The 72,089-nt window shown below is 34.3% G+C and overlaps 4 protein-coding genes and 1 non-coding gene across 11 annotated transcripts; 3 read left to right on the plus strand and 2 right to left on the minus strand.

The window, feature by feature from the left end:
- The first annotated feature begins 4,194 nt into the window (after positions 1 to 4,194).
- On the plus strand, positions 4,195 to 4,266 carry TRNAD-GUC (transfer RNA aspartic acid (anticodon GUC)). The gene has a single exon. It is a non-coding gene; the product is annotated as a tRNA-Asp (tRNA).
- Positions 4,267 to 8,462: 4,196 nt separating this feature from the next.
- LOC107635855 (uncharacterized) lies at positions 8,463 to 10,742 on the plus strand. Its single transcript, XM_088501862.1, has 2 exons — positions 8,463 to 8,616; positions 9,481 to 10,742. Exon 2 carries the CDS (start codon positions 9,920 to 9,922, stop codon positions 10,580 to 10,582), a length of 663 nt encoding a protein of 220 aa, XP_088357988.1. The 5' UTR covers positions 8,463 to 8,616; positions 9,481 to 9,919; the 3' UTR covers positions 10,583 to 10,742.
- A 434-nt stretch (positions 10,743 to 11,176) lies between these two features.
- On the minus strand, positions 11,177 to 13,289 carry LOC107635861 (putative diphthine methyl ester synthase). 4 transcript variants are annotated; one of them, XM_016339436.3, is made up of 5 exons: positions 12,991 to 13,289; positions 12,141 to 12,741; positions 12,011 to 12,050; positions 11,844 to 11,935; positions 11,177 to 11,616 (listed from the first exon to the last, which is right to left on the minus strand). In XM_016339436.3, exons 2-5 carry the CDS (start codon positions 12,643 to 12,645, stop codon positions 11,429 to 11,431), a joined length of 825 nt encoding a protein of 274 aa, XP_016194922.1. In that variant the 5' UTR covers positions 12,646 to 12,741; positions 12,991 to 13,289; the 3' UTR covers positions 11,177 to 11,428. The 4 variants fall into 4 exon arrangements, with proteins under 4 accessions (XP_016194922.1, XP_020958871.1, XP_088357990.1 ...); XM_021103212.2 differs by having other exon boundaries at positions 12,141 to 12,772; XM_088501864.1 differs by having other exon boundaries at positions 12,011 to 12,772; positions 12,991 to 13,252.
- A 14,115-nt stretch (positions 13,290 to 27,404) lies between these two features.
- Positions 27,405 to 28,561, plus strand: LOC148578557 (uncharacterized). Its single transcript, XM_088499567.1, has one exon. The coding sequence runs from the start codon at positions 27,420 to 27,422 to the stop codon at positions 28,554 to 28,556; it is 1,137 nt and encodes a 378-aa protein (XP_088355693.1). The 5' UTR covers positions 27,405 to 27,419; the 3' UTR covers positions 28,557 to 28,561.
- A 1,652-nt stretch (positions 28,562 to 30,213) lies between these two features.
- CAND1 (cullin-associated and neddylation dissociated) lies at positions 30,214 to 41,351 on the minus strand. 4 transcript variants are annotated; one of them, XM_088501844.1, is made up of 29 exons: positions 41,112 to 41,351; positions 40,817 to 40,905; positions 40,535 to 40,704; positions 39,886 to 40,096; positions 39,077 to 39,239; positions 38,334 to 38,463; positions 38,137 to 38,251; positions 37,863 to 38,020; positions 37,635 to 37,758; positions 37,314 to 37,364; positions 37,153 to 37,235; positions 36,559 to 36,643; positions 36,383 to 36,484; positions 36,101 to 36,199; positions 35,334 to 35,444; positions 35,175 to 35,258; positions 34,948 to 35,088; positions 34,256 to 34,348; positions 33,965 to 34,086; positions 33,702 to 33,864; positions 33,364 to 33,603; positions 32,737 to 32,985; positions 32,469 to 32,645; positions 32,231 to 32,377; positions 31,971 to 32,087; positions 31,590 to 31,758; positions 31,107 to 31,184; positions 30,890 to 31,028; positions 30,214 to 30,600 (listed from the first exon to the last, which is right to left on the minus strand). In XM_088501844.1, exons 2-29 carry the CDS (start codon positions 40,850 to 40,852, stop codon positions 30,504 to 30,506), a joined length of 3,654 nt encoding a protein of 1,217 aa, XP_088357970.1. In that variant the 5' UTR covers positions 40,853 to 40,905; positions 41,112 to 41,351; the 3' UTR covers positions 30,214 to 30,503. The 4 variants fall into 4 exon arrangements, with proteins under 4 accessions (XP_088357970.1, XP_088357972.1, XP_088357971.1 ...); XM_088501846.1 differs by having other exon boundaries at positions 39,886 to 40,104; positions 41,112 to 41,329; XM_088501845.1 differs by having other exon boundaries at positions 40,817 to 40,922; positions 41,112 to 41,329.
- Between the last annotated feature and the right edge of the window lie 30,738 nt (positions 41,352 to 72,089).

Consider the following 72,089-nt stretch of genomic DNA (forward strand, 5'->3'; position numbering starts at 1 on the left):
GGAATGTTTCTGACATGGTGGGCATGTCTTTACAAATTTTGTAGCTTCTTTCTGTAGAGTTGGCCAATAAAATCCCGCCCGGAGTACTTTTTTGGCGAGAGCTCGTGCTCCGAGATGATTGCCGCAAATGCCGCCGTGTACTTCTTCTAGCACTTCCTTTGTGTTGTTGGTCGGCACACATTTTAGTAATGGTATTGAGATCCCTCTTTTGTTCAGGATGTTGTTTATGATAGTGTAGTACTGTGCCTCCCTTTTTAACCTCTTTGCCTCCTTTTCTTCTGCGGGGAGTGTTTCTGTTTTGAGGTAGTTAATTATGGGGTCATCCATCCTTGGTCCTGACTTGTTACGGCTAGAACTTTTTCCTCTTCCGAGATTGACGGGTTCTGTAGCATTTCCTGGATGAGGCTTCTATTGTTGCCTCCTGGTTTGGTGCTGGCTAGTTTCGAGAGTGCGTCAGCTCAGGTATTTTGTTCGCGGGGTATGTGGCAGATCTTATATTCCCCGAGTTGTCTGAGCTGTTCTTTGGTTTTATCCAAATACTTTTTCATGGTGGGATCTTTGGCTTGGTAGCTCCCTGTTATCTGTGAGGTGACTACTTGTGAATCACTGTAAATGTTGAGTTTTTGAGCTCCAACCTCTTTAGCCAGCTTCAAACCAGCTAATAATGCTTTATATTCCGCCTGATTGTTTGAGGCCGGGAACCCGAATTTAAGGGAGAGCTCAACTTGAGTTCCTTGGTTGCTTTCTATTATCATACCTGCACCGCTTCCAATCTTATTTGAAGAACCGTCCACATAGAGATTCCATTCTGTGGGAATTTCTGGGGCATCTGTGAATTCTGCGATGAAGTCGGCCAGATACTGTGATTTGATGGCCGTCCGAGCTTCATATTGGAGGTCGAACTCGGATAACTCGACTGCCCATTGTAAAATTCTGCCTGCTAAATCTGTTTTCTGTAATATTCCTTTTATGGGCTGGTTAGTTCGAAACTTAATTGTGTGAGCCTGGAAGTACGGACGAAGTCGTCGAGATGTTAGAACGAGAGTATAGGCAAACTTTTCTAATTTCTGGTAGTTCAACTCGGATCCCTGTAGCGCTTTACTAATGAAGTAGACGGGTTGTTGCCCACTTTCGTCTTCTCTGACTAGTGCTGAGGCTATTGCCCGGCTTTCTACTGCGAGATATAATATGAGCGGTTCTCCTTTTCGTGGCCGAGATAGGATAGGTGGCCGTCCTAAGAAATCCTTGAAGTCTTGGAAGGCTTGTTCACATTCTGTTGTCCATTCGAACTGCTTTCCCTTTCTTAAAGTAGCATAGAAGGGGAGAGATCTTATCGCTGATCCTGCTAAGAACCTGGTTAGGGCGGCCAATCTCCCGTTGAGTTGCTGTACTTCTTTGACACAGGTTGGGCTTTTCATGTTGAGTATGGCTTGACATTTATCCGGATTTGCTTCAATTCCTCTTTGTGTGAGCATGAAACCTAAAAATTTGCCCGCTTCTACTGCAAAGGTGCATTTTGCGGGATTGAGTCGCATGTCATGCTTCCTTATAGTGTCAAACACTTGAGCCAGGTCGGATAACAATGTCTCTTCACTTTGTGTCTTTATCAACATGTCGTCCACATAGACTTCCATGATTTTCCCGATGTGATCTGAGAAGACTTTATTCATTAGCCTTTGATAAGTAGCTCCCGCATTCTTGAGACCGAAAGGCATCACAATGTAGCAGTAGTTTGCTTTCGGCGTTAAAAATGAGGTCTTTTCTTGATCTAGTGGATACATAGGGATTTGGTTGTATCCCGAATATGCGTCCATAAACGAGAGGTATCTATATCCGGAGGAAGCATCGACCAGAGCGTCGATACTTGGGAGTGGGTAAGGATCTTTTGGGCAGGCTTTATTGAGATCGGTGTAATCGGTGCAAATTCGCCACTTCCCATTTGATTTTCTCACCAAGACGACGTTGGCTAGCCATAGTGGGTACTTGACCTCTCTTATGAATCCTGCCTCTAGTAATGCTTGTACCTGTTCTTCCACAGCTTGGGATCGCTCTGGCCCAAGTTTTCTTCGTCTTTGCTGTACCGGCCGAGATCCTGGATAGACCGCCAACTTGTGGCACATTAGCTTGGGGTCTATGCCTGGCATGTCTGCGGCTTTTCATGCGAAGAGATCGACATTATCTCATAAAAATTGTACCAGTAATTCTTTTGAGTCTCCTCTCAGGATCGTGCCGATATTAGTCGTTTTGTCCGAGGTGTCTCCGATCTGAACCTTCTCTATCTCACCTTCTGGTTGCGGACGGAGCTCTTCTCGTCTCTGAACTCCGCCAAACTCAATTGTGTGGAATTCTTCTCCTCTGCCTCTGAGGTTTAGACTTTCGTTATAACAGCAGCCTGCCATCTTTTGATCTGCTTTTATTTTGGCTATCCCCTCTGTAGTTGGGAATTTCATGCATAGATGTGGAGTCGAGACTATTGCCCCGAGTTGATTTAGTGTGGTCCGACCTATTAGAGCATTGTATGCTGAACTCACGTCGACCACAATGTAGTCTATTTTGAGTGTTCTGGATTGGTTCCCTTTTTCCGAAGGTTGTATGTAGTGATACGTATCCTAATGGTTGTACCGGGGTTCTCCCAGTCCGAACAGACTGTTCGGGTATCCCCTAAGCTCTTTGTCTTCTAGGCCGAGCTTGTCGAAGGCAGTTTTGAATAAGATGTCGGCGGAGCTCCCTTGGTCTATTAATGTGCGGTGCAGATTGGCGTTTGCCAGTATGATGGTGATGACCATGGGGTCGTCGTGTCCCGAGATGATACCGGATGTGTCCTCTTTAGTGAATGTGATTGCAGGGATGTCGGGTGTTTCTTCCTTTCCCTCGACATGATATACTTCTTTGAGATATCTTTTACGGGATGACTTGGAGATTCCTCCCCCTGCGAATCCGCCGTGTATCATGTGGACGTGTCTTTCCGGTGTACGAGGTGATCGCGCCGTTCGTCCAATATCTTCGTCCCTTCATCTCTTTCTTTGGTCGTCATCTCGGGTGGCTAGAAACCGATCTAGTTTCCCTTCCCTCACCAATTTTTCTATGATGTTTTTTAGATCGAAGCACTCGTTGGTGGAGTGCCCTCGCACTCGATGATATTCGCAATATTCATTCCGGTTTCCTCCTCCTCTTTTGCCTTTGAGTGGTCGAGCTGGGGGTATTTTCTCCGTATGTCAGACTTCTTTATATACGTCGACTAAGGATGCCCTGAGAGGGGTGTAATTGTGGTATTTTTTTATTTTCTCTCCTTGTCGATCTTATTTCCTTTTAGATTCCTTGTCTTTATCTCGGTAGGGGACCCCGGATTTTGAGGTTTCTCCTAACCGAGCATTTTCTTCCATGTTGATGTATTTTTCTGCTCGCTCCTGCACTTCGTCTAAGGAGGTAGGATACTTCTTTGATATGGATTGGCTAAAAGGTTCTTCTCGTAGGCCATTGATGAGTCCCATGATGGCGGCTTCTGTTGGCAAGCTTTGTATGTCCAATCATGTTTTGTTGAATCTTTCCATGTAGTTGCGGAGGCTCTCCCGATCTCCTTGCTTGATCCCTAGTAAACTGGGGGCGTGTTTGGTCTTATCTTTTTGGATGGAGAATCTGGCTAGGAATTTTTTGGCCAGGTCGTCAAAGTTTGAGATGGACTTTGGAGGTAGGTTGTCGAACCATCTGATTGCTGTCTTCGTGAGAGTTGTTGGAAAAGCTTTGCAACGAACGGCGTCTGAGGCGTCGCTGAGGTACATTCTACTTCTGAAATTGCTGAGATGATGGTTGGGATCTGTGGTACCATCATACAAAATCATATCCGGGAGTTTGAAGTCTTTGGGAATTTTTGGTTTTCATGATTTCCCTAGTGAATGGATCTTGCTCTTTGTGTGAACTTTCCTCGGGAGTGGTCCGAGGGGTTTTTGATTTGAGATCGGCTTCTAATTGTAGGAGTATATCTTCCAATTCTCGTCGCCGCCGTACCTCTCTTTGTAGATCCTTTCCGACCTCTCGTTGTTGTTGGGTTTCTTTTTCAAGTTGCTTTAAGCGGTCTTGAAGTGCTTCTATTACCCCTGGATTTGATGAGTTTTTGTCCCCGTTGGATTCCAGAGCATCCTTTAGCGTAGTGTCCGCATTCTTGTGCGGTGTTCTGTTTTCCAGATCTGAATCGTGGTCGTTGTAGTATAGTGGTGAGTATTCCCGCCTGTCACGCGGGTGACCCGGGTTCGATCCCCGGCAACGGCGCCAATATTCCGGGGGTTACCTGAAACTGGAGGTCGATCTCGGATGAGATCTTCTGTACTGGTTGGAGATGGCGTGTCCGGCTGGCTGGTGGCGGCCGGAGCTGTTGTGTCCGACTTGTTGGACTTGCTGCACTGCTGATCCTTGGCCACCGGAGGGTGGGGGGTACCTGCAAGAGACTCCGATGCTTAAGTTAGCACGGGTATTAAGCAGGCTTTTAGTAGAATCAGAGTATGAGTTATACCTGGGTGCTCCAGTGTGTTTATAGTGGTTGTAGAGTGACCTTTCTAGATAAGATAAGTTAGTTATCTTATCTTATCTTTATCTTTGAGGTCAGCTTATCTTTAAGGGAACCGCCCTTATCTCTATAGGCTTGGACGGCCTTTGGATTTGGGTCGTGTTCCTCTATTTGGGCCCTTTATTGGGCTTTCCTGTCGATTTGGCCGACCTCTTTGAGAAGATGTCGGATAGCCTGACCTGAAGAGGTCGGTCGCTTTGTCGCCGATCATCCCGGATCGGATAGCTCGACCCAAGGTATGAACAGTAATGTTGTTATTTTGATAAAATTAAAGGGTAGGATAGTAATAATAGAAAAAAGAAGCTTGGGACATTACATTAAATGTCCGGATTAATATTCAATGTCAACTACCTTGATCATGCAAAGATTAATTTATGGCAATCCCTAAGTGCTTGAATTCTTATTCTTAGGCAATTCAATATACTCTAATCCAACCAACCGTCAATTCCTTGATCAATCAATTGTACTAGAGGGTTAAGTGCAATTTCTGATTTATAAGTCACACAAACCCTAAGAACAGTTATATGTAACGTACCGCATTAAGTCCAGATAATTAAAAAGTTGTGAGAAAGTGGTTTCAAGCTGTAATTCTAATGATATATCTTTTCCAAGATTCAAGAGAGTTCAAGTCAGATTAGAATTATTTTCCAATACTCACTAATCCATAGGATGAAGAACGAAACCAATTCTTAAACATGAATCAATGTATTAATCAAAAGTAGAAGAACAAATAATTATTAATCTATCAAAGTAAACAGAGCTCCTAACTTTAACAATGGAGGTTTAGTGGCTCATTGTACAGAGAAAACCCTAGGAGAGAAAGACTGCAAATTGCGGAATGAAAAATTAGGAGAAGAGAGCCCCCGCGAGGGCGAATCTCTATCCTTTTTATAGTCCTCAATGAAATTGATTTGAAACTTAAATCAAAGCCTAACAAATCTTTTCAAATTAGTTATTTGATTTGAAACCAAAATCTAAATCCTTCCGTTGATTCTTGTTGCACACGTGGTCCCCATTCTGATTCACGCTATCAGTGCTAAGCGCCAGGTACTGGGCGTTTAATGCCACCCATACAGTGAGCTTTGCATGCGAACCAAAGGCCCTGGCGCTAAACGCCGGTGTTTGGACGTTTAGCGCCACTAGTCCAAAAACTTTTGCACATTTTACGAAGCTGTCGATGCTAAATATCGAGTCGTGGCGTTTAACTGCCACCTGTCCAGAGAGAAATTGGTCTTGTTAAGCTCTTGCAGTTGTGCGTACGCATGACTTCCTTCGTTGCTCCAGTGATGCGTATGCTTGCAATTGCATGATGCGTACATATGAGCTTCTTTTGCTTCTTCATGCAATTTTCACCAATTCTTTATCCAATTGCTACCTGTAATCAACAAATAATCACAGAAATTCAAAGTAGCATCTAATGGAGTATAATCCACTAAAATACTCTAACAAATTAACAGAATGCTATATAATTCATACAGAAAAGATACTAATGATGCTCACGCATCACACACATGCTGATTGTATTGATGTTTTAATCAAATCACACACTTAGCATCTTGTTTAATTTGTTCAAATGTTGCGAGATTGAAAATGGTTGGAAATAAGTTGGGATTTTCTCAACAAGAAGCCTTTATCACAGAATTTAAGTTTGTTGTGTTGCTTAAAACAGAAAAGAAGCTGAGATTTTGCTTTATCATGTTGTGGCTAACTGCTTATTACTACTTTTGTTTTCACTTGTAATTTGAAGTCACGGTTGTTTCGTCTCTGTTTTAAGTCCTCAATCTGTATTGGATCGAGTGATTAGGAAATTTGTTAATTGTTATAATTAGGAGTAACAACATTTTTTAATTAATTTGCTTTCTAATAAATTCCAGGTTCATTTATGAATTATTGACACTTTTTTCTATATATATGATTGCTGCCTAATTTCTATATATTTATTTAGCTTAAGACCAGCAAAGTATATCCCTGTTTGTGAGTTGTGACAAGCAGTTAAGACTTTGTATGCAATGCAATTGTTATTAAATAACCTTAAGACTTAAAAGCTTATCCTTTGTATTGGTGCCTTAAATTGATGCCTTAATTTTGAGATGCTTCTGTTTTGTATTTTCTTATGATCTTAATTTACTCTATGCCTTGACTATATGTTTGTTCTGCATTTAATTACTATTTCTATTTACTGTTTGAATCTTTGTTATTTTGCATAATTTGGTTTTAAAAAAATCTAGTTTTTTAAAAAGAAAAACCAATTTTTAGGCTAAAATATTCCATTTGAAAAACAAACGATTTCTATAGAAAATTAATTTTTTTTGTTTAAAAACCAGATTTTTTTTGTGCAATTTTTTTTTTTTTTGTGAAAAACCAATTTTTCTTTGCAAAAACCGATTGTTTTTTTAGAATTGATTTTTATTTTTATAATCGATTAAAAAATAATATTTTAATTTTATAATCGATTAATAACTAATTTTATCAAGTAAAACTAATTTAGTTAATATACCTAAACTAAATTGTTGGTTAACCAAAAACAGATGTGGTGTTTTGGTTAACTTAACCATGTACAACTTTAGAGGAGGGGGTCGTGTCAATTTTCAATTCCACATTATAAAACAGTGTTGTTGAGTTGTTTTCTACTGTATTCATCATCAATCCTTTTCCTTTTGAAGAAAGTAAAGCATCACATAAGTCAGATCTCTAGCATGAAAAAGGTTTACATCAATCCTTGTCCTTCGCTGTTCAAGAAACCAAAAAGAATTAAAAAAAAAAATGATATAAATGGAGTTAATACTCAAAATGATCCCTAAAATTTTATCATTGATTTAATTTGATCCTTTAATTTTAATTGATCTAATTTATATCCTAAAATTTTAAAGTGTGGCTCAGATTGATCCTTTCGTCTAACTCCGTCATTGGAGTGATGATGTGACACCCAAACCTCACCACATGCCTCTCTTTCTTCCTCTTATTATCGCCATCATTACCTCCCTTCTACTAACACTTTCTCTCCTCCAACAAACAACAACATTCACAACCCACCAACACTCACATATTTCCACCGCCATAGCTTTGAAGAGCATAACACCTATACTCATCATTCCTTCATGACTGCAAGCAGACAGCAAACCAATGAATGTGACATCGTTAGAGGCAACACCATGAACTACCGTTTGTGAAAAGAGTTGCAATGCTTGCTTACCATAACCATTCATCGCCATGCCGCAAATAACGGCACCCCAAGAAATAACATGCTTATGCACAATTATGTTAAAAATCTTGAATCCGTTTTCATATAACCACACTTAGTATACATGTTGAACAATGCATTCCCAATACTACCATCACCCATTGCCCTAAATTCGAAGCATCCTCACCTATTGCACCCATCTTTGTGTTCCTATTAAGAGGGATCTAAAGTGTGGTATTGTGTTTCTTTTTCTTTCTCTATTTCTCTTTAATTTAATTTGTTAATATTAGTAATTGTTAATGTTGTTTGTTGGGGAGGAAAGACGTTAGTAGAGGAAAGATGGTGATAGTAATGGTGAGAAAGAGAAGGTTCAAATAATAGAAAGACCCTTCATAAATAGCGGTGGAAATGTATGGATGTTGGTGGGTTGTGAATGTTGTTATTTGTTGGGGGAGGGAGGGTGTTGGTAGAGGGGAAGTGGTGATGGCGATGGTAAGAGGAAGAAGAAGAGGCATGTGGTGAGATTTGGGTGTCATGTCATCATTCCGACGACGGAGTTAGACGGAAGGGCTAATCTGAACCACGTCTTAAATTTTTAGAGTATAAATTGGATCAATTAAAAATTAGAAGATCAAATTGAGTCGGTGTCAAATTTCAGGACTCATTTCGAGTAATAGTTTAATACAATATGAGATAACTGATAAAATTTTCGGTACGTGTGTGTGCGAGTGTGAGTAGAAATGGAAGTCAAAACCCTTGAGCGCGTGATTTTGCGAGTTTGCGCTTCCCAATACTTTCTCAATTAATACATGGTCGCTTACTGCAATTCCGCAATTCCATTCCTTATGCAACCCTCTCACTCCCACACCGCCAGGTAAACCCAATCTCACTTTGCTGCCCTTCCTCTTCGATTATTCTGATTTTGAATTTGAATCGGTAGCCCCTACAGGTTTCACTTTCGTTCATCGTTCATTAATTTCTCAAACCTCCAACTATATTTGATATTCCTGCCTTGCAAATTGCAATACTTCCTACTTTCACGCGTGAATTGATTGATGATTGAGATCCTAACTACAAACATTACTTGATAATTTAGGATTATTCGGCTCGCCTTCCATTATTTTTGAACAATTTAGTTGGTTATAGGCTTGCATTTGTCACGTACTCACGTTAACATGAATACATGAATATGTTTTTGCACTGTTTCTGTTCTAATAGGCAAGATTAGCAATTTTAGGTTAAAAGGTTTCCTTATTCACCGGTTCATCTATCGTAATTTGATTTCCTTTTGCTGTATATAAGCTTCCCTTGTTTTCTAAGTTTGATTTTCCAAAAGTTGTACAGCACGTTGTTCCCTTCTAATACCAATATTTAGCCAATTATTACTATTTTCTATAAATCAAAGTATACAGGGCATTCGTTTAAAACATGTAAAATTTCAAACCGCAAAGTCCATTTTTTGAGGTTCTGTTGCACCTGGTATCTGCTGTTCTACTTCTTAATTCAATTTTTTGCTTGTATTTGTTGGAGTAAATAAAATGATCATAGATTCATAGTAACATTTAGTGCCAACTCCATTTTTATTGAACTTCTGTTACATTTCTCATTAAAATGCTCTTCCAAGATGATTATGCCTAACAATAAAATTGTTCATTGCAACTTGGGCAAGCTTTCAAGAAAGCGTGTTTTCCATAAGAATTTTATTAAACTAAGTGTTGATTTATGAACATTTCAATAGGTGTAGATGGGCGTCGAAGTTGGTAATCAACCCAAGCAAGAGCGTTCAAGGACAAGATGGACTGCATCCCTTGACAAGATATTTGTAGATTTGGTTGTCAAGCAGATTCAACTAGGGAACAGACCAAACAACGTTTTTGACAAGAAAACATGGAATCACATTCGTGATGAATTTAATAAGCAAACAGATATCAACTTCAACAATAATCAGTTGAGGAAGCATCTAGATGTTCTTTGAACACGCTTCTATCATTTGAAATCTGCATATGATCAAAATAATGACTATGTGATAGATGATTCCTGTTGCATAGGCCTTGAACTGGGGGATGACACGGGGTTAAAATAGTCTATTAAAAATAGCATTCGTGTTAGTTGTCTCTATTTTCATTATGAAATTTTGATAAGTTTTGTCTATAGGTACAACCTAGTCCTGTCATGGTATGGGGATTCGACTATATTTTTATGTTGGTTGTCGAAGACCTAACACAACCCTCCTCCTTTATCCGGGTTTGGGACCGACTATGTACCGCAAGTGTAACATAGGCGGAGTTAAAGTGAAAGATTATCTAATATACGAGAAACTCTGCACAATATTCACAGATTCAGCTGTAGATGGGAAATATGCCCAATCTAGTCACTACGAAGAGTTCAACAAGTATGTTGGGATTGATGCTGCTGGCTCAATTTCATGTTCGGAAGTTAGGGTTTCACGTTATCGGAACCCATTGTCAATGAAGTCATTACAAGGTAACACCTCAACTGTAGAGAAAATAACTAAGAATTCGTTAGATAGGAAGAAGAAACGTCCATCTGAGACGCTAATTCCTAGTCTGGATCAAGACGGCTGCGATGCTATGGCGGAAGCCTTGCTAGAGATGGTTGCTGCTTCAAGGTTAAGGACAATTGTTCCAACTGAAAATGATGATAAATTCTCCATAACTAACTGTATTAGGGCTTTGGATGAGATACAAGGCATTGATCAACTTCTCTACTTTTCTGCATTGGACCTTTTTGAAGACCCTAATTTAAAGGAGACCTTCATTTCTTTGAAATGCGATAAGATACGTCTGACATGGTTACAACTTACAAGGGAAGTGTGGTAAGAGTGCCTTCCTTTAGATTTAGGCCAGCTTTATTTGTATTTAAGCATAGTAACATTGTCCATATTTTGTGGATATGATTCCATTATTATTATTCTTACCAATGTAGTGTTACATACTTACATTTGCTTATAAATTAATGCTAGAGGCGTTGAGCTTTGAAGTGTGATCAGTACTCAGTTAATTTTAGCTTGAATTTATATGGGTTTAAACATTTCAATAAACAAACGAGATTTGCAATCATTTTTGTTTCAAATGAATTTCAATTCTAATGCGTTCTAAAGATAGAAAAATTGAAATAACTATTTGAACTTTTCTTCAACAGGAAATTAATCAGTGACAAAGTTTCAATCTCTCTATTGATATGAGATCTATGCTATATAAAAAGATGAATTCTAATATGAATATGTGGCCATGACTATAATGGCTATGCAAATGCTATTGAAATTGAAGTCAATCTTTTTTTTTACATTTTGATAGCACTTTTTTAAGCAACATTTTTTAAAAGCGCTTAATAAAAAGATGTCACTTCAACTTTAACAATACTTTTTTAAAAATTATAGCTATCGTAGCCATTGACCCACCGTAGTATAGTCATATCGAATGATCCATATAAAAATGTATTAAAACCTTTAGTCAATTTAGCTTTTAAACCCTGGACCAACCATCTCCGATTGTATCCATGAGTTCATTTAGAAGCCTAAACTGAAAAAAACAAAAATCCAAGTGTCTAATTCTTTAGACTCTAATGAATTCAAATTCCACATAAACTTCGACTGTAGAAACTCTACACTAACAAAAATTCAAATTTGCAAAATTCAAATGTTCCTGCAACCTTGTAAGTTGTAACTAGGTCCTACATCTGTAAAACTCGAGCATTTCTTCCTCTAATGGATGGGTATTGCCTGTTATGACAAGGCAGTGTAAAGGTGCTCCAAAATCAACCATCTGCAGCTGCCTCATTGTTCCAGCTACAATCGTCTGATTGTCACTTCCTAGCCGAGCAAACCCAACACACTGGGTATCTTCAGTGTAGGCTGCATGCCAAAGGGAGGGAAAAGTTGTATTTAGCTTGTTAATAATATTTCTTATGACGATATCAAAGGGAATTCTACAACTCTGATAGTAAAGAAGATCGGTTCTTAACCATCAGCACGTAACAACATATCAAAAATCAATAAAAACATTTTACCATGCCAAAGAATTAATTATAGTCCAATGAAGAAACATAGCATTTATGATTGAGGGAGAATATTGAACTGACCAGGTTGTTGGTGCTCTTGCACAACCTCCAAGAGCTGCTCAATAGCTGTGTTTATGGTCATATATCTGGGGGGTTCATAGGTTTTTCTTCCTCTGAAAAAAAATGCATCAACAATGAATAAAACCAAGAGGAAGAAGTTGAGCAAACCAAACCAAACCAAACCAAACCTTGCCAGAGATTCGAGGGTGGGCTCCTTCACACGAATATCTGCAGTGAACCCATCAAATTTGAAAATCGAAGTAGAATTTGTCAACACAAAGAAATAGCAGAGAAAGTAAGAGAGTAGGTGAGTGAGACCTAACAAGCAAAGTGTGTGGAGTCCCATGGTTCGATTACTGTGAATCTTTTCGTAGAAGCTATCGGGCCTCCAAGAGTCGGTGAAGAATGGAATGGAAACAGTTTGGCCATAGCGATAGAGTTGGAGACCGCAGATGCCAATAGCATTCAAGACGGAGGCATTGTGCACAATCTGGACATGAATCCCCATCTTCTTAGCTCTAACAACAAGGTCAGTGTGGGTCGTAGCCCCAAAAGGGTCCCCAACAACAAGGAAGGCGACATGGGAGTGGCGAGCTTCTTCAAGAATGTGATGGGCTTTCTCTTCCACCATCTCTCTGTCTGCTAGAGTTATCGATTTCCCATACAGCTTTTCCAGGTTGGAGAGGCCATGAGAGTCGAGCCCAAATGAGAGGAGGGAAGTGTAGGCTTCCATGTAAACCTTTTCGCAGCTCTTCACTGCTTCCAACCCCCTCATCGTTATGTCTCTCTCATCTCCCAATCCTAATCCGATTATATACAGCATTTCTCTCTTCTTCTCCTCCTCTGTCTCAGTTTTTTTCCCAACTGTCAACCCTCACTTCCTAGTTTAGTCTCAACTTGTCTTTAAGCCATAAAACCCCTAAACGCCATTATCCAAACGTACATTAAAACTGAACAAATCAAGTATATAAAATTACTCAAGAACAAATGCCACCACGCCTAAGTAAGTGATATTCTTGAATCAAGTAAGATAAAAATTCAGGTCCTAAAGGAGGATTCAATATGATATTAAAAATTTATATCCTTAAAAAAACATGATTTAAAACATTTCTTAAACTATCAGAGAACTGAAAATGATTTCGTTTAGTGAAAAGAATTGAAAGCTCACCTACACTCACTGCAGAAGCATACGCAAAGTCAGGGACGGGCTGGGGACTTAGGGTTACAGCACCGTTGCAGAGGCAGGCCACCGGCGAGGAGAGTTGGCCGTAGAGCACGCAGAGCTTCGGATGACACAGACAGACGCAGGGGATCCACGACGGACGACAGAGACACAGTCGAAGTACACGACACGGCGGAGTGAGGTAGAGAGGTGAGACTTGAGAGTGAGTGTAGCTGTACTCAGTTGGGACTTGGGAGGGAGTGACATCAGGTTCGGGATGGGGTGCCGTTAGGAAATTAGGGTTTTTTTTTTTTGGATAGTACACCTCATATAAACCAAAAACAACCCAATATTACTTGCTCGCCCAAAACAAAAACCCTTATTTAAATGTGTTCAGGTATATTTCTATGTAAATCTAAATTCGATTTACACATTTTAGTAATAAGTCAAATTAATGGCTCATTAATTTAAATATGGAGAATATTTTGGTGAATTAGGAGAAAATGGAGGAACTGGGTGTATTACACAGGGATGGACGTGTCAGATGAAATGCACAACACGCAGGGGGCGTGGTGCATACAACACGTGGTAGGCGTGGAAGCTAGGTGGCATGCTGTGGTTGGGCCACCTAGGCAGCACGCGGGGGGCATGCTTAGTCAGCACGCAGGGGCGTGCTGACTTGGCCGAGCTTGGTTGGACAGCAGCTGAACCACGTGGGGGGCGTGCTGCGTCAGCACGCTGGGGGCGTGCTGACGTGGCGAGAGGTGATTGGGCCAAGTGTACACCACGTGGGGGGCGTGCTGCATCAGCACGCTGGGGGCGTGCTGACGTGGCGAAAGGTGATTGGTCCAAGTGTGCACCACGTGGGGGGCGTGTTAAGTGCACAGCTCTATATAAGGTAGAGCTCGAGAGTGTTTTCCATACCGAGTGAGTGAGATTTGAGTGTGTTGTGAGGATTCTTTGATGCTGTTGTTGGTGTAATGGAGGACACCGCAAATTTGGTGGTGTATCGTAATGGAGAGATAATTCGTAATACTCATGAGGGAGTGAGGTTTGTGTCACAAAATCCGTTTTCGTTTGTGGTTCCATGCATGATGACGTTAATGGAGCTGCAGAACGGCCTATGTCAAAGCATGGAGAATGGTACGTTAATGAGAGTGAGCAGAATTCTGTACCGGAATCCGGTTGTTGTTTTTGGTGGTCTAATACAGTTTGATACCATTCCGATCACGGATGAAGCGAGTATGCAGAATATGTTTCAAATTCACCGGCAGACTTATACGAGACACCCGCAGATTGAGTTGTACGTTGAGTTTGAAGCTGTAGAGGCAGCAGCGGTCCAAAATGATATAGATGTAAATGATGATATAGCTGCGGTGTTCGAAGGAATGAATAGTGACAGCGAAGAGGACTTCGAAGCCACTTATGAAGCCGGCGATGAAGATGAGGATGGTGATGTGGGAGCTGAGGCAGCAGTGGAGAATGTAGTGGTTCATCCCTCGAGCAGTCAACCGATGGGCGTTCCACCTTTTATGTGTGAGTTGGATCTCGACGCAGTCATCTCCTTATGGACTCCTCAGTGTCCAACGGCTCTGCGTCTCTAATACGTCGAACCCAACCCAACTTTATATAGGACTTCGCATTATGACTGACTGATGGCTCACGACCGAATATCGCTATGCCCTGACTCTGAATGAACTCGCTACTACTATCTGTCCATCCACTTACAGGCTCTCCATCAATCGGTAGGCCGAATATATGAGCGACATCCTCTAATGTCACTGTAACCTCACCGATCGGCAATACAAAGCTGTGGGTTTCAGGCCTCCACCTTTCAACCAGAGCAGCTAACATGGGGTGAAATCCTCTTATGACTCCAATTCTGGAGACGTGGTAGAATCCCGTGGCGCGTAAGTAGTTCTCCACCATCGGATTCCACGTCTGTGGTGGATCCAATTTACGCACCAACAAATTTCTGTTAGGCTGCATCAACAAAGATATATGTTACATTAATTAAAGAATAATCCTTACAAATAGTATAATAAACATTCACATATTTATAAGATAACAATATTTAATAATATTAAGCTATAACGTATTATTTACTAAATTTATCAATTTATTTATTTTTTTTAATTTTTTAATAACGATATAGTATAACATATTATAATAATAATATACTATTATATATTTTTTAAACGGTTTACATATTTAGTTTATTATAATAATCCTCACTATGCAACGTATATTACTATTACAACATCAGAATATGTTTTTTATTCTTCAACATACTCTTAATAACAAAATTTATAACAAAATAATTATTATTATCATTATTATTATTATTATTATTATTATTATTATTATTATTATTATTATTATTATTATAACCCTATTATTATTATTATTATTATTATTATTAATTTTAATTTTATAAAAATTATTCTTATAATCTTAAAATATTTATAAACTACATAAAATAATATTCTCAATACAAATAATATACATGCATAAAAAAAATACATAAAAAATAAAATAATTTAAATACGTCAAACAAAAAAAATTTGCTTACTTACATAAATAGGATGGTCCAAGTAGTTGATAATATGTTCTTCAGGCAACACATAATCACGCACCATTTTTTTTCAATCCTATAAACTAATACTACTCACTCACAGCTTCTTCCTTCTCTCGCACTCTCCTTCTGTTTTGTGCTTCAGCATAACTCAAAACCATCAATGGGAGGTGAAGAAGAACCAAGGCATGCATATATATACATGGAGCAGCACTGGCGCTGGTTCCCGGGGTGGGGGGGCTGTCTCCTGCATGCAGGCAGGACTGCAACACGCCCCCCGCGTGGTGTAGCAGGTGCCTTGGGACTCCGCGCACCATCACGGACTTCGACGTACCACGCCCCCTGCGTGGTGACTCACCACGCCCCCGGCGTTCTGCCACATCAGCCACCACGCCCTACGCGTGCTGCCACCTGCCTCTCTCGTTCACCCACCACGCCCCCGGCGTGCTGCCAACTGGCTCTCCTGCTCAGCCACCACGCCCCCGGCGTGCTGCCAAATGGCTCTTCCGCTCAGCCACCACGCCCCCGGCGTGTTGTTGGTGAGCTCCACCCTCCGGTAATTCCCCTCCTTGGCCAATATCCGGCCAATTCACCAACCCTGCATCCATACAGAAAATAATTTCCGCAAATTAATTTGTATCGAATTATATAGAGCACTATATTTAAATATAAATTGAATTTATATAATTTAAATTAGGTATTATAACACCATTGATTCAATTTATTACTATACAATACATATATAATAAATCGAATCAGCTTGATTCGATTTACTATTTGTACAGATTATTGACACTACTTTTAAGTTAATTATTAACTTTAAAATATAAATGTTAATAAGAAAATATCTTCCATTTGAATCCAAATAAAATATAAAAAAAATCAAAACGAATAAGAATAGAAATTCAATTTTTGTATTTTAGTTCAAATTCCAAGAAATTTACATTTTTATAAACTTATAAATTTAAAATGGACCAATAAATAATTTTTAAAAATTTGTTAAAAATCATCATTTAACTCATTAGCATCTAAAGAATCATTATCGTGATTTTTGACGTTGAAAAAGTTAATACAAAGTATAGTCTTCTAAGATGACATAAGAATTAAAACTTGAATTTTGTCATAATTAGAAGTAACAAATGGTTATATATTATAAAATGACCAACTATATTTAAACAATATGTAAACTAAGAAATAATTAAAATGACCAACTATATATATTTACATATTGATAAATCAATATTATATCAATATGTAAATTGATATAATATTTTAATTATAATTTAATTGATATACTATTTTAAAATAACTAACTACATTATAATAATTAAAATATTATATTAATTAAATTATAATTAAAATATTATATCAATTTACATATTGATATAATATGAATTTATCAATATGTAAATATATATGTAGTTGGTCATTTTATCTTGCTGAGACTTTAATATAAACACAAGAATTAGCGAAAACGGACAAAGGTTTGTATTTATATGGCTTGAGTCCTTAAAAAATACTTGAAGAACAATGTAAGAACAGTGAGAAAGAGGGCTGAAAATGCAGGTAATGGGTGCAGAAGTTTCTCTTTTTCTCCTCTTTTCACTCATGATTTTTATCTCTCTCTTTTGTGGTAAAATATTGTTAATTTTTTTGCTTGATAATTATCTTAAATAAAATGCTAAAGTCTAACCTAATTAATATGGTAAAAGAGTGTTGAAGAAATTAGAGAAGAATAGGCTGAGAATAAGAGAGACAGGGCATGATTTGGAGACAATACAGTCAAATTTATAATGACGTGTGAAGGAATCAGAGACTAGTGAGTGAGAGCAGAGAAGATGAGTGAGAGAAGAGAGAGTTCAGAGAAGAGTGATTTGAACAGTGGAGGATTTCATTGCATTAATTGAGACTTACAGCTGTACAAGGCTTATATAACATACACTAGAAGCTTCTGAAGAGTTAGGCCACTTGTGCCAACTCAGCAGACTTAACTAACCTCCTAACAAACTTAATAGCTAGATAAACATGATTAACTAACTGGCCCTCTTTGTTCATTTTCAATATCTTCTTTCACTCTATCATGCCCCCTCAAACTCAAGGGAGCTGAATCTTCAGAGAATTCTGCACCTTGAGTTTGCCTCTGAGATCAAGAAACGCTGCTGATGGAAGAGCTTTGGAGAGAGTGTCAGCAATCTGAGCTGAGCCTGGTATATGACTTACCTGAACCTCATTCTTTGTCACATAATCCCTTACGAAATGCAAGTCAATCTCAAAGTGTTTTGTTTTTGAGTGGAGAATGGAATTTGCTGCCAGTAAGACTGCACTCTTATTGTCGCAATAAGCCATGGGGGCTTCGGGAACATTCCACTTTAGCTCACTTAACAAGCCTTTTATCCAGATCAGTTCAGCAACTAAATCTGCTAATGCCCTGTAATCAGCCTCTATGCTGGATCTAGCTACTACCCCTTGTTTCTTAGACTGCCACGATATTAAATTCCTGCCCAAATAGACACAGAACCCTCCAACTGATTTGCGATCATTGAGATCCCCTGCCCAGTCAAAATCACAATAGGCTTTTAGTGTCAGCAAGGAAGTGGGTGAAGCTTTGTCAAGCTTCAAGCCATAGGTTGCAGTGCCACCAACATATCTCAGGATTCGTTTGACCAGCTTCCAGTGTGTCTCTAGTGGATGCTACATAAACTGTGCTACTTTGTTCACACTGTATGCTAGTTCAGGACTGGTGATGGTAAGGTATTGCAGACTCCTCACCACTGAGCGATACATATGAGGGTTTGCAAACTCAGCTCCCCCTGTGGCCTGAATCTTCAAGGTGGAGGGCAAGGGTGTATGGCACAGTTTGCACCCTGACATCCCTGCTTTGAGCAGCAGGTCTTGGATATATTTACTCTGTGTCATGAGCAATCTTCCATCACTGGTTTTAGTGACCTGAATGCCTAGGAAATAATGTAAAGGACCCATGTCCTTTGGAGCAAAGGCAGAGTTCAGTCGTTGAATAACATCAGATATTTTGCTTTCTGAGCTACCAGTGATGAGTATATCATCAACATAAATGAGAACATAAGCAAGAGAGGATGAAGTGTGTCGAACAAAGACCAAAACATCAGACTTGGTGGCGGTGAACCCCGGACCTTGAAGAGCAGTGGAGATCTTGAAATACCAGGCTCTTGGGGCTTGCTTCAACCCATAGAGAGCCTTGGTAAGCTTGCACACCAATGAACCATCACCAACAGTGAATCCCTGTGGCTGTCTCATATAAACATCTTCATGCAATTCCCTATGGATGAAGGCATTATTCACGTCTAATTGACGTATAGGCCACGAATTTGCCAGTGCAATGGTCAGTATAACTCGGATGGATGTTGGCTTGATAACAGGGCTATATGTCTCTGTAAAATCAAACCCAGGTCTTTGGGAGAAACCCTGAGCAACAAGTCTGGCCTTGTGCTTTTGTAAATTACCATCAGCATTGTACTTGAGGCGAAACACCCACTTGCTCCCAATAGCTTCCCTGCCAGTTGGGAGAGAAACCAGGGACCAGGTATTATTCCTTAGGAGAGCTACAAATTCAGACTCCATGGCACTCTTCCACTTTGGTTCATCTAATGCTTGCTTGACAGACCTTGACTCCATACTTGCAACAAAAACACGAGGCTTAACAATACCTGCCTTGCTTCTAATCACCATTGGATGAGTGTTAACAACAAGAACAGAAGGTAGAACTATTTCCAAATTAGCGATTGGAATTGGAATCGGGACATCTGATGGGGCCCTATGGAAAGGTAGAGGAGAAGAAGGTACAGTAGAATTTGGAGGAATTTGTGTTGGGGCTGAAGAGGGGATGGTAGGTGAGGCTGTTGTTATGGGTAAGGTTGAAGCTGAGTTTGGTTGTGAGGAGAGTTGCTTGGCCTGGTGAGGGATAATGGGAATACATGGTAGTGGCTGTGGAATAGCAGGTGAAGATTCGAGACTGGGCGGAGAATAGAAACCAAAGGAAGGATCTTTGAAAGGGAATGTGGCTTCATCAAACACAACATGCCTTGTAATGACTACTTTTTCATAATTTGTGAGACATTTGTAGCCCTTGTGAGAGGTTCCATAACCAAAAAATACACTTGGTGAGGATCTAAAGTCAAGCTTATTTCGGTTGTAAGGCCTCAGGTAAGGGAAACACAAGCAACCAAAGACCTTGAGATTTTCATAGGATGGCTTCTTGTTGAACAAATTTTCAGGCCTGGAACTATGTGCTTGCGGAGTAGTCTGGGACCAGAGCAAGAGAAGCATGTGCGGAGGGAGGAATCGGAGGGAGCGAAGATAGTGGATGGACCGGTCCAAGCGGTGGAAGCAGTGGTGGCAGTGTCGGAGAGCGACGGCGCCGCCGTTGCTAGCATCGTCGTGTGAGAGAAGAACGAGTGTTCTTGGATTCGAAGAGATTAGGAGGAAGGGGATGGAGAGAGAACTCAGAAATTGAGATTGGGGATGAAGGTGGGGTACTGGGGTGTGGGATGTGTGGGTTGGGCCGTTGGGGGTGAGGTGTTTTTGTTTTTATTTTTTTAATATTATTTTTATTATTTTTATTAATTGTTAAGGGTAATTTGGTCAAAACAATAAAATTAAAATAGAAAAGAACGATTTTATAACGTTTTGTAATGTTGTGGATGATTTTAATAACACAAAAAGGTTGGGGACGAATTTGATTTTTACTCCAAATCTTAGGGACAAAAAAAATACTTAACCCTAAGTATTTTGTTAATTTTACTCTATCATAAATATTTTATTTTGTTTTTATATTAAAATAATAATTATTTTCAATTTTTAATAATTTATTAATTAATTTATATCTATTATACTATAATATACTACAAGTATTTATTAAAAAATAATATTAATAGATATTATATAATTATGAAAAGAAAAAATAAGTAAATTTATAATTATTGTTAAATAAAAATATAATTAATTTAAAAATAAGTGAGTTTATAACTAAAATTAAAATAAATTAAATAGAAATAAATTATTTGATTTTATAAATACATTAATTAGAAGTGTGATAGCTTGGTGGTTGTGACTGACACCTTTTTCATTAAGGACATGGGTTTGAAACCCACCCCACCCATTTTAAAAATTTTTAACTTCCAGCGGTTCGATCGGACTGGTCTTATCGAGTTTGACCGATTTTTACCAGTTTATTTTTGGATTTGACCGGTTCACACTAATTCTCTATCTTTTTTAGTTCAATTAGCGGACCGAATTGGTTTAAGGTCTGATTTACCAGTTTTTCAATCGAATCGGTCGGTCCGATCCGATTTTAATAACACTGGCTCCAAAACTAAATCCAACAAGAAATTCTAGTCAAGTGAATATTGAAAATGAAGATGTAACAAATGAAGGAGAAATAGAAACTATAAAAGCAAAATATGATAATAAATAAGAGACAATATAAGAGATTAATTATCGGATCAAATGAATTAGTATAAGTAATTATTTTTAGGTATAAACACAGCTACTTCAACTCAAGAATAGACAAAATATGTTGATAAGTTTTAACATAATACAATATTTGATCATATTACTTTGATTCAAAGAATGAATATGAATATATGATACTAAAATATAAATTAGTTCTAAATAAATTTTAATAAAAATATCTCCGTAATAGTTTTATTCTTTTTCCTATGATAATAAATAAAGTTTATCTCATGTTCAACTGTACTTACTCGTATCGATTTTAACATAAAAATAAGAGAGTTTAAAAGTTTTACACTTTTACTCGTGAATTATGAAAAATGTACAAATTTAACTGTTAATATTATTTAAAAAATTTTAAAAATATAATTTTAATATAAATATTTTAATTTAATCATAAATTATATAATATTATTAATAAATATTTTTTTTTTACTAAAGATAGGGAAACTCGAATCTGCAACCTCTTAGATAAGTATAGGGGATTATGTCATTTGAACTATAACTCATTAGCTAATAAATAATTGTTATACTTTGAAAACAAGTAAAAATTATTATTTCAGTAAAGCAACTCCACATAATTGCGCTAATTTGATTAATGTTATTCAACAGTATGGCTCCCTAAGCGGTCAGATTATCAATTTCAGTAAATCTGCAATATTTTTCAGTAAGAATACACCTCATGCTATTAAGGAAGAAATTGCTACTTTTCTTAGAGTCCCTAATATTAGTGCACAAGACAAATATTTGGGTCTCCCATCTATTGTTAACAGATCTAAAAGTTAGACATTTGCTTATGTAAAGGATAAGGTGTCGAAGAAGCTACAAGGTTGGAAGCGTCAACTATTGTCAGCAAGTGGAAGAGAAATCTTAATCAAAGTTGTGGGGTGTGCTATACCTATCTATACTCTAAGTTGTTTCAAACTGCCCGAATCACTATTAGATGATATTCACAAAATGATGATGCAATTCTGGTGGGTCAAAAACAGAATGAAAAAAACTCCAATGGATCAACTGGGATACAATGAGCAGAATTAAAGAGGAAGACGGTATGGGGTTTAAAGATCTCAAAGCGTTTAATCTGGCGATGCTGGCAAAATAGGGATGGAGACTAATGACTAAACCAAATTCTCTGTTTTATAAAGTCTTCAAAAGCAAATATTTTAGACTTACCTCTTTTTTAGGAGCGAAACCAGGCCTGAGACCATCTTGGATTTGGCAGAGCTTATTGGAAGACAGAAAAGTACTGGAACAGGGTACCAAATGGAAAGTCACGACACAGTGTATAGTAAAATTCAAAGAAGATCCATGATTTAGTAACTTACCTCCATTTCGAGTACAGGAAGAAGACTGCATTAATGGAAATCTGATCTGGCTAAGACAACTATTCAATGAGATAGGGGTTGGAATACACAGCTCATTTATAGTAAGTTCAGTCCCAACATAGCACAACAAATCTGCCAAATGGATATTGAAGAAGGTGAAGATTCAGTCAGGTGGATAAAGCATGATTCAGGTCAGTACAATGTTAGAACGGGATATGAAGTAACTTACAAGTTTTTTCATAAGCCTATGAAAGATCTTCATGTCAGATTTTAAAGTAGACAACTATGGAGGAGCATCTGGGAGGTTCGATGCCAACCAAAAATTAAGGCATTTCTATGGAATTTGCTCACGAAGGGCTAGCAGTGAAGACAAATCTTCATAAGAGGATACCTCAGATCCCCAATTTATGCCCGCGATGTTCTTCACTGCCAGAAACGCACCTCCATGCTCTGGTTTTCTGTCCGGGAGTTGTGCAAGTCTAGAATCAATCACCAGTAACAAGTGTGATTCCCAGAGATCCGACTATGAAACCATGGGAGTGGTGGTGTCAGTTGATGGAAGTGGTGAAAAGAAGAATAGACTCAAAAGAAAAAATCAGTCAAGTAAGTTACCTTCTATGGCAAATCTGGTTGTCCAGGAACACTCTCATTTTTGAAAATTATAGAGTTGAGATTGGAAAAATTCTGTCCCAAGCTCTGACATTTGCAGAAGAATTTGGGCGACTTGGGAGGCATAGCAACTGAAACTAAAGAGGAGAGAATAGCTTATCTTTTTTTTTTTAATCTCTACTGCTTTAGCTTGGTATTATTGTTTTTAGGAGTTCCCCAAATTTCTATTATTGTATATGCTTATCCCTGTTTGTGTGGGTATTGTAATTGAATCATTTAATTACAATAAAGATATTATCTTTGGAAAAAAAAAGAGTAAAAATTATTATTTATTATTTTATTATTTTTAGTATTAAAAATAGTTAAACTTTAAATTTAATTAATTTTATAAAACTTTTTATAACAAAACACTAGATATACTAGTTCCATCAAATAAAATACTAATTTGCGAAACTTTTTAAAAATGAGAGTAAAGTATCGTTTTTGTCCCCAACGTTTGGGGTAAGTCCTAAAGTTGTCTCTAATGTTTCAATCGTCCTATTTAAGTTCCTAACGTTTCAAAACTGACTCAATGTTGTCCTGCCGTTAGGAATCCGTTAACAGAATTGACGGCGGGACAAAATTGAGACGATTTTGAAACGTTAGGAACTTAAATAGGACGAAAATGTTAGGGAAAAAATGATACATGGAAATGAATTTAAATTTTATCCTTCAATAATATCATTTTTTACTATACATAGTATTTAATTATTTTTTAATCACATCTAAGTAAATTATATTTAATCATATTACTTTTATTTTAAATAAATTAATTTTTTTTATAATTTTACTCTTAAAGATTTTTAGTTATCATGAAATGTTTGTAGAATGACTAGTATATATAAACTTGCAGGAAAGAAAAAAATAATATATATATACAATAAAATATAAATTATACCTTTTGTCTTTAATGTATCAAAATTCTTTAAAATTATAAAAAAATAAATTTATTTAAAATGAAAGTAATGTGATTAAGTGTAATTTATTTAGATATAATTAAAAATAATTGAATACTATGTATAGTAAAAAACTAATATTATTGAAAGATAAAATTAAATTAAAATTTATTTTTATGTATTGTTTTTGTCCCTAACGTTTTCGTCCTATTTAAGTCCCTAACGTTTCAAAATCGTCTCAATTTTGTCCCGCTATCAATTCTATTAACGGATCTCTAAACAGGACAATATTGAGTCAATTTTGAAACGTTAGGGACTTAAATAGGACGATTGAAACGTTAGGGACAATTTTAGAACTTACCCCAAACATTTGGACAAAAATATACTTTACTCTAAAAATTATTACTATATCATCACCATTTTTAACCGTAGTTATCCAAATTCTACTTTGCTGCTGCACCACTGCACACTGGTGTTCTATTAGAAAAGGTAATGGCGAAATTGGACGTGGTTGAGTGGAAAAAAAAAAAATGGAGCAGGTTGAATTGTCGGGGGAAGCATGCCTTTGCCTTATGACGGATGTAGAGTTGTGCATCTTGTCTTTGTTCCTTTTAGAAACTCTCAAAGTTGTTGGGAAAACAGAGACTGTTTGTGCACCCACTGCGTTTCAATTTTTACCCAAAAACATAATATTTATCTCATTATTATAACATATATTCTTAATACAAATTTAATTTATTACGTTAAACTAGGATATATAACCCCAAATTTAATTTTGATGTAATCACAATCTAAAATATTTTTGTTGTGTCAAAAATTTAACACAAATAATTGATATAAAAAAATTTAATAATTAAAGTGAAGATTATATATGTATGAAACACACTATAATTAAAGAAAATAAGAATGAGTTAGATTTGATGGTTAAGTTATTTTATATTTAGTATCCAAATTTGTTTGAAGTCCAAAACTACTTGAGGTTCAAAATTATTTGAAGTCTAAGTTTGTTTGAGGTCCAAGAAATCCAAAATTATATCCATTAGTTTAGAATTTTTTCTCTATAATTAGAATTAATTTCAATCAGTTAGGAGAGTTTCTATTCATTTACACACTTACTCACTCTAAAAATTTGTAGTCACACACAAAAACAAGAGTCACAAATCTATTTAAGTATTACAAGATTCCATTTTTCTTTCAGTTATTTTAATGTTTTTTTTATTATTTAAATTTTGCCATCTTTATTCAAACACTTGTCAATTTTTATATATTTTAATACAAATTTTATAATTTTTAATTCATTATTTTTTACACTTGTTATTTCTTACTTCTTGTTTTTTATAATTTTTTTTATATTTTTATTGGACACAGTTTCTAAATTCTAAGAACAATCTAAAAAAAGAGTTGTATCTATTCATCGAATTGAGATCTTAATACAAGTTTCATCAACACTTCTTGTCAAGATAAAAAAAGCAAAATTCAAACAAAATAATTTTATACAGTCGTACAATTACATCCATTATTTTAGATAACTATTCACGTAGTTAATAAAAATAATTATTATTTTTAACGATATAATATTACGTAATTAAATATAGGGAAATTTACTTAAATAAATAAAATGAGAGAATCCTTTACTTGATTGCAACATTTGGAAATTTCTTACGAATGTCTTGTTTTGTTTATTATGAAAACCGTGGGAGCTAACCATGGTTTCAATATGTTTATAAACCATGGGAGCCTTGGACGGATTTCAGTTGAAAAACTTTGAACATAAACTGTGGCTGCTCACCACGGATTATAAAGAAAAAAGCTCTAAACATAAACCCCTGCCTACCACGGTTTATGCATAGAGAAGTATAAATACATAATCCATAGATAGTTATCACGGATAGCATTTGTGCCAAACCAAAATTGTTGCATCTTGGTGGTTGAGAGAGTTTGAGGGAGAGGTTTGAAGGTTTGAAGGTTTTGGTGACATTTGAGTGGTGGAGTCATGGAAGACAAAGCTCGCATGTACCGGTTATATTAAATTATTAATTTTAGTTACACTTAAAAATGAATAATACTTTAAAAATAACTAAAAAAAATCAAAAAATCTTATGTGAATCAACATGTACATAAAATATTATGTAAAAATAAGTATAAATATCAGGATACTCAATAAATAATTACCAAAGAATAAAAAGAGCAAAAAATAATTTTAAATTCTAAGAGTTGAAATAGTAAAAAGAATGAAAAAAAAAGTTAGATATATATCAATTAAATAATATTATAAATAAAAAATTTAATTTATTATTTTATAATATCATTTTAAAAAAAATGCATGCATATAATGAATTTATTATAAATAGAGAATTTATTATTTTTAAAAAAATTCATATATGCATAAAATGCATGTATGCATAAATAGAGAATTCATTATATGCATACATGCATTTTTTAAAAAATGATATTATAAAATAATAAATTAAATTTTTTATTTATAATATTATTTAATTGATATATATTTAACTTTTTTTTTTCATTCTTTTTACTATTTCAACTCTTAGAATTTAAAATTATTTTTTACTCTTTTTATTCTTCAGTAATTATTTATTGACTATCCTGATGTTTATACTTATTTTCACATAATATTTTATGTACATGTTGATTCACATAAGATTTTTGAATTTTTTTAGTTATTTTTAAAGTATTATTCATTTTTAAGTGTAACTAAAATTAATAATTTAATATAACCGGTACATGGGAGCTTCGTCCTCCATGACTCCACCATTCAAATGTCACCAAAACCTTCAAACTTCTCCCTCAAACTCTCTCAATCACCAAGGTGCAACAATTTTGATTTGGCACAAATGCTATCCGTAATAACTATTTATGAATTATGTATTTATACTTTTCTATGCATAAATCGTGGTAGGCAGGGAGTTTATGTTTAGAACTTTTTTTTTTTTTTTTTCATAAACCGTGGTGACCAAATACGGTTTATGACTACCTATTTTATGAAACATATTGAAACTGTGGTTAGCTCCCACGGTTTACATAGTAAATAAAACAAGACATTTACGTAAGAAGTTTTCAAATGTTGCCAATCAGGTAAAGAATTCTCTCATTTTATTTATTTAAGTAAATTACCCTTAAATATATATATATATACACTGATAATGTATTAAAATTAAATTCATATAACCTTGCATTTATACCGAATATATTAATATTTTAACAATATATCAAAAATGTTAACAAAAAGAGTCATGACCCAATAAAGATCCAAATGAACAAAAGGAATTTTCTCGGCATGCAATTATATTTTAAGTCATTTTAGTATGATTAAATTATGGTAATATAATTACTATAATATTTAAAAAAATATTATTAAAATTAAAGTAATATTTCTTATGATTAATAAATATTGTTTAAAAAAATACTACTAAAATACAAAAAAATATATAAATTCTAATTTTAAAACACTTACACAGTGGTGATCTCGTTGTTCGATCAGAGAGTATAATGGCGGAATTGGATGCTGCTGAGCCAAAAAAAAAACAAAAAACGGAGCAGGGTGAAATGGCAGAGGAAGCGTGCCTTTGCCTTGTTACTGATAAAGAGTTGTTCGTGATCAAACTAAGCAATTTAAAGAAACAAGAAGATGATATCAAAGATTGGACTTGTTTGCCTCCACCAATGTTCGAGTTCTCTTTGCCACTTCCAAAGCGTGATTTGTGTCCTTTCGAGTTCAACTCCAAGATCTATATGGCGGTGTCCAGGTCAAAAGAGCGCAGTATTCTGCCTCCGGAATCACTGGATGGTGTACCCGCCCCTCTTTACAAGTCATTCATCGCAAACACGCCAGGCTCGGGCGATGTTTACGTCTATAAAAATTCTGGATTTTACGTTCTTTGTTCTGATTGTAGAGTTTGGAAAGAGTTAAACCCTCCTCCGAACTACAGCCAGCTAGGTGAAGACTTTGTCATGTTCGTCCTCCACAACACCCTCTTTGTTTCATCGTTCACCGACTCCTGTTTGGCCCACTTCGACCCCATAAGAGAGTCTTGGACGGTTGAGCCCGAAGCTGATAACAATCTTTTGAACTTCATAGATGGTAGGTTCAGTCCTGAAATTGACCCCTATCGTACTACTTTTCCCCCACAAATTTCTGTGCCCCTTCTGGGTCTCGGCAGCAGCAACAACTACACCAACTACACGGTTTGCCTTACGCATGAGTGTGAGGTACCTCCTCTCAAGACACCTTTGGAGAGGGTGTTTGCCATTGTCGCATTATATCAATACCTTGATGTGTGTTTAGAGGGTATTCAACCCAAGATTAATTATTGGGCCAGATTCAATCTTGTTGACCTTGGCAACGGGAAGCTGTGTGCAATACTCTATTATGGGGAATCGGATTCCGAACCCGAATCAGGGGCGCTCTGCTTCTCAGTTTTCACGCTGTCCGTGTCGAAGGACTTTACTGCATTGCAACTTGACAGTGGTGCTCCTCCCATGGAGCGAGATTTCTTAGAAGTGACTGTCCATCGGAAGTGTGCCCATACCATGAAGAACTGGAAAGCATCTTATTATATCCACGCCTTTGTTTGGCCACCTACTAAGGGTGGAAGGTTTAATCATAGAACAAATACATATTATTAACATTTCTTGTTATTTTCTATGGCTTTTTATTGTCCTTTGTCGTTTTTAATAGGATCATGAATGAACAATAAATTAAATATTATTGTGTTTTGAGGATTACGATCTTGCTTAAATTGTGTCTATATTCTCTTTAGCTTAAAATTCCTTTGCTTTTTGAGATATTTGCACTATTGCTGCCAGCATTCACTCATCTTAGTGAATTTGAATAAGTGATGACATCTTGCTTATGCTTTTTGAGATATCATGGGTTTCATTTTATGTTGTTAATATAAATAAGTGATTATCCTACTTGAATTAATAAGTCATTGTTTCTTTTTCATTTTCAGTTAACATTTATGTATTTGGATATGTGAAACCTTTTAGATTTCAATTTAGTACTTGGGAAATAAATTTACTTTGCAAAATTTATTAGCATGGTTGCGTACACTGGTTTATTGAGTTAATTTCGTCAATTAAATGTTACTAGTTGTGAAGTGCCCGCCCACTTGATTGAGTGGCAAACATATTGTGCTACCTATGTAGTTCAGAATTTACTTACTAAAAAATTTCAGTTGATTCACCTTGTTTGGGTATACTATACCCACTAGTTTAGGCAAGTAGATTCTTGTCTACAAATATTTTATATAACACTTTTAGGATCCACATAGTATATCAAATTTCTAAATTGCTTTTAGATTTTTGACGGCATAAATAAAAATTTCTAACATCCTCTCCATGGTCGCCTCTGGCATCGCTGCCAAGGTTGGTGCCACTCGCAGTTTTAAAATTGTCGGAAGCAGTTTTGTTGGAGGGATTTGCATTTCGATCTAGAGTATCTTGCTGCTCTACCACCACCATTTCTTCCTCAGTCCTCTGCTATGATGTCTGTATGCTATTCTCATTTTTTTTAGTAAAATCATGTTTTTTTTTCTTTTTTTTTTTTAACTTAAAATTAATTGAATAAGAAAAAAAGTTTACATTTTGATATTTTTATTCATATTAATTTATGAATGATCAACTTCCAGTGCTTTCTATTCAGAATATATAATGAATTTTAAATAATAAATTGAATTTATAGTCTGCACATCTTATTTCTAAGTCATTTCCAACAACATATGAATAAAAAAAAATAGTCTAAAATTTCACAAGTTAAAAGAGTTAATACTCAATTTGGCTCCAAACTTGCACACAGATCTCAATTTAATCCTAAAATTTCAATTGTCTTTTTTTAGTTCCTAAACTTTGTAAAAATGACTCATATGGTAAAAGTGATTCACACTAGTCTCTAAAACGATTTTTGACACAAACATTACTTCGTGATGCCATAAACAACCAAATACCATGCTGAAACTTATAATACGTCATTTTGGTTTTGATGCTCAAGTGCCCAAAAACGATGTGGGATCACTTACTTTAGAAAGTAAAGTTTCAATAAATATCACTTACGATGTTTTTTTGAGCTATGAGTTATTTTTTTTGAGCTATGAGTTATTTTAGTGCTAAAATAAAAATGCCATTTTACAGAATCCAATATGACATCCGACAGAATCCAATATGACATCCGACTGTCCATGTTAGCGTTAACATTTGTGCGTCAAAAAGTATCCTAATGACTAACATGAATCACATCGCAAAGTTTAAGGAATAAATAGAGGCAATTGAAATTTTAGGAACTAACTCCGTGCAAGTTGAGGGACCAAATTGAGTATTATCTCAAAAATACCAAAGGCAAGAAACCTTTTTGTCTATACAAGAAATCAGCACTATAGCGTGAATATCATTCTCTCGTATGGTACAATAATTTAGTTCACTCTCCACACCCGTTGCATTAATCCGTGTCAAAACGACCTATCACTTTTCCCCCCTCAAGGTAAATAAGTTGTGGACCAGCCGAAAACCCATGGCATATAATAGTTCACCACTTCTTATCTCTTATGATAAAGGGCAACAGAAAAGGGTGCAAGCCAATCATTCATTGCGGATCGAATAGTACTTCTCCCAGAGAGTTTGTGATTTCGATATTTCATTCATAAGGTTCTTGAACTTGACACTGCAGTCTCCCCCACTGTAAAAACAAAGAAAAGATATTAACTCTCACAGACAGGAAAGGAGGAAGAAAACCTTGGAAATAAACAGACTCAACAAAATATAATAATTAAAAAAAAAAAAAAAAGTGCAGCTATGAAAAGAGACTAAATTTGCATCGTTCTGCAAACTAATCATGGGAGAGCACCTAACGCAACCAAGGCAGAATATTATGTTGCATCCATTTATTAATCTTAGGGTTGCATCACTAACAGAATCGAACCATATCTGAAAGCAGCATCATATGGAAAGACAGATCAAATACAAACCTAATGCGATTCAACGAAGCAATGGCTCGAAGCGCGCTTCGAATCATGTCTTCATTACGATCAACTTCTTGCTTGACAGCATCTTGTTTAGGCTTAAAATTAATGGTCTTCTGAAGAGGATCCACCAATGAATCTAACACTGAAAGGTGACATCAAAATTAGAAAACGAACTTCAATACGGAAAATTCTTAATACCTAAACAGAGACTGTTAAGAACCTGCCAAGACTGCAGAAGGACACTTATCAGCTAGCTTCGAGAGTATGAGATGGCAAGGCATTTTAACATCATAATGATCTGAAAAATACAAGATTGTTATCCTTCAAATTACAGATATATTAATACGTATTGAAAAAGAATAAAGGGAGGCAGGATCCTCAACCCCTTAAGTATTACATAGTTCATCAGATTTAATAATAGCTATGAAATAAATTTACCATGGTTAACATTGCCTAAGCTTTAGTAAGAAACACACAAATCTAGTCCTCTGGTACATCAGTGAAAATCATGCTCTAGTACATTGGCATCTAAATTTGTGCAAACATGCTAGGAAAAATGGATAAAGGGGATAGTTAAATATCTTAAAGCTAATACAAAGGAAAGTGTCAACATGAATAAAAATGTAGAGAATCTAAATATTAGATCGTTGTATCAGAATCATCTAACTCGCATGCATGACGAAAGGTTATAACAAAATCTCACCATCCAACCCAGATTTCAGATAAGGAACAATGAATGATGAGGGGTTCACTTGATCAAGACAACTATCCAATAATGTGTCCACGCATTCGAACGCTGCCTTCCTCAATTCAAGTCCATCATCCACAATATGCTTGAAAGGGCCAAGATCAACTGTCCGTATCAGCTCTTGCTGTGAAACATACATTATAAAAATAAGACCAACTTCACTAATATGAGATTCTACGTTGTTAAAAGTAGGCTATGAAATTCAAATGTCATTACAAATTATATGAAAATTACTGTAAATAACCCATCACAGTAAAGTGAATGCAGGTGCATATCGTAATGTCATGCTGAATTCTAAAAACTCTCATGTGGCAAAAAAAAAACAAATCAGGTTACCTTAACAATTGTCTGATCATAGAGAAGAGGCAACAGATCAGGAAGAAGACCTTTGATGAGGTTCGGCTTATTGTGTGCAAATGTGCTTAAAGCCAGGACAGCAGCTCGTCTAACATGCTGCATGGTCATAAGAACAATCAGTGTGACAAGATTTAAATCTAATAAGCTGCCAGTAAACCAGAGAGAGAGAGAGAGAGAGAGAGAGAGAGAGAGAGAGAGAGAGAGAGAGAGAGGGGGGGGGGGAGTGGTGTTAAACTCACTCTGTCATTATCCTTGATAAGCATCAGAAATGATGATATCTCGGGGTATATGATCTCGTCTATCTTCTCAGGACGTTCCACAATAGAATACTTTACAGCAATGACAACAGTAGCTCGGATAAAAGCAGCTGGGCTGGTTGTTCTTACCTAAAGAAATTTCAAAACACAAAGATATCCATCATATATAACTTGCAAGTCAAAAGCATGAATACAGCATACCAACAGAAAATTCAGCTACCTTGAGTGCAGGAACAAGTTTTGCAGGTTCAATAAGTGCAATTTTTCCCAAACACTCGGCCACCACATTGCGCACCCCTTCTTCCTCACTTTCACAGTGGTTGAAGAGTAAATTAAGTATTTTCTCAACACTCGACTCTTGAAACTCTGCTTTATCAACAGATTGTCTCACAATTACCTGGGTAAGAAAGGGCAATAGAATTGCATCTTCCATAAATATCTGCACGAAATCACAATCAAGGGGAAAATATTTGTTCAAGGAAACACACCTCCTTCAAAGAATGAAGCAAGAGATACTGTTTCTTCTGCTGATTATCGATCTGATCCAAGATAAACGGCAAGTATTTTGGAAGGTTGCCAACAGCGATATTACCAAGAGCATAAGAGGCAGCAGACTTTATCTCTTCAAAAGGTGATTGGAAGGATTCAATGACAATATTTTCTATATGGGCATGTGCACTAAGATCCTTCCTCCTACCAATCTCTCCCAAACATAGAAGGGCAAGGTGCTGCTTAGCCTTTAAAATGGAAAATGAAAATATGATTAGTACACAGGGAAGTGCTGAAACAATCTGAAAGGGTAAGTCATGAGGATGTATAATGGGAAGTGTTGGGACAAATTCATTCCACAATATATTGAAATGATATCCTGAAGTTATGGTATCTATTAAATTCCAGGGATAGCCTAAAATACTACAAATTTTAAGGACATCCTATCAGACTAGCCACGAAAAAATTTAAATAAATAAAATACCAAAAACAGCAATAAAGATTCAGCAGTCCATCATCCATATTTTAAACAAGATTTAATTGGGGAAGGCTGCAAAAGTAAGGAGACAGGGAAACAGATTATCAGCAAAACATTTGCTATGCAGCCGAAAAACTGGAGAACATACAGAGTTAGAACTGCTGTCATCCTTGAGAATGTCTGTCAGCATTTTCACTGTGGACGAACACTTCTGATCCCCAGCAGCAAGGCACAGAACAGCCACACATTGGGCTATTGAATGCAACGCTTGTTTGGCAATGCCACCTGACTGTGGTGAAGGCTTGGCGCTGGCAAGTAGTGACTCCAGCAGAGAATCAAAGCTAGTGTTTGCAGAATAGACTAAAGCAGCAAAAAAATTCTGTAAAGCCTGGAGCATTAAGAACAAGAAAACATAAGCATGCATAGATTTTATGATATTAAAAATGGGTAAAACATTAACTATATCAATCAATCAATGTAGAATACCAAAAGGGCTTGCCCCTGCAGCAAGGAGCTTTTAATTAATGTCAGAGCTTGAGGAAGAACTTTGTTTCTGACAGCCAGACCAACACTAGGACTGGACCTCTTGTCACTCATTAACGTGCAGCAGAGTTCAAGGGCAAGAGCTGTCATATGTAAATCAGAATCACTGTAACACAGGCAACAAAAATTCAGGCAGGAAAAATTACTGGGTCAATCAATCCTGATCATCACTGCCAATTAACATAAGGGTAGATGAGTAGACAAACCTAATTAGTCCCGAGAGTTCTACAATAATAACTTCATACGCAGAAGAACCAATCTTATCACCATATGCAACTATAAGTGAATTTAAGGTTCCTAAGGTTGCCTGCCTTAGTGCTCGATTAGCCTGTTTTGCAAACCAGCAAATCAAAGATTATTATATTATATTGGACCCTTTCTAGCAGAAATAAGTAACAACAAAAAATAAGCTTTACATACCACCACAAAAAATTCCAAGTAAACACTACTCAAGGTAATAAATAATAATACAGATCATTATGGTGAGAATTACATACTTTCCGTAGAAATGCAGTCAACTCTGCTATTACATGCTCCAGAACACATGACAGATCCACCCGAAGTGGAGAAGCAGCAATGACAGCAAATGCCTGCTCAATAAACCATGACATTATAAAAATATATTAAAAATAAATCAGCAAGCAGAAAAATATTTGATTTCTATCATGTTTACAGCAGAACATCTATGAGCAGAAAAGGAATATAGCCATCTGAAGTTACATACAACCCCCTGCTACTATAGTTGGTTAGGGTCACCAAGTCCCCAATTTGATTTGGGTCTACTACCCATATCAGTCCACTGAGAGTTAACTGTTCACTTTACATAAAGAAAATTTCAAGAAGCTTCAGAATGGCAATTTTAAGCAAAGCAATTAATTGTTACAGAGAAATGGGGGTAGAATACAAAGATTCCTGAAACTTAATTACAAAATATAAAGGGCAGCCATTGCCCAAGCATCCTGTGTTATGCAAGGTCTGGGAAAGAGCTGCATCCAAAGGTTATATAACGTTGAATATTTAGCACATCAGGTATGCTACATACAAGTAATCATAATGATTTCATTGACCTTTCCACTTCCCTTGTGAAGGAATTCCCTTATTACCATACAATTTAAAGTTTTATCTATATCACAACTTGCAAGTCATAGAAAATCCTTGAATTTTAAAGCTCAAAATTCAACTGACCAACCTTGACTGCTGTGAGACGAGTTATCTCATTTCCCATTCGATCAACAAGTACAGGAAGGCATGCTGGTAGTTCTTCATTTAGATGATCACCAAATGTTGACACAATGAGGCCAATGCAGGAGATAGCACACTCCTTAACCTCCTGAGAGAGAGAGAGAGAGAGAGAGAGAGAGAGAGTCAAGCATGACAAAAATTTAAAAGCAATCTTCAACAAATTATCATACTAACCTGATCTTGATCTTGGTTTATTAAGCGCGACATAATGCCATTATAAATGGGATGGACGTATGGTCTGAAATCAAATCCAGATCCCTACACCACAATTTCATTTCAATTAGGAATAGGTCTGACACTATTTCTCAGCCCAAAGATGGTACACACAAATACCTCAATGCTAGGGCGGACAACGCGTACGAGTTCTCCGCATACCCTCAAGGCCTCAGCAGTGACCTTATAATATCGCTCACCAACAGCTGATAGAACAGGAGCAGAAAGAGCCTAGTAACAGGAACAGAAATTCAATAAAGCAGTATGCTTCCATTTGTCATGCGTAGAGTCATAGACATTAACGTAACATTCACGTTACTGCCCTTTAGTGAAATATTTCGACAGGCAAAGTAAAAAACAATAGAAGTGTGTAAAGGAACAGCTATATAAAAGGTTCGGATGTTGATAACCAAAAAACGGATTTCATAGTTGACACAATCCTTGTATGAAACCCACTATGGTCAAATACGGAGAAAGACTTAAATCACAAATGCTACTGACAACATAAACATGGCCAAATCAGTTATAGAAAAGAATGTCAATAACCCACCTCTAGGCAACATGGATACCTAAATTATGACATGAAAGAAATGTTTCGACCAAAATGCTTGAGGATCAATCTATAAGTACAATCCGAGAAATGGCAAAATTATAACTTTAGTCAATGGAAACAATTTTTCTATATAAAGCAGAAAAATAGTTAACTATAAACAGTAAGTTAAAACAAATATATATATATATATATATAAGTAAAACTCATATAAGAGGGAAATACGCCAATAGTGTTTTAAAGATAATCATTAGCAAATTTATCATACACCAGCACTGATGCAGGAATCAAACCCAGAGAAAAGCATAAACTGAACAAAAAAAAAACTTGCTGTTACCTTAATATATGGGTGGAAAACATCAGGAGAGTGTGAAGATAATACCAATCTTGTAAATACGAGAGCTTCAATCTTCAAATTTGATGTAGATGATTTGTCCTGGAATGCAAAAAATAAAAATAAAATAAGAGAAAGAGAGTTTAAAGGACCAAATGACAAGAGAAAAACTATATACAAAAGCTAAAGCAATCAAAAGAAGAGCTATGTATGAAGCATAGACTTCCAATCTCAATAAAAATACATTAGATTAAAATAATTACAACCAAAGGCAATATGATGTACATTTAATGCTTTTTCGATTCCTGGAATGAGTGACCCAATGTGGTCTGCAAGACAGTCTGGCAAGACAACCACCAGTTCTTTCAGAACAGAAAACGCACCAACCTACATACACAAGTAAACTACGCTTAAAATCTAGTGAGTGTTTTAATCATATATCAACTTTTAATGACTATTACCTTTGTCTTGATAGATTTCTCACGCAACTGCCTATTTATAGATTTGACAATCTTTGAAACTTCTTGCTTCAACAACCATCTAGGACTGCATTTCAGGCAAGAACAATTCAATAAATGTGACACCATATGAGGTAAATGCAAAAACGGGCTTATCACTTAACAGCAGGAAAAGCTAGAATGATAGTGGATGAAGATAGTGCTGCTGATAAAGCATATCAACCCATATTAAAATTGTGACAAAATCATAAAACTAAACAACACAATGCATGTGCACACTCAGATCATGTGGATATAGAAAAACCAGGAAGATTACAGTAAAAACGTATATTTTATTATCAGACAGCTGTCTTCAGATACAAATCTTGTAGAATTCCCATTTCAGTAAAAGCAGCAGTTAAGAATATTGATAGAACATGGTTCGAGAAAACATTTTCTAAAAATGTCTCGAAGTGCACAACTAATTCATGCAGAAATCAGAATCAAACATTCTGAACGAATTACTGGCAATTCACTGAATCAAGTTTCCACCATCCAAAGAAATAAAAAGATAACTAGACAGAGTTATTTGGAATAAAAATCATAAGCTTGACTTGCCTCGTTTCATTTGCATCAATCTGCCCTTTAGTTACATTGCCAGTTTGACGCAAGAGCTCAATGAAAGTATTAAATACATCCATCTGCAACATATCCATGTCATATAAGCAACTTGGTATCGTTAAATAATAAGTAATAATAATACTCAATTTGAGACCAACCTTGACATTTTCTTCTCTCTCTTTAAATCTGTCGATCAATTTGGGACAAGCCTGTAGAACAGAAGAGTCTAAAAATTAGGCAACCATTCAAGTGATAAGATATTATAAAAGGTGGGTAAAAGTTATGTACACAAAAGCATGTAAACATAATTTTTCTCTCTCCTCCTACCCCCTATTTTAATGAAAATATTAAATGTTATTGGAAGGAAATAACGATAAAAGCATATATCTCATAAAGGTAATATAGGAACATCATTATCGCATTCTCAAATATTGAGAAGAACCAATAATATATGAACTAGAAACTGATAGCAACTTTACCTCATCATATAGCCTTGAAAGCATTTCAGGGCGAGAAACAATCAATGCTGCTAGGCATTTGGCTGCTGCTCTTCGAACTTTCCAGCTGACATCTTCATCATCTGTATATTCATTTGCACTCTCACTGCAAAAGAAACAATATATTCAACATAAGATACAAGAATAACATGCAACCATGAACTCCTGTCCATACAAGCAGCCAAGAGAACAAAAACAAAGGTCACATACTCATCCTCCTCCTCTTCATGACCTTCATCGTCAGTATCCTCCTCCATATTGTCAGTGAAGTTTGGATCATAGCTTAGATATTCTAGCGTCAAATGTAGAATTTCATCACAATACAAGGAAATATCCCTTGGGCACCTTAAGAGAAAGCTTTCTAATGCCTGCAGTAACATTTTATTATTGAGCCCAAAGCAAATATCTTACAGTATAAAAACAACAAATATGTTACACACAAAGCTCTTCATCATTGTAAAGCTTCTGATAACAAACATAGCACCTGCAAGCTATACTCACGAAGCTCTTCGTCATTTTCTGATGCATTAGTACAGTAATCAATAAGAACTGGAACCGTGTCTCCAAGATGGGACCCAAAACGGTAGCCAACAGCACGACTGAAACAAGAAGAAAGTGATTTCATTTTAACAGAAAAGAGAACTGAAGCAGAAATGGGGGAAGATGAAAGTTATTTCCCACCTCAAAGCACCAATCATCTGTATATTTGTGCGGGTCATTTCAGACTTAGCAACTTTACTTTTCAAGTTAGTAACAACTTCAATTGTTGCTTTCGCCAGTAAATCATCTGACAAGCTTGAAGAAAGAGATGCTGAAGAGAAGAAAATTAAATCGTTAAGTATAACAGACTTTAATTTCAATGACATGTATTAGATCCATAAAATTAGTGGTCCATTCGAGAAAGGAAGGGGAAAGAACACCATTTCAGTCAAGAGAAATTAAGAACTTTTCTGGAGATCATCATCAGTTTTCTTCTCGCGTCCTTTTTTTATCATAATGTTGCAAGTGAGCAATCATTTACTTATATTTTAATTTTCCTTACCAAAACTAACGCTCATGGATAGATAAACGCTCTTGGTGTTTGCTTACCAAAATATCATCCAGGCCGAAGGCCCTTTGTCAGATTTTTAAAACCAAATCAATTTTGATGTTCAAATTGATACAAAAGCCAGTTTGCAACAAAACATACATGGTATGGGTGTGTTTGTTCAAACATCAAAAGCTTTTTGAGCTACTTTTTCTAGCTTGATAGTTTTAGGGTTTAGGGAACATTTGCTTCATATATAACCATCTTAAATTATGCGAGTCCAATGACAAAAAAAAAGTAATTTTTTTTAAAAAAAAGGAGTCAGTGCGCTTGCAACAAAAAGCAACATCGAAATTCCGATGAAAAATAAAAAGCCAAAATTTCAGGTTAGTCTTACCAATGCATGCCACAGTCTTCTTGCGAACACTAGCTTGATTGGAACCCAACTGAGAAAGCAGGGAACTTAATAACAGCTCATGATCAGATGCCATTAGATTCCCAAATTTATGAAGGACATCACATAAAATATCCAAGCATTCACATTTAATCTCTGTGCCCATCTGCAGAATAAAGTGGAGATTTCAAAAAGGCATGTTACTTAGAAAAACACTAATTAAAGAGTTCATAAATCACAATTAGCAGTTTCACATTTATGCATATAGTTCATGTTACACCATAAACCTTGGAAGTTGCAGGGCTAAAAATATAAACTGAAAAAACAACCCAAAGTTGCCCGTAGCTATATATAATAATAAGGGAGGAGGAAAAAAGTCACATGACATTTTTCAAAAATAAAATGAATCTATGAGAAATAAAATTTCTGACATCATAAATAGAAGCAAAGAAAAACGGAGTGTTACTTAGCCACAGTATTAAGGATGTGCAAATAAATATCGATTGAAACACTTAGGTCTAAATATTAAAAAATGAAATGGCTGCTTCATAAGTACGAAAAATCAAATAAAATATATTTAAATATCTTTTATGTCTTAAACAACTATTGCCTAATAGGTACATATCAGATCAGATCAGAAGAAACTGATAATATAAACATAAAATCATCTACAAATAGAAAATATCAACTCAGAGAGGCCTGAAGACCAAAAAAAGGTGGAACTTAATGAATGTGCCATTGGCCTCACGGATACAGATGAGTTATTATTAAAATTGAAGGAACAGAGGTTTTAAGTATAACTAAGAACATACTGAGCCAGTAATTCCTTTTATCAGTTGTGGTGAGAGAGAATGAAGAATAGACTGGGCAAGAGACTGAGTAGAAACTTCAGCAACAATTGTTTTCAAAGCTATGCTGGCAATATCACGATGCTGATCCTTCCCATTTAGCAATTTATCACAGAGTTTTTCGGTCATTTCCACAACCCTTGCCTCACTCACCTTCCTCACTAATGGAGCAAGACTGCAAATCTTTTATCAAGTTAGATTCATAAATATAATATTTAATACATTTCTGAAAAGTATCAAACTTTATCATTTATTTTTTATTTTCTCATTGTAACTTGAGCTCCCTACAACGAAGACCCTTGAACAAATAATTTTCTGCAACACTTGCGTTTGTAAAAACAACGGGGATTAACAAGCTGACTTTTCATTATAAGTTATTAAAAGTGTAGGCATGATTTTAGCTTCTGTAATAATAATAATAGTAACAACACAGAAAAAGAGAATAGCAGAATGAGCAAAAAAATCCTACAAAATCTTTTAAATTATACTTAACTAACCTTCGAAAACAGTGGCATAAATCCATAACTGACGGTAGAAGACGAAATAACACTATTTGAAACATACATGCAAAGCAAAACTAAAATATACAAGTGAGCATAGAGAATTGCTGTACCATTTGACAGCCAGCCCAGAAACATCACCAGCTGCATCATCAAGCTGTTGTATGATGATATTTGTCAACTTCATCTCTAGATCAGTATCAGCCTTAAATGATGATTTCTGCAACTCATTAAGCAAATCAGACGTGGCCATATATCTATAGTCCTTATCCTTTCCAGTCATCTACAAGAAACAATTCAGAAAAAACCGAAAAGGAATCAATTAACATAAATAACTATATATAATGGCACCCATACTCTCAAGCTCATTCCAAAAAGGACAGAAAACTATGTACCTTCTCTAGTATGCCAGTTAGAGTTAAATTAGCCATGTTGCCAGCACTGTGTGAATGTGTAATGCCAAGTCTCACAAAACAGCTGCAATCTGAGAAGGTGCGAAAACTGGATTTAGAAATACGTCGGATGAGTGTGACAATAAGTTGAAAGCATAAAGGAACGATTCTCCTAAATTCTAAAGAACATGGAATGCTTAAATGCTAACGACAGGGGTGGGATGCAGGAGTGAGCAGAGGCCATAGCGAGCGAAGAACAAAGAGATTTTGGTAGAGAGATAGAGAAAGAAAACAGAACCTGAAAAGCAAAAAAGGGATGAAACCCTAAACAAAGCAAAGCAAGGAAAGTGCGAGCTGAGAATCCGGCACCGGCGAGGCAGAGAGAATGGAGAAAAAGGCGATGCGATTGCGATGGATCAGAATGGGAAACGGATTGGATTCAGGTCTTGTTTCACTCCGATTGGGCTGCACTCAACACTCCTCGCTACCCAGCTCTCACTCACACCACACTCTTCTACCTTTAAACCCTATTCATTTCATTTTTTATATATTACTACTTTTTTTTTTTAGATAGACTAAAGATTTGTTTGGATGAGTTTTTAAAAAAATATTTTTTTAAGTTATTTTTTTTTAAATTTTTATAAAAAAGTAAAATTAGAAGTAATTTTATGTTTAGATATTTTATATAAAAATATTTTTTATTTATTAATTATGTTTAGATATAATAATATAAAAGTATTTTTTATTTATTTATTATGTAAAAAATATTTTTTTAAAAAATATTAAAAAAAAATATGTAAATTATAATTTTTTAAAAAAATTATTTTTTTATTTTTTAATAATTTTATTTTTAGTTTTACTACTAAAAATTTGTCAAATACACTAAAAATAAAAAAAATATTTTTCATTAAAAAATCTTTTTATTAAAATAATAGTATCCAAATAAATACTAATTTATTTTATAAATATTTTCTAAATAGATTAATTAAATTTCATACAGTCAACAAAAAAAATTAAATTCTCTAGAAAACCACAATTAGTAAAATGATAAAGTTATATCAATCATTAGTAAATTCATAACTTTTACCATATATAAAATTATTATTTTTACTTAAAAATAATTAATTTTTTATTTTATTATTTTATCAATTTTGTTTTTTTATTTTAGAGGAGTTTAATTTAAGAAAACAAAATTCACACACACATATATATAAATATAACTATTTATATTTTTATTGTGTATTATTTATTTATTTCGTTGTCAAGTAATCATGGTAAATAAGATAGATGTATTGGATAATGATAAAAAGAAAATTGAACGCTATAGATATATTTCTAAATAAGATAAGAATATTGGACAACTAAAATAAAATGTTTGTAGTATAATTTTGATATATTTAAAAGATAAAATCATGTGAAAAAAAAATTAATAGAATTTATTATGATTTCTATTTTTTAATTGTATTCAAAATATTATAATTTTTATTTTGTTGATTTTAATTTATTTTCAGTTTAATCTGTTTCAAACTATTATTATTGAAGTTGAATTGATTTATAACCATTTAAATTTTAAATTTTATAATTTAAAAATTTGTGATTATTTTTTTCCAAAATCAAATTAGGATTTTTTTTGTTTAAATGAAATAAATATAAAATTTACAAAAATACATCAAGTACAACATAATTACATAAATACACAATTGGCCACATCTCGAATAATGAGGGGTTCCAAAAATTGAACAAATCTCAGGTGCTAACAATCTGTGTCATAAAGGTGTCAGAGATAGATGCAAAAAATTAGGGGTGGCAAAACGGGTTCCGTTGGGTCGAGCTAGTATTTAGAACCCGCCAAATTAAAAAAATTCGCCAAATCTGCACCGCTAAATTGGCGGGTTTTTGCGGGACGGAATGGTCCGCCGGGTCAAAGATTTTTATTTTCTTTTTTTATTAAATAAAAGAGTGATTATTATTATAAAATTAATAATTATAGAACTTTCAAACACTTTTTTTTATTTTTATTCTTCTTTTAGTTATTAACTTTATTTATTTTATTTTATAATTTCGTATATTTGTTCGAATTATGTGACTTATTTTTTAAAATAAAGATAGTTCTATTGACAAATATTATTTTGAACAATTTTATTGAAGTTAAAAATTAAAAAAAAAAGTAAAAAATAATTTGACTATTTTTTATTTGTATTTGATTTTTTAATTATTATTTTTTAGTTAATTTTAATGAATTTTATTTTTCAAAAAAAAAAAAGAATCAAGCGGGCTAGCCCGCCAATCCGCCATAAAGTGGAGCGGGCTAGCATTTTAAACCCATTTTAGTTGGTTGGGCGGGGCGGATTAGGACGGATCGGTCCGCTTTGCCAACCCTAATTTTGATTGACTCAGTAGCCAAGATATGCACAATGCGAAAATTAGTAGCTCAGATACAGTCATCCATTTTTATTGTGTGATAAAAATATTTCATTTAAAATTTCGATGATTATAATTAAAATTAATAATTTAATTTAATTCAATCAAAACAAATCTACTTGTATTATTGTACTAGTTATTTGTGAGTACTGTAAAATTAATTTAAAAAAAAATGATATTATTAAATTAAATCATGCGCGTATAAAAATAACTTAACTATACTCTACCTACATACTTAATCTAACAATGCCATTTTCTATGTTGGTATGATAAGATAGTATCTATACAATATAAAATTAATCTAATAATATCACACAATAATATCTAAAAGACAATAATTTTAGAGTATATATCCATTTTGGTCCTCAAAGAATTTCAGACTGGACACTTTAGTCCCTAACTAAAATTAATTACTCGATTTATCCCTAACAATTAATTCCTTTAGTCACTTAGGTCCTTTACTCCGTTAACTCTAACGGAGGACAAAATAGTCCTTGACAACTCTAACAGGGGACAAAATAGTCCCTGATCTCCTGTGTTCGGAAACGACACTGTTCTCTCCCAATTTCCATCATATCTCGCATAACACTAGCAGTCTAACACTGTAACTTCAAACTACACAATGCACACTCTATAAATTTAATGTTCACAAGAAAAAAAATCCTCAACTTGTTCTCAACCAATTCATACTCAGGAAACTAATGCCTATGTCTCTCAACTCGTTATCGTCTTCGATGGATCCCATGAATCTAGATAGCAAATCTGATTTGTTAAGACCTGTCGTCGTCGTTGCCATCTTCCTCTTCCTCTGCCCTATCATCTCCATAACCACATTGTCCACCACTCCGATCGCTTCCTTTAGCTTCTTCTCTGAACCAATATTCAGTAATCGCTTCAATTTCCATATGAGCGGCAACGACGACATTGCTCGTTGTACTGATAGCTTGGATGCGAGGTCAAAGCTGTCTGCCAACTTGGACTCTGGAAAATAATGAATGAAGCACTTGGTGTCTATTTCAAATGAGAATTTGCATATGATGTCGAAGGAGAATCTTCTCATGATGTCCTAATGTCCAACAATCTATATTGCTTGCCGGAGAGTGGAGAAAGGCGTGCCCTTGGAGTAGTCGTGGAACTTGGTCTTGAGGATTTCATGGACGTGTCGGGGTTGGAGATGATGTTATCGAAGACGTGGGAGTGGATGTTTTTGGTGGGTGAAGTGCAGAGGAGGTGGATGTACCAGTCACAAAGATTTAGGAAGTGTATGGTCCATGACATGTTGAGGTAGGTGCGATACGTGTGACAATTATACCATAACACCATAGCTTAATCTTGGAGCTAAAGAGGAGGAAGGAAAAGATGGAAAAGAAGAATGTGAAGGTGAAGAAGGAGAATATGAATGTTAGAGTTATGCGAGATATGATAAAAATTGGGGAAGAACAGTGTCGTTTTCGAATAAAGGGATCAGAGATCATTTTGTCCCTTATTAGAGTTGTCAGGGACCATTTAGTCCCCTGTTAGAGTTATCAGGACTATTTTGTCCTCCATTAGAGTTAACGAAATAAAGGACCTAAGTGACTGACGGAATTAATTGTTAGGAACCAATCGAGTAATTAATTTTAGTTGGGGACTAAAGTGTCCAGTTTAAAATTCTTTGAGGACCAAAATGGGTATATACTCATAATTTTATTAAGTATAATACTCTTTTAAAATAATCATGAAAAATATTTATAATAATTCATTCCTATATATATATATATATATATATATATATATATATATATATATGAGTATATTTAATTAATAATTTAATTTATTTCAATAAAAACAAATATACCTGTTCATTATTTATCAAAAAATCTTACTTTTTTTATAAAAAAATTTAATTTTTAATTTATTTATTATTTATTATTAAAAATAAAAATTTAAAATTTTTATTTATAAGTATATAAATACCATCGAAACCTAAAAAAAAATAACAAAAAACAAAAGCTTACATACTAGAAAATTTTTTGAATATAGTCTATCTCTCAATTATTTATATTGAGAAAGGCTAGTCAATTATTATAAATAGGCCAATTCTATGGTGCCTATGAGTTTTTGCCTAAATTTTGCCTAACTTATTTTTTGTAGTAAATTTTGATTTTTTAAAAATTATTTATTCTTATATCTTTTAAATTAAATAATAATTTTTAACCATTTTTAATAAATAGGCACCATAGCATTCACCAAATAAATATTACAAAAGCCTTACTAACAAATATTCTAAGAGTATATATTTGAATATATTTTTTAAAAAATAAATATTTTTTAAATTTTAAAAAGTACTCTCAAAAATCAAAATACTCGTTAGAAAAACTTGACTTCACTTAAAACAATTATGCAGTGGGATAAGAAGCATCCATGACGATTCCATATCATTCAAGACAAGCACATATGCATTTTTTCCTCCTTATGTATCCTCTCTCACCCCATTCAGTGCCCATGAGTTCTTAATAATCCAATAATCAGTACCAATTTCATTTGTACCATAACCAATCGCTGTAACGCTATGATTAAGCTCATACCCACATGTTATATCAAAAACACCACCGGAATAAAAAATGACCATATCTCGAGTACTGAGTCACCAATTCACGCATTGTGCATATCTCAAGTACTGAGCCCATATTCTATATTTGCACGTATCTCAGTTACTGAGGCTCCATTTTACTCTTCTGACACACATTAGAGTCTCTATACTCGATATATGTTCCCTCAGTCCTCGAGATATGGCCAATTGTGTATTTATGTAATTACGTATTTTCATAAATTTTAAATTTATTTAATTTAAACAAAAAAACCCAATCAAATTATATCTCATCCAAATGGTTTAGCAAAAAAAAGTTTGCAGTATTATGCATCAAATTTTAAAATTAAACTTTGTTACAATGAAAGTAACCAAAAAATATAATTAATTTTACAATTAATCTCTATATCCAAGTCATTTAACTAATCAAGTCCAACCAGGTAACTTTAATTTAACATTCCTCCACGGCCACTAACTAACCTTTCAATCAACGAGCGAAATTTATAACTTTCTTTTTCATTTGGATTTATTTTCTTTTTCGTTTTTTCTCAGCATTTTCTTTGTCTCTACCTTGTGTTCGATCTCTGTGTTCTCTGCGTCTCTTTTTTCTCCATGTTCTCTTCGTTCTTCGCATTCTCTTCGTTCAAGTTCAATGCTCTTTTAACTGATTTTGAAGATTTCGATCAAAGTTTTTGAAATCAAGCTGTGAAATCAGGTTTGAAGAGCTATTTCATTGTGGAAGATAATGAATGATTCAAATTCAGACTGTCAATTGAACGAGAGCGAAGTGAATTATTATTTTGAATCGAATCAAGTGGCTGAGGTATGGTTCTATCATTCAGTACGTGAATAATGTAACTAGTTTATCATTGTTGATGGTTTGAATTATTAAATGTAATGTAGAGGTTTTGAATCTGAATTATTATTGTATTGTGATGAATCTGTTCGGTTTCAATTTCAATGTATTTAAATAAAAACCTGGTGTACTTTGGAATTCTTTCGATATATTTTAGTTTCAGACTTTAAATTGAACCACAGCGAATTGTATTATTTTTTTATCGAATAAAGTGGTGAGGTGTGGTTGAATCTAGTTGATGCAATTTGCCACTAGTTTATGATTTTATTATTTTGATGAATTTGTTTCGGTCTAAGTTTCGGTGTATTTTAGTTTGCAATATGTAAAACTATTTCAATGTATTATGCAGTTTTTGTGGGATGTTGATGAGCAGCATGTTCCAAAGGTTGGCATGACTTTCAAGACGCTTGAGAAAGCTGGAAAATTCTACAAAGATTATTCTAAACTTGCTGATTTTTCTACAAAGATTCGAAACACAAATAAGAAGGGAAATGAAAATCGAGCATCTCTCCAACTCAGAAGACAAATTCCTTTGCTGAATTAAATTGTCCTGCAAGAATTTATATACATATATTGAAGGATGTTGGTGTTTGGATCATTTCGAAGGTTGTGTTGCATCATTCACATCCGTGCTGTCTAAATCAAGCAGAGATATTTAAACAACACAGGGAACTAAGTATGTATGTACGACATACAATTTAGAACAACGAGGAAGCCGGAATCAAACCAAGCAAAACATATCAATCATTTGTTGCAGCAGCAGGAGGTCATCGTGAATTAAGTTTTATTAGAAAAGATGTGAGAAATTATATCACGAGAGAAATGCAGAATGTTTCGGAACTTGAGGATGCAAAAGAATTTGGGAAATATTTATTAAGAATGAAAGAGAAGAATCCGAATTTCTTTTTCGAGCTTGAACTTGAGGTTGCTCAGTCAATTAAAATTGCTTTTTGGGTTGATGCAAGAAACAGGACTGCTTGTGAGTATTTTAAAGATGTTATTTCATTTGATACCACTTACAATATAAACAAGTAATTTGTTATTCTGGTTTATGTGTTTTTTTGAACTACTTTCGGTGTATATATGATTTGTTTTTTTGTCGTTGTATTCAGGTATAATTTGGTTTTTGGTTCTTTTGTTGGGGTAAATTACCACGGTCAGTCAACACTTCTGGGATGTATTTTGATTAAAAAAAACGAGGATGTTCAATCATTCAAATTGTTATTTAAATGTCGGCTTCGTTACATGGGAGGCAATATTCTAAAGGAATTCTTACCGATCAATGAGTATCGATGCAAAGTGCTATTGAGGCTTGTATGCTCAGTTGCTCACAACTATTCACTGATGGTATATTTGACATATCATGAAAAAGGTCCCAAGTAAACTAAATGGCTACAAGCGACACGAAAAAATTGTACTTGAGATGAGTCATGTTGTATGGAAATCTCTTACAAAAGAAGCATTTAATAGGTATTAAAATGATTTTCTGATGAAGTTCGGTGACAAGGACAGCAAGTGATTTTCGGTAATGGTGTCTTTATTAGGATTAACTAACATTTTTATGTGTTTCAGTGTAATGGTGTCCAGTAGAGGTGTCAAGATGTATGTCTTTCAGTGTATTTTTGGTTCTGAATTAGTATTTTTATGAATTTTTTAGAGCTTTACGAAGATCGTCATTTATGGATTCCAATTTATCTGGATCACCACTTATGGGTCGGGATGAGAAGCACACAAAGGAGCGAGAGCACGCTCTTTTTTAAAAATGTTTATTACACGCAACAGCTCACTTATACAATTCGTCAAACAGTATAATAATTGCCTAAAAAGTACAAAGCATAAAGAGAGAGAATCGGATACTGCAGATTTTTATACTGACATACTGTGTGCAACAAAATCCTCAATAGAAGCTCAATTTCAGCACGTGTATACTCACGCGAAGTTCAGAAAAGTCCAAGCACAATTTAGAGGAAAGGTTAATTGAATCACAAGAACAACTCAGTCTGCTCTAGGTTATGCGGTATATGAAATTGTAGAACATGTTTCAAACTCAACATTCAACAAGTTTGCAGTTACATATGACACAATATCAATTCAAGTTAAATGGCAGTGCTTATTATTTGAGTCAAGAGGGATATTGTACTGTCATTTTCTGAGCGTGTTAAGCTTTGAGCAAGTAAATAAAATATCACCAAGATATATATTGGAACGATGGAGCAAGAACGTAAAGAGGAGGCACACACATATCAAGAGCAGTCACGATGAGCCTCTATTGGAGCCAAAAAGCAGGAGATTTGATGATTTGGTGTTTCGATCACAAAATATTTATGAATTTGCATCATAATCTGAGGAGTTGACTGCAATTTTACACCGCGTTTACGATAATGCTATGACTGAGATGCAAGAATACAAAGCCAAAAGCAAAGGAAAATATTCGTTATCTCACCATGATGCTTCGTTGGAAGATATTAATGAGCTTCAAAGCCCTCCACGGATTAGAGTAAGAGGACGTCCGAATAATAGATTGGGGCCAAACACTGAAAAACAGATTGCACATGCTTCAAAGAAAAAGAAAGATCTAACCGAGGTAAAAGTGATGTTCTTTAAATATGAGAAACTAAATTTGTGCATGTTAATAGTTGTGGTAATATATGATTTACTTTTTGCAGTTGAACCTTTTTTATAGTGGTTCAGTGGTACAATCAAATTTCAACCATTATCATGGATATGTTATGAATTATCAGTTCAGAGATTCAGTAGCATAGAATAGTTTTTCTGGTGTAGTGTGACACTATTTCGGTGTATTTTGCATGCTCTTCTTTTTTATATTTTCTTGTTTTGCTCTATTTTGACATGTTGCTATTTGTTTGGAAGTTAGTGTCTTTAACTATCTAAAGGAATTTGTTTGTTTTAAACATACAATACATAGACAATTCAATACTTAAGAAGAGTAACAATTCAAATTATAGAATTTTCATATCTCTTGGTTATAATTTATAGAAAAATATGTATGCACATTTTTTTGATGTATTTTGAATAGTTTACGGTGTATTCATAAACGAATTCGGTGTATTAGACAATTTAGTCTTGTTTTCCTAGAATTTTTTTGAACCTGGATTCATTCAGATTAACAGCATTTCAATACAGCACAGACAACTTTATAGAAGTTTATTTTTGTAAAAAAAAAATTTATAAAAAGCTTGGATCAAATATCTGCAAAGATAGAAAGTATGTGTTCAAACAGACAATTTAGTACACAATTTTTAACAGTATACAACATTCAAACTATTTACTATCGATATCTTCTAAATGCAATTCACAATAAGGCTCAATAATATTGCAGATGGCTTGGATAGTATGATGGCTTCACATTCTTAAATGTCTTCATCTCTGAGTCGATTTAATTCATCAAATAGAATGACTGAAACATATTCAACTCTGAGATGATCCATTTCTTCCTACAGTTTAAAGAAATTTCTTTTATTAAACTCCGTTAATTTAGTAATATAGAGTTATCTATTTTTAAAGATAGTTAACTGTGTCCGATTCTCCGATACATATTTGCCTTTTTTGATGTTTTATGGTTCAATTATCTCGAGCCATTTCATCACATAAATTGCACAATCGAAGCTAAAAATAAAAATAAATTAGCAAAATAAAATAGGATAGTAAGAGAAAATACAAAATTTTCTCAGATAGAAAGATTTATACTTGTTATGTTGCCCAGCGATGTTAACGTATGGTACTTCAATTTCATCATTCTTGTCTTTCAAAAGTTGTCCTTCGGCAAATACCTTTATTCTTGAAATCATGAAGCCCTAAAAACAAAAAAAAAAAAAAGAAAAATAAAAGAAAGACTATATTTAATACCAAATTAGACAGAAATGAACCAATAGTCCACCTTATTTCAAACAGAACTACAGCGAATTTATATTGCTAACAACAAATAGAAACCAGAGAATTTATAAAGAAGACAGAAACAACTTACAATAAATTTATTAAGTGTTGTTCTTTCTTTCGAAGGAGTTTTTTGTGAAATGGGTCAAGGACATGAAATTTATTCTTTTTAACATCCGCCATCCATATCCACCAATGTTCTATGTAGCAAATTGAGGCAAATATCTGAAGTTTGATCAAAGAGAATAATTTTTTAGTTTAATTGACACATAATGAAAGAATTGTTTAAGAAACTTTATAAATGAAAACGTATAAAAGGATGGGATGCAAACTTTTTCTAGTCTAAATATGGGATGAAGTCCTTATATTCTTGAATATCGAAGAGCTTGTTAGTTTTTGGTTGTTTGTACTTGCCCTTATGATTACCCAAAGCTAAATTTTGCAAGATTTGTATAACACCGAAAGAAACAATTATAACAAACAATACATTTTAAAAATACACCAAAATTTGAACTTACTACACTTTACCATAATATTAAAGGAAAAATAGTATATTTATTCTTCAAATCTTTTAATTCTTTTTTTGTTTAGAATATGACACATTGCAAAGACAACCTAAGAAAACAAAAAACCTAAAGTTATTACATATATGGCACAATAACTCATAAGAAAATCATTAATGTTATTCTAAAATTATCGGATTTTCGACATATGTATTAGCTTTTAAGGATCCAAAGTGCCCTCTAGTTATTTTCAACGGATATTCATGATTCAGGATAAATATTGTGTCCCACTCATTAGTACGTGTATTGTCATAGGTCTTGACAATTGTGACCCAGAGAAAATATTTTTCTTTAAGGTTGCCTGTTATTTTGTTTCGCCTCACAGAAGTTTTGAAATCAACAAAGCTAATGGTAGGCTGTACCTTTTGGCATTGGAGACTTTTATCTCAGCAAAATGTAATGCTGCTGCAACCCCAGTATTTATGATCTGCTCCTCTAACTCTTCTAATTCTTCAAGCAATATCGTGCTCTCTGAGATTTTTTCTTTTCAACTGCTGGTTCAACCTCCTGAGTAAGTGTATCTTCCTCATTCAATTTAGAAAAGCCAAGGCTGAATGATGGTGCAGGAATGTCATGCTTTAGAAATGATGCTACATTGGCGACATCATTAATCCAACATTGGCTTGAGAGGGTAGATGACTGCATGGTGACATATAAAATAGTATAAGAATACACAGAAAATATTGAAAGAGAATTATATTGTGTAAAACTTACACTTTAGAAGGAGCTACTGGCTCATTAGATTCTTGTTGAGGTTGTTGAGGTTGTTCTTCAGTATGTTCTTCTGTTGGTGTGTTTCATCAGGTTCATGAGGTTGTGGAGTACTGCAGGATTATAGAAAAGGAATTAAATTAAAAAAACAAAGCAATTACACCTCAATTCACACGAAATACACCGAAATAAGAACCAAATATGCCGCTATTTAAAAAGACATGTAACTCATTAAACCATGCACAAATACACCCAAAGACAAACCAAATACACCGAAAGTATTATTTCTTACGCATTAATAGCTTCTTCTATATATTCCTCACTGGGAGATTTTGCAATAGTTGGTTGCTTTTGCAGAGGGCTTGAGGCTGTTGTTTCTGATGGAGGTGCAAATATTTGAAGTGGAAGTCTAGTGAAGACAAAAATAAAAAGTTAATATTGAGTAAACATTTAGGTAGAAATGATTAACTCAAAGAATAAAAGATTGAAAGTAGGTTGCAAAACTCACATGTCGAGTGGTTCTGATTGAGAATGAGTCTCTTTCTGAAGAATAATTATTTTTTCTTGAGGATTACTACCTATTATTGCTTCTAGTATAGGAGCTGGTTCATTTAATGATTCTTGTGGTTCCTTGAACCTGAAATACACCTCAAGCATTCAATAGAAACACAACTTTTATTTTATGAGAACTTACATAGTTGCAGTTTTTTCTTTCTTTTTTTCTGCCTTTTTTTTCTTGAATAATGTCTTAAAGGGCCTTATATATATATGGAATCAGACACAGAATATGGTAACACAAGAATTAAGAAAATGGCAAGAGAAACAAAAATTACATATTATCACTTGGCTTTTTTACACTGCTCTTATAGATTGTCTGTGTTTGAAACACATGATCATTTTCACTTGCCAAATTTACATGCGGCATTCTAAGGACAAAATAAACATTATTCAGTAAAATTAGAGTAATTAATTACATCAAATTTTAGGAAATTTTAGCAAAGAAAGGATTTTACATATTGAATCTTATGTTTGCGAAGAATCATAATGAGCTTCTGTGGAGTGGAGCGCCCACTTTCTGGTATATTTATGATTTTTTCGTACATCCTAAAAAGGCAAACAATCATCAGGTGAAAAAAATACAATAAACTTAGCAAATTACACCGAAAAGCAAAACATACTTTTGTGTAGGCTTATCATTTGTTTTCTTCATTTTTGCTTCTCTTATTTGTTATATTTGTTCAGTTCTGATAGTACATGCAAAAGATTATGTTAACAAATAAAATTTTCATGAAAAAGAAAACATAGCATTACAATGATTGTTTTTGAATCTTACTCATTATTAGAGTAAGATTCTTTTTGGGAAGCTGAATTCTCAACAATATGTTTTTTTTTTTATTTATTCAATCTTGGAAAAGGAAACAATCCTTAGTCAAATAAACACAATAAAATTGACAAATTATACCGAAAAGTAAAACTTATTTTTTTGTAGGCTTGTGATTTTTTTCTACAATCTTGTTTTTCTTATTTCCTCCATTTTTTTTGCTTCTGACAACACATGCAAAAAATTCGGTTAAAAAATAAAATTTTCACAATAAAGAAAAACATAGCATTTCAATGTATCTTACTCATTATCAGATTCAGCTTTTTTTTTTTTTTTTCAGAAGATGAATACTCAATATTGTGCTTTCATTTTTGTTGGATTGCATCCTAGAAAGCAAAGAATTATTAGGCAAATAAACAAAACAAAATTGATAAAATACACCCGAAAGTAATGCATATATTTTTGCAGGATTGTGAACTTTTTTCTTCAATCTTCCTTGTGTTATTTGCTCCAATTCTTCACTTCTGACAATAAATTGGAAACATTTTGTTAATAAATAAAGTTTTGACATAAACAGAAAACATAGCATTCCAATAATAATTTCTGAATCTTACTCATCATCAGATTCAGTTTGGTTTTTGGAAGATGAATCTTGAACAATGTGCTTTCTTTTTTTAGATTCCATTCTAGACAACAAACCATCATCAGGGTAAACATAGTACAAATAACAAAATACACCGAAAAATAATACTTACTTTTTTGCCTTTCTTGTTGGTTGTTTTCTTATTTTTGGTGCCCCCTCTGAGTCTTGTTCAGAATCAGACTCAGAGTCAGTAACACTATCACTTTCTGAAGAAATGTTTTTCTTCTTTTGTGGCTTCTTCTTTTTCTCCTTCTTTTCTTCCTTCTTTATTCTCATCAATTTGTCTTTCAGCTGTGCTCTTTTCACGATGCCCTAAAATAGGTAAAATATTAATTTACATCATATATATAAAACAGATACACCAAAATTAAAGAAAAAATTCTGTTGAATTAACATATGATCCTTAATCTCAGCTTCTATCCTCTAAACCAGCAACTCCCTAGTCCAATGTTGCAACCATGGTGGTCTAGGAATTGTATCCACCGGCTTGTTCTTGTGTGTGGATTCATGAAAATATACAATCATGAGAGCATAGAGGCAACTATCAACAACTTTTTTCTTTTTCAATATGTTCTCACTGATTCCCTTGATGAGGAAGTTGAGGACATGACCACCCCAATTCCACTCACGTATGGTGTCCACACAAAAAATCAGCGGTATGTGAACGAGAGAAACCTTGTTTATGGTTGTTGGCAACAAGAAGGACATCTGAATATAGAGGCTGAATGTCCTTTTGAACTTTAGCCGATCTTCGTCCCCATCAACACTAATCTCCATCATCGAGTTTGTCAATTGCTTCAAATTAGTGCCTTGGAAGCTTCTAAAAACTTCCTTGTCTTCCTCACTAAGCTCTTGAAATTTAACTTTGCCTGGAAAGAGCGGCGCTACAAAAACAGCAAAAATATTTCAATAACACAGATATAATGTAAAAATACACCGAAATAATTAACAGAATAGATTACAAAAAATGCAAGTATAACAGTTTATGTAATCGGTTACCATTTGCATTCAAGCCAAGGGTAGCTCCTATATTTTCTTGGATGATGTTAAATACACCGTACAAGGTGTCCAATGTGGTTTTATCAGATTAAGCGAATATGCCAACTCTTTCAAGAGCTTATGCAGCACATTCATGGGAGGGATGTGCATCAAACCACCAAATCCCAATTCCTGGACAATGCCTTTCTTTTCGTGACTCATGTTTTGGAATTTATTATGAAGGAGTCTTGTGAAGCATCTCAACTTATGAGTTTTCTGTAAACAAATGAGAATCATCTAAATAAACTATATTTATACAAGAAAAAATTGAGTTGGTCTAAGATATATTTGCTTACATTGTATTTTGGTGTAGGGTTCTTGCTTGCCATTTTTTCTATAACGAATAAAAAATAAGGTTTATAGATAACAACAGCAACAAGTGCACCTCAATTCACAAGAAATACACCAAAATACGAGCCATATACACCGCTATTATTTCTTTGATACATCACACAATGTGATTTTTAAAAAGAGATGCAACTCAATCAAACATGCATCAAATGACACCAGAAGAACTACAACAAAACTATATGATTTGTTACAACAAAAAGAGGACAAAAACACCAAGTACACCTCAAATTACAAGAAATACACAGAAAGAAAAACCAAATAATCTACTATTATTTTTTGATTACATGAAAATAAAATGAGTTTAAAATGATATTCAACCCAATCAAACATGCATTATATGACACCAGAAGTACAAGAACAATATTTTGTTTCTAGTTACAGCAAGAATAGGACAACAACACCAATTACACTTAAATTCACTTGAAATATACCGAAAGTTTCTAGTTATAGCAAGAATAGGACAACAGCACCAATTATACCTGAATTCACTTGAAATATGCCGAAAATTTGTTTTTGATTACTACTGACAAACTCAGTTCGAAACATGCAAACATGCACAAAAACATATTCAAATCCCTCAAACACATGAAAATATAGGTTAAACTATACACAAAACAGTACGTAAGACAGTTATCACCAATTGAAATCTAATAAATAAACAGAAATATGACTATCTAGTATTTCGCGATCAAAATGAGAAAGAGAAAAGTGAAAAAACTGGATGATTAATGAACAGTATCTTTAATAATCTTTCGTCTTTTGTTTCTTATTTCTTAATGGAGATTTTGAACTTTGCTTGTAGATTTCCTTGAGTTTTCACGACGATTTTGACAATTTTTTCAGAAATTTCGGGCGTTGTTCAAATTTTCAGGGTTGCGATTTTGATCGAGGAAGAAAAAGCATTTTTCATAATACCGCTCGCGCCATTGAACGATTGAGTGAGCACGTGTTTATACGCACCTTAATGTGAAGTTGGTTTTTGTTGGGCTTGGGCCAACTTGGTTAAACTTAGTTGCTAAAAAAGTTTGTATGTTAGCATAACAAGTATTATTTAATTTATGCTATTTACTCTTCATAAACCCAATCACTTTTATTACTAATTTCCTGACTAAGAATTACAAAATAACCATAGCTTGCTTCAAGCCAACAATCTCCGTGGGATCGACCCTTACTCACGTAAGGTATTACTTGGACGACCCAGTGCACTTGCTGGTTAGTGGTACGAGTTGTGAAAAGTGTGATTTACAATTCCTGCACCAGCCTTCTTAAATTTAATATTGAATTTGCATATATTATTAATTTAGTTATATTTTTTGATAAAAATACTGTATATAATAATTAGAGTAAAGTATCATTTTGTCCCCAATATTTGGGGTAAATCCTATTTGTGTCCCTAACGTTTAAATCGTCCTATTTGTATCCCTAACGTTTGTAAAAGTGATTCAATGTTATCCTGCCGTCAATTACACATCATGAACGCTTTAGTTTGAGTTTTAAAAATCTCTTCTTGAAGTTAGAATATAAATGTCTGGGATAGAATCGATGATCCACTCCGAAAAATAGCTCATCAAAAGTTGAAACTAATTCCTACAACATTTACATAATTCACTTTGCTATGGACATAATTGAATCTAAACACAAATAGTGGGTATAATATTAAAATCGAACACATCCAAATGAGACCTAATTGAGAATGAATACATCCAAGTGAGAATAATTGAAAAATATAATCTGATTTGTTAGTATAATTGATAGTAGGATAACATTGAATCACTTTTACAAACGTTAGGGATACAAATAGGACGATTTAAATGTTAAGGACACAAATAGGATTTACCCCAAACGTTGGGGACAAAAACGATACTTTACTCTAATAATTACTAAATTAACTATTATCTATTTATATATAAATAATGTATTATTTTATATAATTTTAATATATATTTTATATTATAATATATATTTTATATAATAATTTGATTTTTAATATACATATGATTGTATATCGATATTTGTTATATAAATATTTTCTAAAAGAAGCAATAGATCAGAGTAAAAAATATAACTTAAAATTTGATAAAGATAATATATAGAAAGAGGAAACTATAGACTTGAAAAATTAATATATGTTAATCTCGTTTTAAATTTAAAGTTTAGTTTTAAAAAAAAACTAATGATGATAATAATGAAATGAAGCAAGGTATTTGTTTATACTTAGTCGGCTGAATATAAGTTCAGCCTACATTTTCTTTACTTGATAAGATACATTTGAATCTAAACAACATAAAATCGATTTAACCGTAATAAAATTAATCTATGTGGTCTCATTTATATAGTTCGGACTAACATAGATAGTAGATACGAATTCTCAAATTCGTATCCAATCTCCATTTGGGAGCTAGATACTCTCCTCACTACTTTAATTATCACCACTAAAAAAATAACCAACTTAATATGAGTAACTTTTCACTTTATATGATTTTAAAAAATTATCTACAAAAAATGATTAAATTTTACTTTATTATTCTATAACTATCCTAACACTCAGATATTTTTTTAATATAATCTCGTTTAAAACTTGCTTAAACTTTTATTGACTTAGATATCAAAATTCTTTATAAATATTTATTATTATCATTCAAGCAATGACATCAAATAAATTACCGCTCTAATTAACAAGTCGAAATTCTCATCTAAAAATATTTAAATTTCACATCCAAGTCTAAATTCACCTTAATTTTAGATAACATTTTAGATCAATATTGTTATTAATTATTAGTGGATAATGAAATTTAAGTAAATTAAACTTACTTTTCTTATAAAGAAAATTAGTTGACCTCGTGTCATTTTTATATTTTTCAATTGAAAAAGCACATCAAAACAATTGTAAAAACATGAAACTCAGAAGATAAAGAAAAGCACAACCTTGACGATGCTGTTTGGATTGTACCTTGCTGTAATTTTACTACTTCAGACTCAGTAATATGTTTTCATTTCTTATTTAGGGTTGAGTTTTCTAATATCGTGTATAGTATATTAGCAAAGTAAAAATTATTTTATTTTATTACTAAAATGTGTCTATTTATCTACAGAAAAAAAAATTAAAAAATCAATTAGAATACCAGACAACTCCGATATATTATATTGGATCACAACAAAAAGGTTCAATAACACAAAAAATCTCTAAACCTAACCCAAAAATTGAAAAAAGCAACCACACATCCCTCGTTCCTCTCTCACTCCCATTCGTGTTGTTCTCTCCCACCACAGCACCCTCCATTGCGATTCATAGCACTATCGACCACTGCCCTCCCTCCGTCGTGACATGCAGTGCCTCTGGCCACTGCGGCTCTCCCACTCGCAACGCGTAGTGCCTCTGACCACCACGACTCCCTCCTCGCGTCGTGCAGCCCGCTGAATGCCATTGTTCCCTCTGTCCCAACATACTGTGGCCCAGCCAACCAACCACCATAGCTCCCTCCTCGCGTCGCGTATCCCGCCAATTCGCAGCGTCGCTATCGCCGCAGCACCCTCCATTCCGACGTACTGCGGCTTCCTCTTTGCATCGTGCATCCCTGTTGATTCCTGCGCCACCGACCACCGCATCGACAGTGGTTCCTTTTTTTAATTTTTCTTTAACTATTTTTTTGGAATTTTTTCGAAGTAAATGGATGTTTTTTTACAGAGTTTTAGATATTTTTTCATGGTTTTTTATGTGGTTATTGGATGTTTCTTTTCTAGTTTTTGGGATTTTTTTCAAAGATGCGTTCTTATTATCTTTTTTAATGTTTCTTTCACGGAGTACCTTATATTTTTTCTGAGTAAATAGATAGTTTTTTAGGTGGGGTACTAAATGTTTCTTTCATTTGTTTTTGAATGTTTCTTTTCAGGAGGAGGACGGCGCGTGTTTTTTGTAATTTAAATTTTTTTTGAAATTTAAAAAGTTAGCTGGTACCCTAACTAATTGGTTAGCTAATGGATTATTTTATTTATTAATCTAACTTTTTTGTATACTGTGACAGTTACTTGCCTTATGCTTCTTTAAGTTGGTCAAATTGATTTATATACTACTCATTTTTTGGAATAACTCAACATTATAATTTGTTTCTAAAAAGTACATAGTCATTTTGTTTGCCAACAAAATTTGATTTTGATAAAATAATACCTAGAAAATAGTTATGTTAAAATGACCCTAAAAAATATATTATATTTGATAAAATGATGCAAATGTTCATCAATGGTTAATTTACCTAATAAATTGTTAAAATTTTCATAAAAGTATTAATTTATCCTTATTTTTTATATAAAATTACTAATTTATTCTTTTTCTCTCGTTACCATTATCTACCACTATTTTTTCCATACTTCACCTACTATTTTTATTCCAAGTCCATGTCACTACATATTCATCACCTTCACTTCTATTTCCATTTTCCACCACCACCACAATCCTAATTTTCACTTCATTCGCTATTCTTATCCCAACTCTGTCACCCCCACGTCCACTTTTAGTTCCACCACCATCACAATCTTAATATCCACTATCTCAACTTCATCCCCTTTTTCTCTCTCTTTAATCTGGTGATTTATCTCTATCTCTACCTCTTCTATCATTCTTAATATCCATTCCCTCCTTGCGTTACGCACCTCGCTGAACGTCGTTATTCCCTCTGTCTCAACATACTGTGGCCCGCCCACCCGACCACCGCGGTTTCCTTCTCATGTCGCATATCCCCGCCTATTTGCAGCACCGCTATCGTCGCAGCGCCCTCCGTCCCGACGTAATGCGGCTCCATTTCGCGTTGCACATCCCCACCAATTCGCAGCGCCGCCAACCACTGCAGCGACAGTGCGTTCCTTTATTTTTTTAAATATTTTTAACAATTTTTTGGATGTTTCTTTCGAAGTAAATAGATGTTTCTTTTACAGAGTTTTAGATATTTTTCATTCTTTTCATTCTTTTATGTGGTTATTGAGTGTTTCTTTTCTAGTTTTTTGGATGTTTTTAGGGTGCGTTCTTTTTTTTTCTTTAACTATTTTTCGGATGTTTCTTTTATAGAGTATTGGATATTTTTCTGAGTAAATTGATAATTTTTTTATGTAGGGTACTGAATGTTTCTTTCATTTGTTTTTGGATGTTTCTTTTCGAGAGGGGGCGACGCGTGTCTTTTGAAATTAAAATTTTTTTTTTGAAATTTAAAAAGTTAGCTAAGTTGGTTGGTACCCTAACTAGTTGGTTAGCTAATGGGATTGTTTTATTTATTATTCTAATTTTTTTTGTATACTATGATATTTACTTGCCTTATGCTTCTTTAAGTTGGTTAAATATATTTATATACTACTCATTTCTGGGAATAACTCAACATTGTAATTTATTTCTAAAAAGTACATAGTTGTTTTGTCTCCAAAAAAAATTGATTTTGATAAAATAATACTTAAAAAATAATTATGATAATATGATCCTAAAAAAATATATTATGTTTGATAAAATGATCCAAACGTTTATCAATGGTTAATTTACCTAATAAACTATTAAATTTTTCATAAAAATATTAATTTATCTTTATTTTTATATAAAATTACTAATTTATCCCTTTTCTCTCATTAATATTATCTACCACTATTTTTTTTCACGCTTCACCTACTATTTTTATTCCAAGTCCATGTCACTACATCTCCTCCATCACCTTCACTTATACTTCCACCACCACCGCAATCCTAATGTTCAATTCACTCGCTATTCTTATCTCAACTCTTTGTCACCCCCACGTCCACTTCCACTTCCACCACCATCACAATCTTAATATTCATTATCTCAACTTCATCCCTTTTTTTTCTCTCTTTAATCTGATGATTTATCTCTATCTTTACCTCTTCTATCATTCTTTCTCTCCTTCTGAATTTTAATTTATTTTTTGTTCTCAATTTATATTTTTTGATCTATTGTTGATGATGATTCTGGATATTTCATAGTAAAAGTTAAGGCGGTGGTAGCGAGTGAGGGATAGCGATAGTAGAGTGGGTTGCAAGAATGCTATCAATGATAATGATGATACTAATGAACGAGGGCTAGTGGATAGGGTGGTGGCAGAGGGATGGAATGTAGCAAAGAAATGAAGTGGGATGGAGTTGATGGTGGTGGTGACGATGTTGTTGATGTCAATAGGTGAGGATGATAGGATGAGATGGTGGTAGAAAGATGGGATAGGACAAAGGAATGAGATAGGGTTAGGGTGATTGTGGAGATGATTTTACTGGTGATGCTTATGGATGAGGGTAGTGAAATGGGATGGTAGCAAAAAGATGGAATTGAACAAAAGAAAAAGGTAGGATGAGAGTAATAGTGGTGATAATAATGCAGTGGGTGAGGTTGGGTGGCAAACTTGAGTGATGATAGAGGAAAGCAATGGGGCAAAGGAATAAAGTAGGGTGGGTGACGGTGGCGATGGTGACAATGGATGAGAATATATTAATATTTTCTGAAAAATTTAATAGTTGATTGGGTACATTAATCATTGACTAAACATTTGGGTCATTTTGTTAAATGAAATATATTTTTTGGAATCATTTTTTCCGGTATTATTTTGTCAAAATTGAAATATTTTGGATACGAAAATGACTATTTACACTTTTCTAATTTATTTTCCCTTCTCAAAATTTTATAGCATAAATAAGAGTTAACTACCAAATTAGTATCTAAAAGATTGATGTGTTGACAAAAAAGCTCTTAAAAGATGTTAACGACAAAACAACCCCTAAAAAAGTTTTAAAATTGACCAATATGTCAATTGCTCCCATTTTCATTAATGGAAAATACTGAAATGACTAATGGAGCAAATGACATGGTACCAACAATTTTATCTCTCTTTCTTTGTCTCTCTTCTTCATCTCTTCATCCCCTTTCACCAATTCCTAGTTGCCTAAAAATTCATAATTCAAGGGAGAGCAATAGCACAACAAGAGAACAGGTCTACCTATCTCGTTCTCCCGAGACCTTACCGATGTGTTCTTCTTCTTCGTTTTTCTTTCCACCATAAAGCTCACTTTCTCTCCAACATTGTAACACCTATCTCTCTCTCTCTTTCTCCTCCTTGCTTCAATAGTGCGTGATGGTGCCTCTGTCTTCAAACTCAGGGATGGCAACGGTGATAGTGATGGATCTATAAATTTTTAACCGTGGAAGCAATATTATATTGAATTATAATAAAATTTTTTAATTATTATAAAATATAACCAATTCAATTAAGTATCTTCACTTTAAGGAAACGATCTTTTAAAGTGAGAAAATAATATCTCATGATTTAAATTTGATTAGAACCTTATTTTCTCAGTTATCAATCTCTTCATTTTAGAAGAGCATAATCTAGGAGTGTTCAAAACTCAGCCCGAAATCCGATTCAGACTCGAAGCGTATTTTGTCGGGTTCGGTTTGCCTTTTTTTTTACTGTTGTTTTCAAGTCAAGTTCGGGTTATGCTCTGCGCCGCTTGGCCCAAAGTCACTTTTTTCAAATAAAAATTTATTTTAAACTGAAATTAGTAATGTCGTATTACATTTTTATACTTTAATTAATATTTTTTTATATTATACAGTACTATTTTTGCTTTAAAATAATTTATTTTGGGATAAATATGATATAAAATTTGTTAAATTTAATTTTTAAAAATAAAATTTTATTACTTTAGTATATAAAATTTACAAATTTATATATACTAATTTTACATCAGATCTAACTCGGTTTAACCCATCTATTTTGGGTCACTTTCGGGTCGGATCAAAATAGATCCGGTGACCTTTTAGGGTCAGATCCGGGTCTAATTAGATCCGACCTCACCTGACCCATGAAAACCACAAAGAATTCGTTTAACTATGGTTGTCAAAATCAAAATTAACTTTAAAAAAAAATAGCAATAGATAACCTATCCTTTCTAATTTCAAAAATTTTAAAAAAATACAAATCCAATTTAAGTTTGATAATTGATATTTAGATTGTACGTACATCTTATTAAAAGTTATCAAGTTGATTATAAATGCCAAAAGTTAAATTAAAAAAAAAGTTAATAGATAAAATTGAAATAATCAAATTTTAATTTTTAATAGAAAGGGCAAACACGAAGAACATAGAAAAAGCACGACTACGCAAGGAAGAGTGGTGAGCAGTCTCCAGTGAGCAATCTCTGGTGGTGGTCAGTGACTAAGGTCTCAGAGAGAAGGGAGTGGTGACTGCACTAACTGGGGGCGGGTGAGAACTGAAGACAAAAGGGGTGAAATTAGGGTTTTCTCCAATTTGTGAAACTAATGTATATATTATTAATTTATTTAATTAATTATTAATATGCAGATCTATGAATTGAATCCGTGGATACACACGTAATATCATCGATCCTATTCTATTAGAGTACATATCGGATCTTATCTGATTCGATCCTCTTGTGAATCGGATGATATCCATATTTTGCGGATAAATATCGCGATTTTGTGAATATGATCCGATCCATGAATATTTCTAATTTTTTATATAGAGTCAAATCTAATAAAATATTTTTTATATTCTTCTAACATAATTGGCCAAGATTAACAAACTAGGGGGATAAATAAATAATACTATTATATACTACTGAAAAATTTTCCAAATGTGAATGAGGCCACTTCCTGCCACTACTATATACATAGGTCCGTCCTTAAGCAATGATGACCTTGCTCACTGCTAATGTCTTCTTCTTCCTTTGCTATTTTGGGTGAACCTTTCTTTCTCTCTCTCTTTCTAACAACAACTCGACGCCAATTTCATCTTTCTCTTCCTCCTTTACTCTCTCTCTCTCTCTCTCTCTCTCTACTTTGTGTCTTTTCTATTTCCACTCTTCCTTATACTTTATTCTCTCCTTTATTCTATATCTCTCCTTTTATGTCCTTAGATATATTTTTTTTTTCTTAAAAGAATTGCATGTTATTATTTTTTTGAACTGCGCGACTGCTGTTGTTATTGTTAAAATGTTGTTGCTGTTGAACTGTATGAATGATGAATTATAGAGAAAAGTGCGCAGAGTAAGATGATGAGGAAGAAGAAGAGTGGGAAGCAAAGAGAGATAAAGAGAGAAAAATGCTGAAAATGAGTAGCAAAAGGGAGCTAAGGGTGATTTGAGGATGGGGTTAGTGGTGGTGGTAGGTGTGGTAGGAGATGGTGGTAGTGGTGAGGTAGAAGAGGACGTGGAAGCAAGAGGTGATGATTTAGTGTTATGTCATATATTCCGTCAGCCACTTCAACTTTTTCTGTTAATGAAAATGGAAGCAATTAACAGTTGGTCATTTTTGTCAAATTTTTTAATCTTTTAAGAATAATTTTATTATTAGCCTCTTTTAAGATACTTTTTATTATTGCCTAAATTTATTGGGTATTAATTTTATAGTTAACTCACATAATTAAAGAACAAATAATTAGGTCTCAAAATATTTTTAAGACTAACACAAAAAATTAAAAGATTAAAAACATAAGAAAAAAATACACAAAATTAATTAAATTGATGCCTTATTAACATTTGTTAATGTGATATATCTATGCATCCTTATCAGCCATCTTCTCTATTATCTTTGTTGTGTAAGATTCAGGTTTATAATTACTAGTGTTAAATTTGTGTGATGCACAGATTTATATTTTAATTTGATATGATAAATCAAAAATAGTACTTTGTAATTATAAATTTTTTAACTTTAGTATAATATTATCATGATCATTATATAATAAGTGTATTGAATATGTTGTTTTATATTTATTTAAAGTAAATTGTAAATGGAACAATTTGAAATTTATAATATTCTTGAACCATAAAAAAAGAAACCTGAAAAAACAAGAATATATATAGCTGTATTAGTAGTATGTCAATTGTGCACTAAACTTTATATCAAAAGACTAACAAAAGTTTATCGACAATCTAGTATTTTACTAACCTCATTAGATAAACAGTTATCATACGATGTTGTGCTCCATGTTACATATTTCATTTCAAGTCTGAAAGTATAATTATAGATAAATTAGTTATATCTATGACAAATGTTTGTACAAAAGTGTAAATCATAACATGTTACTAAAATAAAAATACTATTTTTCTTATCTAAATATTATTAACAACTTCTTTGAATACGACATTTGTTGTTGATGAATTTAGATTGTTGTCTTCGTCTAGAATTAGAACATTCAATCTATTACGACTCTTAACTCTTGATAAAGCAACGTAAAATTGTCCATGGATGAACACTGATTTTAGCAAGTAAAATCTTACATGTGATAATGATTTACCACATAGTGAAATAACTTGGTTTTTCAATGTTTTTCTTCTCTTATATAGTATCCCATCATCCATGCCCAAGTTGCATTTCAAATACAATTTGGTTTGCTAACACTATTAGATATCAGTAATATCATGAATAGTTTTCTTAATTGGTGACCAAACCTCATTAATAGCTGCAATAAATTTTCTATCGTCACACAGTAGTCCCATAGAATAAAAAACATATTGAAAGCTAGGATAATGTAATCCCATTAACTATCCTAATAGACTCATATGTTATGCAACATTTCTGAACAATTAACAAAATTCTCATATAGTAGATATCATCTGTACCCGGTGGAACATAATTTAACCTCCCGATGAAATACCATCTATTGCATGGATGTTATTCCCTTTTTTCTCTATCATAAATAAATTAATTGCTTCAAATTCTTTGTTGGCCTCCATCCATGCTAAAAACTTCGTACCTTTCTCTTTCTCTTATTCCATGATTTCCTCAAGATCGTCATCGTCTTTAAAGATGATATTTTTCTTTCCAAGCAAATGAAAGATTAATCTCATCACTGAAGGTCATCATGTAAACTTCGAGTAATTAATGAATAATTAACTAATAAATTAATTATTTAAAAAAATAGAAAATTAAATCTTATAGTTTAATGAAGTAAAAATAATTAAAATTGAATTTTAACTCTAAATTCAAAGGTTTTGACTGAAAACCGGGTCCATGACCCAACATATAAAAAACCTAAAACAATATCTCTTCCCTCATTTTTCCATGGAAGCACGCTGAAAGGGAGAGAAGGAGCCTCAAACCCTAACTCCACACTCTTGTCCACTTATCTTTCGAATCCAAGCTTCGATCGCCGCATCGTTTGTGGCCAAGCGATCAGCGCATCGAGCTCTACAAAGTCCACTAAACAATTTGGTAAGTACCTCACTATTCTTGCTCAGCCACTCTATCCCTAATTTAGAAAATTTGAGGTTTGGATTTTGAGAGATTATGTGATTTTGGTGTTTAGGATCAAATTAACCTTGTGGACTTGTTGGGTCTTATCCCAAATCTCTGTCAGTAAGGTGAAGAACCGCTAACTTTTGTAAATCATTTATGACTAGGAACTCTATTTTGATTTTGTAGTATTTATGTGGAATTAGAGTGAGATATATGTTTTGGAGACAAATTTGGTAATATCGGCGACTAGAAAGTGAACTGTGGAGGTTGGGTTTTCGTTCGGTGAGGATTCAGGGTTTTGGACACTTGAGGAACAAAGATATTTGAGGTGTTTTGGCATTAGGAAGAAATCGGCCAAAGTATGATTTTGGTTTTTCATAGATAATATGTAATGTCACGTGAAAACTTAGGCTAGGTGACCATAGGTTAAGTTGAATTAGACGGAATCGTTAAAGGTTAGTACTATTTGTCAAGTTTTTGTGTTTGCTATAAAGATATGGTAATTAATGTTGTTGATGAGAGTTGGTGAATGATTATTGATGACTGTGAAGATTGATGATGATAATAAGAGATGATGATGACATTGGTTACATAATAATTGTATTTGATTGAAAATTGTTGAATGTATTGTTGAGATTATAAGTATTAATGAGGGAAACTGTGTGAAAATGGGTGGATATGATTTTGGGGCTGTTTTGGTGTTGTTTTGATTATAAGAATTTTGATTTGAAATTGAGAATTTGGAAAGAATAGAGGTTTTAGTGTTTTTGGTAAAAGTGATTTTTTTACCAACTTTGGCGAGTCATAACTCGGCTTTCGGACCCCCAATTTATGTGAAACTTGTTCAAATAAAAATTAGGTCCATGAAATTTATGACGTTCAAAGAACGGATGACAAATAATTTAAAATGAGAAAGTTATGTGCGTGCGAAGTTTGGTGTGAAAATCTAGTTTTCTGTAAACTTAGAAGAATGGTGAAAATAGTGTTTGATTATGAAATTGAATGAATATGATAAACGAGGCATGATTGAGGATGATTGATGATGAGTATGTTTGTGTTTTCTCTCTGATTTGTATGGGTGACATGGCACCTATTTCCTCTAATGGTGATAGGGCACATATTCCCTCTAATGGTGACAAGACACATATTCCCTCTAATGGTGACATGGCACTCTCCCTCTAATGGACAGCCGATGTACTGAGATATTTGTGTACAACAGATAGACAATGCCCGAGTTAGCTACCGGACATGTCGGGTTGGCTATATAACCGACAAATGAGCTCATTAGCCATAGGGCAGGCATACATAATATGCATTTGTTTGTTTTGTTTGGATGTGCCTTACTTGGATTTGCCTATTTGATAATGTCTGCTTAATTACTATATGCTTTATCTGCTGTAACTGCAAGTTGGGATGTTCTATTTTGGGCTGTCGGTTATGTATTTATATTTATAGACTCTCCTATGTATAATTAACTTATGTTTAATCCTCTTAGAGGCTTTTTATTTTGGGCTGTCGGTTATGTATTTATATTTATAGACTCTCTTATGTATAATTAACTTATGTTTAATCCTCTTAGAGGCTTTTTAGAGAACTAGGTGTTACTTTATGTATTTTGGGATATTTTGGGTTGTATATATATGTGATATTCTTTGGCCGACCTTGGCTTTGCGGGTCAAGTCTAGTCTAGAGCTTGACATTCTGTATTTCGGATATTCTGCTCTTTATGTACTTATGTCTTTACTTTTCTTCTTAATCAAGTAAAGTTCATATCACCTTGTCTGGACCTTTAAATGCCTGAGCCTACAAAGATATATGTAGAGTTTTATTATACTAGTAAAAATGCAATTGGAAGGATTTGAACTTATGTAACACCCTATCACACTGAGCTTTACGCTTAAGTTGTAAAACAGAGGTGGTGTGATGTTACGACCTCTAAAATAAAATGTATACATGTAATAGTAGAAAGATTGTAATATACTAGGAGTCTTGAAGAATAAGGGAAATAGAAATTGCAAAATAAAAGCGCAACGCTCAAAAAACGAGTTAACTTGCGTGCTAAGGAAGTTATAACCATCAAACATAAGATTATAAAAGTAGGAATAGAGTGCCAAAGATACAAAATAACAAGCTCCTAACTCAGCCCGCGATGTCAAGACTGGCCGAAGAATATTTACACACACACACATATATCCAAAACCTAAATATACATAAACAAAATCCTGCCTCTCTATAAACCTCTAAGAAGATAAAAAAGAATAAGTTATGCGGAGAGAGGGAGCTAAGTACATATATATACATCAATGTACAACAAAATAACACAGTAACCACTTCGCCTCAGGGGTCCAGACGCCTAACGAGATGCCTCTCGACCTGCATCTGAAAAACAACAACATAGTATGGAATGAGAACCGGAGGTTCTCAGTATGGTAAAGGTGCCACACACATAATATATAAGGTCCTCCTAGAACGCCGACGCTCAGATTATAGAGCTTAAAGTATTAAACAGAAGCCATAAAATGTGGTTTTCTAAGAGTATCTAAGCCTAACTTAACTTAACCTTAAATCTAAGTCCCCTACTACCATTCTTCCATACCTCCATATCCGTTAGCATTTCACAGACAAATAAACAGATAAAGGCAAGCACAAGAAGGTCACAAATATTGCATGTAACAAATATACATTTAGCATGGCAAGTACACTTAGGCACACCTAGTTAATGCACAAACAAGTAATTCAATTAGAATACATATGATGCATGCCTGTCCTATGGCTGATGAGGCTTATCTGTCAGTTATCCAGCCAACCCGACAAGTATGAAAACCTTAGACTGTCCCTCGACGTGCATCCCCAAGAGTCTATGCATACCTTTTTCTCAAATAATCAATATTGCTCAATGGGGGTTAACATTCCCGAGAATTTATAAGTGCCCGGTCACCCTTACGTCGTAGGGTCAACAGAGTATCGAGTTTTCAACCTGGTACACGTGGTGGCAAGCCACGACACTTTATCTAGGGAATTTCATATCTCAGATCATTTAATCATTCAAGCCAAGTTTCATACATGATCATTCATTTAATTATCAAGTCAAGTATCATACATGATCATCCGTAACATTTCATAATCAATTCATCACCTTTCAGCTTTACTTCACCTCCAAATCATCCCCATTTCCTAAATTCATCTGATTATCAGGTGCAATACTACTATTCATGACTAAAGGAATGGAAATAGAGGTTTAGAGGTTTAAACTACAGTTTAAAACGGTGAAAACCATATTTGCTGAAATAAGGGCCACGCGAACGCGTGGGAGTGTAAGAGTGCAGCTCGTGCGCGCGTCCCTTGTCATGCGTACGCATGGACATGCTTACTAACCCTTAGGCGTGCGCATGGCATCAGTCGTGTACGCATCGCCAAAATCCCTTGCCACGCGTACGCGTAGACGTATGTCCTCTTAAGAAAACATATTTCAGTAGTAGAGTTGCCGAATCATAAAAAAACTTCCTGCATTGATACATATAACTATAAGTTACATATTCCACATCAAAATTTTCGACAGGCATAACTCAATCGTTTTAAATCCTTTTTCTTCCGTTCTTTGAACGGCACAATTTTCATTTAAAACAAGTTGAAATCAATTTGGGATTCCAGAAGCCAAGTTATAGCCCACCGAAATTCGACCCAAAACCAAAGTTTTGCAAATTCCTCAAAACCTTTTTTTCATTCAATATTTCCATTCCATATATTTCCAACCTATCAATATCAACTCAAAATGCTAACAAAAATACTCAATAAACTCCACATCGTTTCATTAACCACCATTCAATAATATTACACAATTTCATCTTTCAACAAATCCATCAAGCTTTCCTTCAATATACCTGTAATCATATAATCAATAATTCAACCATGTATCCTTCTATCATCCATATAGTAACAATCTCCACCACATAATCAAATCACCAAACCAAATCAAACCAAACATATCCATCAATCAAATTACTAAACATTAAATACACCCTGCATTCCAGCTTATCCTATGGTCATCTAGCCTAAGTTTTCACAGAACATTATACATTAAATGCAAGAGAACTATACCTTGGCCGATTTCCTCATAGTGATCAAGGTAACATATTTAAAATAAACACAGCCTTTCCAAAACAAACACAGCCCTTCCAAAATTCAGTAAACACTAGGCTCAGCTTCCTCCAAGTTCCAATATTCACAATTCCAAGCTCCAATTATTTATTTACAACCTAATACACATTTATCACACATATATACCCAATTTAATACTCAAAGCTCAAATTTAGTGAAATTAAAATAGAATTATGGTTTCCTCACCTTACCCAAACTTCACATAAGCAAGAGTGAACATTTTTTTTCAAGCTAATTGGATCCTAAAACATTAAAAAGAAAGGAAATTCAATACCCGTACCATACTTTTAAGAATTGGGGGAAAGGAGTGGTCGGGAGTATTTAATGAATTACCTATGAAATTGTTCTGATAGAAACGTAGAGCTCGGCGCGGTGAACGCGTGGCCGCAAACGATGCGGCGATCGAAGCTCAGACGGAGGAGTTACGGCAAATTGAATTTTACCGTAAGGGTTCGGGAAACTTTTCTTTCTCTTCTCCCCTGTGAATGCTTCAGCTTTGTTTCTGCTGAAATGAGGGAGAAGAAAGGCGTGGGTTCATTTAATAGGTTGGTCTAGTTGGACCGATGGCCCGGTTTGGGCCTGGTTCAACCGGTTCGGTCTGTTTGGTCCAATTTTGGACCGATTTCTTTGAAATTAGTGTCAAAATTCTCATTTCAATGAGCTCTATCCTAATTTAATATAATATTCATATTTCTAATCTTCTTTATTAAAAATTAATTTATCAACTAATTACTTACTAATTTAACAGGGTTTACATCCTACCCACCTAACAAAGAATTTCGCCCTCAAAATTCAAATGTAGTTACCTGAAAAGAGATGTGGGTAGTCCTTCCACATATCTGATTCGAGTTTTCAAGTGTGTTCCTCAATACTTGCTCGACTCCAAGCTACTTTTACCAGTGATACTTCCTTCCCGCGTAATCGTTTAACATTGGTGTCATCAATTCTTACCGGAATTACTGGAAGTGTTAGATCTTCTCTCACTTGAATCGGTTATGGTTCCGGAATATGACTTGCGTCAGGAGTATACTTCCGAAGCTGTGACACATGAAACACGTCGTGCAGATTCGAAAGATATGACAGTAAAGCAATTCTATAAGCTACTGGCCCAATTCTTTTCAGGATCTCAAGCGGTCCAATATAACGGGGATTCAGTTTCTTAGTCTTAATAGCTCTTCCCACTCCAGTGGTTAGTGTAACCTTCATAAAGACATGCTCTCCTTCTTCAAACTCAAAAGACGTTCGCCTTTGATCAGCATAGCTCTTCTGCCGGCTTTGGGCTATAAGCATTCGGCTACGAATCTTCTTTATCTGCTCAATAGTTTCAGCTATCATTTCAGGTCCTAACAAACTCCTTTCTCCAGTTTCATACCAACATAGTGAAGATTGATATTTTCTGCCATATAGAGCCTCATACGGAGCCATTCCAATGGTCGCATGGTAGCTATTGTTATAAGCAAATTCCACTGACGGCATATACCGATCCTAGCTCGCTGGCTGGTCCAAAACACAAGCCCT

The sequence above is a fragment of the Arachis ipaensis genome, chromosome B1 (assembly GCF_059453495.1).
Source record: "Arachis ipaensis isolate K30076 ecotype BB chromosome B1, ASM5945349v1, whole genome shotgun sequence".
Taxonomy (NCBI): domain Eukaryota; kingdom Viridiplantae; phylum Streptophyta; class Magnoliopsida; order Fabales; family Fabaceae; genus Arachis; species Arachis ipaensis.

What these genes read in the sequence shown, in the direction of transcription:
- LOC107635855 (XM_088501862.1), top strand. Translation starts at nt 9,920, where the DNA reads ATGGGGATTCGACTATATTTTTATGTTGGTTGTCGAAGACCTAACACA.
- LOC107635861 (XM_088501864.1), bottom strand. Translation starts at nt 12,645, where the DNA reads ATGCTGTATATAATCGGATTAGGATTGGGAGATGAGAGAGACATAACG. An exon ending in ACCCTCGAATCTCTGGCAAG is followed by an intron (nt 11,936 to 12,010) that starts GTTTGGTTTGGT and finishes ATTTTTTTTCAG; the next exon opens with AGGAAGAAAAACCTATGAAC. An exon ending in GCAAGAGCACCAACAACCTG is followed by an intron (nt 11,617 to 11,843) that starts GTCAGTTCAATA and finishes TTTGGCATGCAG; the next exon opens with CCTACACTGAAGATACCCAG.
- LOC148578557 (XM_088499567.1), top strand. Translation starts at nt 27,420, where the DNA reads ATGGCGGAATTGGATGCTGCTGAGCCAAAAAAAAAACAAAAAACGGAG.
- CAND1 (XM_088501844.1), bottom strand. Translation starts at nt 40,852, where the DNA reads ATGGCTAATTTAACTCTAACTGGCATACTAGAGAAG. An exon ending in TGACTGCATTTCTACGGAAA is followed by an intron (nt 34,087 to 34,255) that starts GTATGTAATTCT and finishes TTTGCAAAACAG; the next exon opens with GCTAATCGAGCACTAAGGCA. An exon ending in TCTGAAATCTGGGTTGGATG is followed by an intron (nt 31,185 to 31,589) that starts GTGAGATTTTGT and finishes TGTATTTTTCAG; the next exon opens with ATCATTATGATGTTAAAATG.